Raw genomic sequence first — 60,613 nt, 5'->3', positions numbered from 1 at the left:
GAAGGGAGAACCGGTGGTAGGGAGAAGCCTGAACAAACGGAGGGGAAAGGAGATGGTGCGGGAGAGACAGAGCTAAGGAAAAAGAGAGAGACGAGAGGCGGTGTGTCGGTGGTGTGTGACTCAGCTCGGAATGGGCGAATAGGCTAACACCGTAGCGAAAGCCGTGGCCACGGACGCGTGTACGGGGATACAAGTATACGCATACACCGTGATCGAGAAATACGGGCCCCACGGTTTTCCGGTGAACCGGCTCCGAATGATCGAACGGCGCCCGATGTTCGGGCACGTGGCACTGGTCCGCTGGATTTTCGCCGTATATCCTAGACGGACGGGATGTACGGTCCCCAGGGGTACCAGGGCAAGGGACCGCTTCTTGACGCCGCCTGTGCCCTGCAACGTCCGTATACGCTGGCTTGGTAGTGCAACGAGACTCCACAGGGACCTCGTTAAAGTATTTCACACCGAGGAAGATCAAATTATTAAAACCATACCAATTGCTCGCTTTTTGTCAGTTTCGAGTTTAAAACTACTCCGAAGTATAATATTACATGTATTTGTAAAATTTTAATATTATAGGAACACTCAAAACGGGTTGTTTCCGCGGTAAACTGCGCGCGAATGGAAGATGACGATGTCGCTCGTCGCCGATTGGTCCACGCGTCGGAGTATCTCCGACCAATAGGCACTCGCCAAGTCCAAGTCCCGTCTTTTCATCGACGGACGATAGATAGCTCCGCGGCAGCCTTCTTTTCTTGCGTTTCCGACGCGAACCACGGTATCTGCGACGGGGAGAGTTTCGTTCGAAGAGGGTTGCAACTGGAAATACTGGAATACAGCGAAATGGCTGTATCCAGCGAGTCGGTGCATAACTGCAACAGGATTTCTGCCGTTTCAGAGCAAGGTATTAATAACGCGGACAATTTACGCGGTACCGACGATTTCACGTGCACCGAACCATAGGACGTTGCCGCTCCACCGAGCTCTACGTAACCCGTGGGAATGCGTTTCCACGGTTTATTCAATAACGTTCGGTCTCGCGCATTTATGCTCTTAATAAAACGTCGATCGAATCGGAGCAGCATTTGCTCAACGCAAACCGCTCCGAGGAACGCCGGGGCAGGTTATACTATACCGTTGCTGATTAGATGACTCGGAAAACCTCGTAACTATCTTTCTTTTAAAAACTGTCTTTCGAACGAAGCTTGTTCGGAAGGATGTAGCTGTCGCGAAAGTTTTGCGACAATCCAACAACGATTTAGTTAAAAGAAACGATGAGCCACCCAGTACATTAGAGACTAACTATACCTGATCCAGCAGAGCGTGACTTTTCACGTGTAGTCGTGCCGGAGTGGGGCATGATCGTACCACGGCGTAGAGTAACATAGACTTTGATAGAATTTACACGGTGGCTTCCAAGAGCTAAGAACCTCTGCGAACCGAACACCGCGATGGACGCTGAATTGCGACAGACGATTCTTCGATCTCTTCGATCTCCGTTTGATTCATTTGTCCCAGGACTGGACGCGCAATTATTATTCCATTCGAAAGAGAACGTCGTTAAACGTCCACGAGATGTCCACGCCGCCATTCTTTTCGCCGAGAGCTCTCGCGTCTAGCTGAATTGTCATGGACGATAATTATTTCTGGTAATTGCCCACTTCGAGATTATTTCACGCCGGAATGATAAATGCAGCCTGTCGAGTATCGACAAATAAGCACCACCGTTTAACGAAACGTATAAACTTCGGGTTGAATAGTCGGAGAAGCATTTATCGATCTGGAACGAGAATATCGTCGAGATTCTCGAGCGTTTTCGAACGGGACTGCCCGATCCCGCGAACCAAAGAGACCACCTGGAATTCCCGAATCTCGAAGAACAGGAAATCCTAGGAGAGCGCGATAATGGACGACAAGCGGTTTTTCCCAATTGTCTTTGGCGCGTTTTCTTGCCAAAGGACGTCGAGCTCGGAAGACGGCCGATGGAATTAGTAATTTCCACCGTCTCCCTTTTTCGTTCAGCGGCGTTTCCTTGTTTCGCCTAGACGAATCGGCGTTCCTTGTTCCTTCGAGATTACCATGACCATCGCAGCGCAACTGGTCTATGCGCATGGAGAAATGCAGCTGATGCGCACGGCTGAATCCCGAGGTCAGCGACTCGTCGACGGAGTTAGTGGAGCGCTTAGGCTCGCTCCAGGGATTTTATGAATTGGTGCATGGTGGAGCCGCGAAGCAGAAGTGGAAGAAGGAGGCAACGAGGAAGAAGCGGGAGGAGACGGGACGTTCGAGAATCGAGCGGAGGATCTTTCCTATCGTGTTCGACTAGTCGACCGTAAGCCACGGAGGTGAAGAAAAATCCAATGATCGGCAGCATAAAGTCGGAAAGTTATGAAAAGAACGAATGGAATAAGACCAAACTCGCCGATAGCGTCCTCAACTTAACATTACGTCTTCTCGATCCCTCGCGTTCCTCGGGGAACGATGGGTTCGGGATAGACTGTGCTAACCGCAACCGCGTTTAACCATCTACAGCGTGCAATTTTATTTTACCTCTCGAAATTAGAAATTACCTTGGCTACTCGTACGTCCGCGAATTAATTAACGCTACGATCTTGCCGATAGCCATCCGTGAAGCTGCCGAATGTCTCTATAAAGAAATTGATGGAAATCGCGTGCAATTTCCTTAACCATTTCGAATCTCTATTTCTGCAATATCGTTTTATTTCTTAAATACTCCTACCTAATACTTGAGATAACTTCGAGTATAACTCTGCAAAGTAAACCCAGCCGACCCACGAATTTTCCAAAAGAAGATATTCATCGAATCTGTCCCAGAATCGAAGGTTTCCAGCCACCAGTTGAACAGGACGAATAAGGAAGAAACAACGTCTATTTTTATCTGCCGGTTTCCGTGTGCGAAAACGACGACAGACCGCGGCGATTCGACGTGCTCGTTCCGATTCGCGTCTCTCCTATTTTCCTGTGGTCCACGGATCGAGCCGGTCCACGTGGTCGCCTTATGTCCTCTTCGTCTCGTCATCGATGGCGACTCGTAGCGCCATGATTGTCCTCCGCGTTCTATTCTTCGTTCCATCGCGCTGTCCTCTTCGCTTCACGGTGTTCCGCTCGCGAGCCACGGAGTACGCAGGTGCATTAACCGGACATTCAGCACCGTAACGCTGGCCTTAGAGACGGGAAGATACCGGAGGAACGGAGGAAGACACGGCGAAACAGAGATGGAACGAAGGTGTACAAGAAACTAGGAGGGGGGCATCTAAGTACTAGAGTTTGCTGCTAGAGCAGATGGTTGGGATTCGAATTCCTCGGTCGCCCCGTTCTAAACCGCGAAGCTTCAACCTAAACCTGGCCTCGGATCTTGGAAGCAACGCGCGACGTCGCTTTTTCGCGCAGGAATGTCTCCGCGTTCGTCTTTCGGCCGACTCGCTCGACTCGCTGTGAGCTGTAGAAATCATTTCCAATGTGACACGGCAATGTAAACAAAAGAAAATCGACTCTATGAAGCGTCGTACGAATACCTTTGTGGGTCGTTATTATGTACTATGTGAATGATAACGAATATATTTGTTACCCCCAAAAACGATGGTAGATTGAATTTTGTCCAACGCAGGCGGAAACTCGAAACTCGAGGAGGTCGAGTAGCGAAAACGATCCGAAAACGCCGCTCGGGTACATTAATCCGCGAGGTTTTGGAGCTGCACCAAAACGGTACCAGCGATATGTTCGCTGTAGCGACGAAGAAGCCGTCGAAAGGTTGGCGCGTCGCCAAAGCAAGGAGCCCGCGAGGTCGAGACGAAGGAAAAGCTGGCTACGCCTCGCGTTTCGGACAGGTGTTACCCGAACGGTTCTCCACCGGTCCTCCGTCCGATCGATCCCGACCATATGCCCTCGAAGGCGACGAAGAACTGCGCGGTGACGTTATAAATAAAACCAGGGGAATTCGAGACGCGATATTATGTCTGGACGAGTCTCCTTCTGCCCCATGCTCCGCATCCTCGAGCGAACGGAGGCTACTCCGTAGTCGCTTTTCACGAGAAACTGGTTTTCATCGCGCCACCGTGGAGTATCTCGGTATCGCGGGACCCGAAGTAAGCTCCGTGTGCTCCTGAGACCTCGTCGACTCGTACTCACGGGAGTCGGGTAATGCGGCTTTAATGCTCGAAGATGCAACACGAGACGCGTCCTGCCCTGCTGCGAATCGAATTCGATTTAAAAACTAACTCTATCGCGTGTCGCGTCAGCTACATGGTGTACGGTACAGGTGAGTCGCGCGAGTCGAGTAGTTCGTATCTTTCTTACGATTGAAGGTGAAAAACGGTATCGGTTTAGCGATGCGTAACCCTTTCAGTGCCAGAGGAAATTTTCATGCGTACCCGAGAAATGTCAGACAATTTTCAGCAAAGGTACATGATTGTAAAATGAATGTTTCGCTCAAACTTGACACTCAAAGGGTTAATCGGAACGATAGAATTCAGTTTTTCGGTGAGCGCGACTCGAGTGCACGGAATCTCGCATCGTCGACCGAGGGACCGAGATAAAGAGGAAAAAAGGAGGTCGAGTTGTGTTATCCTCGCGAGTTCACGTCATCTCATCCGTCGGCCTATAATCGTTACGTACGAAAAACTGGTTTCCCGGGGCTCTGACCACTTATCTAACGACTATCTCTCATCTGATATTTCGTGGTCGCTGTCCCGAAAACGGGCAAGTCCGTGGTCCTGCAGTGACGAAAAGCCGGTGGAACGATGCAACCGGTCGGTTTTTTAGCTGTTAACTTTTAACTGTGACCAGATAAGGATCCTCGACACCCCTCGGCCTCGTCCTCTGATTAAGTGTAGCGCGTAGACGAGAACGAGCGCTCGGCCCGGTGAGCTTGTCTCACAGTTTAATTTAGGAGTCGACATTCGTGCACGGTATCTGTAAGTGATATCAGTTCTCACAGTGAATCCCGCGCACGCTTCTCGGATTCACCGGTGCCCGTAATTCCTTTATGACCTTAAAGCGATACGTTCTGAATTCTAAGCGACGCGCCATTCGTCGGTACCACCCGTAAGCGGCGCGCCATCGAGACGAACGAATCCGTGGCTATACGTATTTATACTTTTTCATGGAATATTTCCCATTGTAGAGGCGATACCTACGTGACGGGCCCGGTTTACGGCTTACCCCTCTGGGAACAACATTTCCGCCGCATTACAAATTCCTCTTTGTCGACCGTACGGGCTGACGGAAGTCGACTATCGCGTTTGGCTCTCGGCCCTGACCCAACGATCGCGCTCCTGAAATCCCTTGACAAATAAACCGTGGGCGCGCGTCTCTCTCGAGCCAGAAAGTCGAATATTTTATTATCGTTTGCTTTCTTTCTCGCGTTGCAGTAAAAGTATCAACGCAAGCTCTGATGTTTCTTTTTGTTAGGAAACCTGCGTTTGAATGACAAGCATAATGTATGGAAAAAAGATGTTCCAGCCAATTATAATTCGAGTAAAATTGTGCTCGTCCATCGAGCGTCAACACCGTGGGGATCGTGATACGTTCGTTTAATGTCAATATTCGTCGATCGGTAGGCAGCGGTAAACCTGAGTCATGCGTAGTTCTGTGTAACAGGTGTTGGACGACGCGCAATGTTTGGCTCGCTTCAACAGGTAAGAGACCTGCAGTGCCGATGGCTCACAGGCAACGGACCGTTTCGCAGGTGAAGCTCGCAGCTGCGAGGTGAGACAGAGGGGCGGAAAAGAAATCGCTTTATTTGACACGCTGTCCTTTCGTGGATCTTTCGTGGAGTCAATTCGGCCGAGTCGTTTCACCGTCGACGTCTAATCGTCTTCGCGGAGTCGCTTCTTCGACAGGGTCGAAAACAACACCTTAGATTTAGGAATAAAATTATCTGTTAATTTTCCACGACACCGAGGCACCCGATGCTCGATGGCGACGCATCCCAATTGCGCGCGACGCGTCCTGCGTACTAAATAGGCCGTCTAACCCAAACCTCGTAGTTACCAGATGCCTATCTACGACTTAGCGTCATACCTGAAGCGTCTACGAGATTCCACGGTACAAATTACGACGTTCGAGGCTGCGGCATATCTTAATCTAGTCGGTAAACCGGCTCTCGTTTGATGCTTTCTATTGATGATACAAGCCGTTCTCGTAGTGGCTGACAGCTTGCAGCCTGTACGACTCGCGGTGCCAACTAATTTTTCGCCCGATAATGTATAAACTTATCTTCGAAACGAGTCGTCGATACAGATTCAGGAGCGACGCGTCCGCGACCGAACGACCGAGTCGCTTTTCAGTAAACAAACATCGTTCCTCGTCGATAACCCTCGTTCGTTTGAAAATATTTACGACTAATTTCCAGCGGCACGGTGCGCGGTGCAGGAAGTCACGAGGAGAGCGATTCTTTTCCTCGCGTGGTTTCTATCCAGCGCGGAAAAGGTCAGCGCACCGTCGTTTGTTCGCCGGTAGAACATACATCGCGCGTGATGTGTGCTCGACGTAAGTGGAGCCCATGGTCGATGAGTACGACAGCCACGCTGGAGGTGCATAAACACACATAGAAGTGGAAACTTGCCGGGATTGGCAAGAGAGCCGCCGACCGAGTTCGCCGGAGACACGGCTGGCCGCCTGTGGCTTCGCTCTGCCGCTTTTCGTCTCTCCTTTTCTCCGAGTCGGTACCTGTCCTTCCCTCGCGATTACCACCTTCCCGCCGCCAGATTCTGCAACCCTCCGTGCCTAACGCACCGAGGAGGTGGTGTCTTCCATCGTGCAGGTGCGCTTCTACGGGGTGGTCTTGAAAAATACGCAAACCCCGGAAAACCGTCCGAGAAAATGGGCAAAAGCCTAGGCTTCGAATAAATTTCAAGTTTGCTTCGTTTCCTCTTTCGAACATTTTCCAAACAAGGAACCGCGCTTCTCTAATTTATTTATTTTTTTGCGATACAAACCGGAGTTGGAAATGTGCTTCGCAAGCGTCGATACGGTTTACTTCTGCGATCTTGTTATACGCTTTACATCTTGTTAAAGATGAAATGCTCGCATCGTTTTTACCGTTCAAAATTAGACGTTTGGGTCAGTGCATTTTCCGCGCATTTGCCGTAAATGCCGTATTCGGATGGTTGCCACGTACGGTAAGTTTTCCATTTTGGCTATACTCGTACCTTTTTCGTATTCGTTAGAGCTTCCCTGAGCTTCTCTGATATCTAATACGAAAATGATCTAAATATCAGTTTCGAGTATTTAAATGCATAACGTTACGATTCTTACACGACGATTTTAGTTTTTATTCTCAAGAACGACCTTTGGCCAGGTTTTGGAAATTTCTGACTGCTACGAGAGGCGAGGAGCGTCCGTTCGCGTGGTCTCGATTATGAAATTTGCAACGATCCGTTAGTCAGAACAGGCATAAATCAAGTCGCGGTTCGCGGCAGATGCGACTGCCGTGGTCCGTTACGCGTGCAGCCGCGAGTTCTTTGATCGCGGCAAAGTCGTTTCGCGACTAGCATCTGTTGCCGTGATGCGAATTTTAACTTGACGCTGGAGTCGTTTCGCGACACCCGCGACGATGGAGAAATTCAACTCGAGAATCTGTTGCGAGGGAATATTTTTCGTTTAAATTCGAAACAATGTTAACGCTCGCGAGTGCTCCGATAGTTGCACGCGAACTTCCGCTTCGGAAAAAAGCGGAAAGTTGGTATACGGCTGATCGGATCCGTAACAAAAATTTGTCTTCGAGAAAAGATTCAAAAGAACTGAACCGTAACATTCTTCGTTTCTCATGCGTACGTTTCTAGACGTACGACACGAAATTGAAAATCGTGTCGGCTACTCGAACACTTTGGCGTCACCCGGTAAATGATTTAGCCATGCTTCCGAGGTTAGCCCGGAGTCGCCAGGAGCGCACGAAGGAACGAACGAGCGAGGCTCAGTCTTGCAGAGTGCCGCTGTTAGCGCATCGCACTATGACTAATTACGAACACAACCCACCCCGCTGTCGGCCGATACGGCCCTATAAACGTTGGAGCACCACCGCGGAGTCATTGTTCCTTTCCACGTCTCTGCGTGCTCCTTCGTCCCCGTTCCTTCGCCATCCTGGCTTTTTTCCTCGCTGCTCTCCTTCTGTCTCTTCGGCAGCTCGCGCGTACTCGTTCGGGGGTACCGAAGCGACTCGCGATATAGCTCGTGCCTCGAACGCTGGCTTGTCACGGCATGCGCTTGCCGGACGGGGTTTCTCCCCGCGATGGCCTTTGATTTTCTTATTTTCCTTCATAAAATTTCATAGCTGGCCAACCGTCCTCCTGGAATTATCGTACCGTGGAGTTTCACGCAATTAGACGGTGCTTTTCCATCGTCATTCCCGCCTCCGATCGCAGACATACGCGTACAGTGGTCATTGGCTTTGGTCGGTGAAACTTTTAATTAATAAATTTAGTATTTTATTATTTCGTTGTAATAAAAATAAAAATTCAAAATCACGCATCTTACACCCAAGATACTTGATTAATATCAACTACGAAGAAGTAGGACCTTGAAAGCGTCGAATATCTTACTTGTTCGTATTACTTGCATACCCAACGCTTGGATACACGTCGATAAAGTTTTATTGTGGCGCAAATGAAACGTCCGCGATGATTTTCACCACGCCTGCGGCCAGTTTTATTCCGAGGATTGCTCCCTTGGCGATGGTTATGTCCGGCACGGTACGCAGGTACGCGTTCCGTCATAATTATCGCGTCGATCTCTGCAACACTCCCTACGCGGCACGAAATCTACAATTGTAATAGGAAGTATGTATCGTACTAATCGTTGAGCGTGTTTTCCTAGCAGAGAGCGATTCGAGCGTGATATACCGCGTTTCTGCGCGATCCGTGGCCGCCATAAGCGGCGAAGCTCGCGCGCCCGGTAAATGATCCTTCGGAGTAATCTATTTCGCGGCGTCCGAGGTGCCCGTGGTTTCTCGCCTCCGTAATTTAGGAGGAAACGATTTACTGTTTCCGGTAATGGGCACAGGCAAACCGTGTCCGCCGTAGAGTCACGGTTCGGAGACGGGGAAGCGGCCGATTAACAAAAAGCGCGTTTGTTAGCGTGTACCGGCGCAACGGTCGCCTAATTTGGACGATACCGTTACGCGAGGTAAATACGAACCGGAGGAATAAAAGTCGACGGGAAAGCTTAGCGACTTATCGCGTGGATTGCCAGGCCAACACGAATTGCGCCTAGGTTTCGTACAGGATTGTCGATTCCTTCGCGCTAAATACAAAAGATTCTGCGCGAACCATTTTATACTCGAATACTCTGTGCGCCCTTTGCAGTCGGGTGTCTCCTCTGAAGGAACGTCGTAAGACCAACTAATTCGAGTTGAGAAAGTCTTATAATCGAAGCGACAGGCCGGCGAACGAGAGGACTTTCGTTTCATGGCTTTCAACGGCTTCGCGAGTCTCCCTGATGAATAAGAGCTCCGGGCCTTTTTCTAACGTCTTCGGTTTGTCGAGAGTGGCATGAATTTCTCGCGGTTCGCACGTATTTACGAGCTCCGTGCCATTGTTTCGAACACCACCGCCGGTATCTTTCCACGAATAGACGATATTACGGTAGGAGGGCTCGGAGCGTGAAAGACACGGAAGGTAGGAGAACATCCTGTGTCGTAGGACCCCCCTTCACGCTCTGCTGGATTTACTTCGTAGCGCTGATTTCCTAAGTATCCTTCCTTTCCACGGTGTACCGGCTAAATCGAAAAAGAGAGCGCGAGAGAGACTGACCAGCTTTATTTCAAAATAGAGATACTTTTAATTGAAGTATATCGATCTCTCGCGAGCATATGTTATCTCGTGTCTTGACTCAACAGATTTTATAGATCGTTAATCAAGATAAGACGAATTAAACGCCACGTAGGACATTTTGCACGAAAGATTTCATTAATTTGGATATATAATCATTTTTAAAATGAAATTACGCGCTCCCACGGAACAATAATTGGTATCGCCATCTCGCGGTGAATAGGTAGAACTAAAATTCCGACCTCCGTACAGCGCACCACCGGGAAAACGCCCAAGCTTGTCCTCGAACAGTCCCTTTTCGTAACGCTAGATGGCGCCATTTACGTCGTGATTTACCGACTCGTCGATATATTACCATAATGTCTGTAAATTACCACATAAATGGCGCCATCTAGCGTTAAAAAGAGGAACTATTCGATGTCAAGCTTGGGCGTTTTCCCGGTGGTGCGCTGTACGGAGGTCGGAATTTTAGTTCTATCAATTCACCGCGAGATGGCTATTAAGTTGAATGAAAATCGCGCGTCATTTGAATTAGGTATTTCTTCTTTTTATGTATACCCTTTGATATTTTTTCTTTAAAAACGTACCTACAAAAGTTGAATTAAAATAGAAATTTATTTTACCCTGCCAATATTATAATATGAGTTTTACTTTCAATATTTTTTACTTACCATTATACGACCATTCGATCGTCGAAAGAAATCTTTCACAGAGCGCGCTGTGAAGAAACCGTGTAATTGTCACGCACGTGCAAAACGATGGTCAACGATGGTCGCGCGAAGAGGAACTCATAATATTTGCGATCTTCTTTGATCAATAAACACTATGAATACTTCTAAATAGAAAATTGGAGAAAATAGTGTTGAACACGCTTATATATTAAATACACACGATGCGTGAATATTTAATCGTAAAATGGTTTAAACATGCAGTTACTGGTGATGTGTAGTCAATAGAGACGAACGTACTCAATTGTGATTGTTGATTGATTATTTCAAATAATAATGGAGTGCATAGTGGCAAACGTGGATCATATGCGATTTGATATTGAAATCGCTCTTGACGAACAATATGGAGCTCTTCCTTTACCATTTGCTGGGATGGATAGTACGTAATTGTTTTTTCAGTGTACACCGATACACGCTTCGTTAGGTTATACCATGGGAAGCGTAGAACAAATTAGCAACACAAATCTATAAAAATGTGTCGATTAAAGTGTAAAATAATAAATATTGCTGTTGTATATTCCTTGAATAAAAGATGTTTTATTACTTTAACAATTCTTAACAAAATATTGATTTTTTAATTTACATTTACGTTGTTTACTTGTCGTTGGTTATATTTGTTCGATCTCCAATTTTAATATGTTTTCTAGAATCTACTGCTGCTGTATGTCAATTTTATCCAAGAGGTACATGCGTTAAAGGAGCCTCCTGTCCATTTCGACATGTACGAGGAGATCGTACCATTGTTTGTAAACATTGGTTAAGAGGTCTTTGTAAAAAGGGCGACCAGTGCGAATTTTTACACGAATATGATATGACAAAAATGCCAGAATGTTATTTTTATTCTAGATTTAGTAAGTGTGTTTTACATATTTACAAGGACACATTTATAATACACTTATATCCTGTTTCGCTTTCTCATAGTACAGGTGTATTAACGTCATTTATGAATTATTAGATGCCTGTCACAATAAGGAATGTCCATTCTTGCATATCGATCCAGAAACTAAAGTCAGAGATTGTCCTTGGTACGATCGTGGATTTTGTAGGCACGGACCGCTGTGCCGACATCGACACGTGCGTCGTGTTCTTTGTATGGCGTACCTAGCTGGATTTTGTCCCGAAGGTCCAAATTGTAAATTCATGCAGTAAGTTCGTTATGCCAAGTTTTGAAATACGTCCAGTTTAAACTCGACGACTCGCGTAACGTTTCTTACTTGGTTCCAGTCCGAGATTTGAATTACCGGCAGTACAAGATATGCAGCCTAAAGAAGGAAAAAAAGTGATGATCACGTGTCATTTTTGCGGGGAAGGCGGTCATAAAGCTATATACTGCAATAAAATGCCGCCCGATGTACGCGAAGCACAAGTTAGGCAAGAAATAGAAGGTAATTCTCATTCGGCGCATCACATGAATATGCATAACGGGCCGCCTCCTCGAGGACCTCAAAAGCCACTCGAAGAAGTTACTTGTTACAAATGCGGAACTAAAGGTCACTACGCTAACAAATGTCCGAAAGGCCACTTAGCATTTTTAAGTCATGCAGGAGGTAGCGGGGGCGGAAGTCAAAATCAAAATTATCGCAGATGATTCTACTTCTGTAACATTGATATTGTGATTCCATTTTAATTCGATAAGATCATTTGTAAAGATTTCTATATCGTATGGTAACGTAAGATTAATAAAACCGTTTTAATAGACAGATTCCAGAACTATTACATGTAAAATAAAGTAAAGATATTTATAAAATAAAATTGACATCATTTTCTGTAATAAAAATTTCATCAAATCCATGGACGTTGCTGACTAAAATACCATTGGATACTATAACAAATTTAAGTATTTATTGTTTAAAGAATTAAACATATTCCTAAATAAGTAGTTATTACATTTTGTAAATGCAAGGGTATTTTGCTAAGTTATTAAATACGCTATTCCTATGATCGCATCGATTTTCGTCAGAGAATGTTATAAAAAGATATATTCGTTTACGGCTAATTTATTTTTCATTCGAGATGTTAAACATGGGAAGACGTACTTCGCCATTTGTGTATGTATTGGCATTGTGACACTATTAAAGTTTAAAATCTTGTCCGCTAGAATATTAACAATATTTATTTACTGCGTGATTATTATTAGAAATATTAAATTCCTTCTTTAATATGTGTGCAGTCGTCTTCAAAACATAATTAGTTCTCTTGTTATGAATGCGCACAATTCTCCGAAATACATGATATCTAAATACTTAAAATTGTACGTTCTGTGTTAAAAGGAAAATGCAAAGTCACTGTAACAATGAAAAATACTGAATATCACTTTTTCGTATACGAACAAGCAAGCACGGTTTTCTTTCGATCGGAAACAAAGGTAGTCTATTTTTACAAGCGTGTTTCTTATCATGTCGTGTTATACTCGATAACTTCAACATAATTAGCTGGAAAAAGTCCATAAGTTCCATCAGGTCCAAGACCTTGCCACCATCCTTCATCGATAGCATCTATGTGCGTAATAATGTCTCCAGGATCGAAAGTAATTTCTGTATCGTCGGCTGCTTGATAATCGTATAGCGCCCTTGCTGTCATTCCTTCGTTGTTTGGATCAAAGTATAAGTACTGACCATCCATTTGGCTGTACAATTCATTTTCGGTAACGACTTCTTTCGTCGCCAATGATTCTTCGGGTTCTTCTTGCGGATCGGCCACTTTTGCTTCTACAGATTGGGTTTGAACCGAGGGTGTAACCGAAACAGAATCTGTTACCGAATCCAAGTTATGTGTCGTATTCACTTCAACTTTCGCTTCTTCCTCTACTTTAGTCTGAGGTGGATCTTTCTGCTGATTCTCCTCAAGAGCTTTCTTAGCTGCTTCCACGTGGCTGTTTTTCTGAACGAATTGTTGTACCGATGACGACTTCATTTGACCGGCAGCTGAATTTTGCTCAAAAACTGCGCGAGCATTTATCGTTCTTTGAGCTATTAACTGTTGCGTTTCTTTACTTCTTTGCCGTCGCAATTCTTCGCTTCGCGACTTATGACTATCATCAACGTCATTACTAAAATGCTGACTTGCTGCCATTTGATTACGTAAATTGTTGGCTTCCTCCGCGCGTTGTTCTGCCATTTTCTGCCGTGCTATTGAGTTTTCTTTGGCAGTGACCTGTAAACGTACCAAAATTCTGTTAATGAAATATGTAGCGATAAATATACGATTTAAATTTGCAATATTTCTTTACTTTTTGTTCTCTAAGCAGAGCTTCTTTTTCTTCTCGAGCTCTAATTTCTTCTTCGAGTCTTTGACGTTCCTGCTCGCATTTCGTGCGTTCCTGTTCTAGTCTTTTCTTCTCCTCCATTTCTTCTTTTTGCCAAAATTGATCGCGTTCGGTGGCATTTATTTCTTGTTCTGGGATTACTCTGCAATATATGTTATCTTTAAGTTTAGATATCTAGTCCCTTTGTCGTGAATTGTATGATACATACCTGCGATATGTGGTACCAACCGGACCCGCGTTACCTTCGTTCTCGCCGCGTGGCTCGTTAAATTTATATGCAGAAGCTGTTGCTCTGGCAAGCTTCTGCATAATAAAATCTACTTCGACGTCATCTTCAGAGCGAGCGGTAATTGTTATATGAGCACCTTTCAGTAATTTTTCTACATCTCTAATATGATTTGCGCAAGTACCCTTCCTAACTATTGGTGCACCTTCTCCTTGCTGTAATACATATTTTGATTAGAGTAATATAATACTTCTATGATTCTTATTTTTAAATTCTTACCCAATTTATTAAAAGACATTTTGGCAGGGTTGTTTTAGTATCTATTACTTGACAAAAGGCATACATGATATAACTACTGTCTAATCGATCAATTAATTCTTCCACACCACCAGTTCCTGTTGCAACAACCTTTAAATTGTTAGTCTGCCCTTCATATCCGAATAAAGCCCTGTGTATGACACGAATATTAATAATGATAAACACTTAATTACATATATTCTTAAAAAATTAATGTGTAACATTATCGCTTATAACATTTAACACAACATTGATATTAAGATGAATTTAAGCATATAACATTTTTATTAACTTAAAAGCAACATAGAATTTTCTCTTTAAAAATCTGTTCAGTTATCAATCAATGCAACTGAAAGCTATAAAGTATGTTTTATGACAGAAAATGTTAATTACATATCTCACGCTATTTATATCTTGCGATAACGACAAAAGAGGTTGATATTAATTATAGGAATGCGATTTATTCATAATTTTAATTGAACATTTGTGTTTGCTAGTAGTGTGACAATAATGCTTTACCGCGACGAGAAAAATGTAACAGTGAAGAAAGAGATGAGAGCCTACCAGTTAGTAGACGATTTGTCGTCGACTACGCTGTGCCAAGCAGCTACCAAAGCGTCTTTGTTTTTCGTTAAATTAATTGACATGTTTCTCAATTAGTTTATAAAAGATTAACCGTAACAACGAATCCGATCGAGTTGCTACTGGCGAATTAATGTCACAGACGCATCTTCTCGTTTCGCCTTTTAGATTATATGTCAACGCCCTTCTGTTACCAACCGCAAAACGGTGATCTTCTTCAGTAGATGACACGTTTGAAACATTTTACGAGTTATTAAACGAAATTCTTTGTAAATTACACAAATAAGTACGAGATCTAAAGAACACTAAAACATATTTTGACAAAACTTTATTGAAAAGCCGACCTTGATGATATTCTTCACGATTACGTGTAAAGAACGATTGGTGGCGTTCTACGTACCGATAGACGATCCTCCAATCACGATAGAAGCACGAGCAAATTGAAAAACTTGATGCAAACGAAAATGTTTTATATAGCATATCAAATTCTTTCGATTAATATCTTCTATCTGCAATTATCTTCGTAAATACATAGCGATCGATAGCAAATATAAATAAAATTATTCCGCGTCAGAGTCATGCGATCCAATCAAAAGCAATATCGAACTTAACGTCCATAATTTAAACTCAATAACGCATACAGTGACATTTCCAAACAAATTGTCATTACAGCAATTTTTAGCTGCTAATCGAAACAAACTTCGATCTCAATCGTATATTTATTGCACTCTGTTATGTAAATAATATAATTAGAAGACAAGAGAGCACTAAATATATTTGTATTTTTCCAAGAATGGTAAGTCTACGGTTTTCAGTTTTGGCCGGTTAACCTTAGTTTTGTTGTTTTTGCTAAAGCAAACTAATTTTATTTTCGTAATATTTACAGTTATTCTATTCGTTTTTTAAATCCTTAGTTGGTAAGGATGTTGTTGTAGAATTGAAGAATGATCTCAGGTAAGTTCATAAAAAAAAAATGCGTCATATTTAATGAAAACTTCTAACGAGACTATTTTGTTTTTAGCATTTGCGGTACTCTACACTCTGTTGATCAATACTTGAATATAAAGTTAACAGACATAAGTGTAGCAGATACAGATAAATACCCTCATATGGTTTGTATCATTAATAATTTTTAAAACTCTATGAGAGGAAAGTTGATAACAGAAAATATATATTATATTTCAGTTGTCAGTAAAAAATTGTTTTATTCGAGGATCGGTAGTACGCTATGTACAGTTACCAGGAGACGAAGTGGATACTCAACTATTGCAGGATGCTGCACGAAAAGAAGCAGCAGTTCAAGCAAGATAGTTGATAATATTCTTAAGTTGGGAAGTGTTGTTTATTTCAATTTTATTATGGAAATTAACAATAATACACACTGAATATATAAAATATGAATTTTTGTATTTATAAGTATGTAAAGTGAATTTACGTATAAAATTAAAAAATCATAATTTTTATTATTTATATTTTAACCAACTACAAGAAATATTTATATTGTTACAATTTGGATGTTTATGTATCTTTTGTCCATTCGACCAATGATTTATCGTGCCAAATATATTTACCTTTGATGTCTGTATTTTCTGGCAATAGTGCACAGAATGTAGGTGCTGTGGCACCTTGATCTGGTGTCAAATTTCCCATGTGACTAGTCATATCAGTGTCAACATAGCCAGGGTGTACAGCATTTACTACAAGATCTTCTCTTGAGTCTGAGTTAAACATTCTTTGATGAACTCTAGCTAGAGCAGAGACTCCTACTTTACTCACAGTATAAGCACGATTGCCCCAACCTTTTTCCACATGTTTGTCTGCTTTTGCAGCACTGAAAGTTCATTTATGTTTACATTTAATGAATGCTTAAAATATCAAATACTTTACATATAAAATTTGTAGCACTTCAACATACTCAACAAATTCACGCATTAGGCTATCCAGTTTTTCTTCTGTAAGGTTTGGATCAGAAAATCGTGATCTTAATGATTCACTAGGAATCAATGATAGAAGACCACTAGAACTTGAAACATGTACCACACGTGCATGTGATTTCAATAGTGGATACAATATGCTACACACTTTTCTAAGAGCGAAATAATTTACTCTTAGTGTCTCTTCAGCTTGCAAGGAAAATGGTTCTGTAGCATTTGTCTACATATGTAAAAATAAGTATGCATTATGTTTTTAAGAAAACAAGGAAATAAAATTATTTTGTAATTACCTTAAATGCAATCGCGGCATTGTTGACTAGCACATCTAATCGTCCATGCGTTTTTTGCAAGTAATCGCGAAAAGTTATAATACTACTTTCATCTGTAATGTCAAGTTGATGAAAATTTGGTGTTAAACCTTCTTCCTCTAATTGCTTTACAGCATTTAAACCTAGCGTTGTATTGCGAGCTGTCAAATATACGATTCCATCAAATTGTTTGCAAAGAGCTTTAACAATGGAAAATCCAATGCCTTTATTTCCTCCGGTTACCTAAATATTCGATGTAATTAAAAGCATTATGATACACTTATAGAAATGGTTTGAACAATAAATTCATCGAAATATATATTTTATAATCAATAATCTCTAATATGTGCATATACTTACAACAGCCACACGCTTCATTTTATATAAAAATAAAAATAAGTAGCTGCAACTATGATGACCGTCACTAATTTAGTGGTTTAGTTTAGTAGTACATTCGAGTAAAGTTTAGTATAATCTGTGTAAATGCGGCATATACATACATCTTATCACATCTGACTGAAGCTCGAAGTTATATAGCCTATATTTATCAATATTTATCAATATTTATCGCTCTGGTAACCGCATCCGTAATCGTATTTTTTTTCAATTCCGACAAGATAAAATTACATATATTTCTTAAACATTTATTTTTTAAAAATAATTTTTATCTGAAAGCAAATATTTTTTCAAATTGTTATGCAGTTCTTTTTCTGTAAGGTTTGACTCAGAGTTGATCTTCTAGAAAATATTTTTATGTAGATATTTAATATTTAATAATTCTTCAAAATACTTTAGTATTCATAAGGACAATAAAAGAAAGAACAATGTCATGAAATTATTTTTATTTTACTAAATTGCTATTTCTACTCTAGCAATTCTATATTGTCTTGTTTGAGTATTTCTGACGAGGACAAAGGTATACATTTTGTTAATCAATTCAATTATCGCATTTAATGTTACATATCCAAAACCTATACCTTTTGCTTCTGCAAAGGAAAAATCAGCTGCAGTTATGTATCCCATGATTTCTCTGTCACAAGAATGTTTTACACTGACACAATCAGGAAGAACCAACTGTGACATTTTTTGGGATTGTGTATATACAACCTCACGACTTGTTTCTAATAATTTCTTTGTTTTGTTTTCATGATTCAAGATTTGAAAGTTTTGGTTCATTATTTGATCTATTTTATTAGTTAATGCATTTCTATGACGTATTCTTTGTCTTTTTAAACGTTTCAGAAGAGATAAATGTTTTTTTCTCAATATTTTTCTAGCAGCTTCATTCGAGTCATGATTTAGTTTTTCCACAGGACCTGACCAATTTCTATTGCCTCTAAATTTATTTACATCTTCGATTTTTGGCATGCATATTAACGCGAATCTTCTAGGACACCCTTTTTGTAAAACGGTTATTTTAACGCGAACTAAACAGTTTCTGTTTTCAAATAGATTGTTCAGATTAGGGTTTGGTATATAGTTCTTTGATTTCTTGTATTTATTTTGATTTACTTCTCCGTGCAATAAATTTACTTGTAATGATTGCAATAACGTTCGATTTCTTAACACAAAAAAATCTTCGACATTCGTCCATTCTTTCATTAGAATTTTCCATTCGCAGAAGAAGGGACTAGAAATTCCAAGCTTTGTAAAATTTACACGCCTGTTCGGTGGATAGCGAAAATATTTTTCTTTCAATTCTAATTTAGTACTCAATGCTTCCCTTGTATAAGCAGGTGTATCTGGATCGTTTATGTCTGGTGATTTCATTTGTCCATATTCGAATGCGATAGACTTTGATTCTCTTAGTGCACCAACTCTCACGCAACGGAATACACATGCAAGCCAGAATGGCATTGCCCAACTTGCTGGAAGAATGACATCTATGGCAGAACCTAAACCTATAAAAATAACATTAGTATTAATCTAAATATCTTATAGTTAGAAGCATTTATGAATTTAAAAGTACCTGTGTTACCAATCCCAGGTTTCTGAATTAGCAATATGGGAATCTTGGTCATAATTTCTTCATTGAAGTATTTATCATTGTCTATACCAGGAACTAAACACTCGCTCCTGAGCTTGTTAACTGCACTCATAGTTACGCATGCCCTGCTAACTTTCTGTCTTATCTCTTGTTCCCAAATTGGACTAGAATTCGCGTTTGTAGGTGGCATTGGCATTACTTCAGCCACCCGTATATCATTTCGCGGCTTCAACCTTTTCTCGGGTAGGTGAAACCTTGGATCTAAGACTGTAAATCCAAGAACAATATTTGGTGGCAATTGACTAGGCGACTGTAGCGTTTTTAACGTTTGCCACAGCTGTTTTTGAAGTTTCAAAGATTCAATGTTTTCTCGATTGTTATAATATTCTATATGCCATGACTTATTAGAATCTTGAAACTCTTCGTCGCAATCCATCTGATTATTTTCGAATGGCGTTACATTTATATCATTCGTTATCGAAGAAAATTTATCATCAAAATTTGGCAACCGCAAAACGTTCGTTAAGATGCTTATCGATAACGGGCCATAAAATCGAAATCGATTTAAAGTATTCTTATGGATAATCATTTTACAATTTTTATTGTTAACATATGAGTAGGATTTTGTGATTTGATTGCTCGTAAAAGTAGGATCAGCATCGTCAGATTTGAACTCGAAACTCGATACAATTTCTACGACGAAATCATTAAGAAACGATGGATGTACCCAAATCCAGATCGTCCTTACATCAGAATGACTTGGTCTCCACAGGAAGTGGACATAACCGATCGGAGATTGAGGGTAGCCGTTCTTTTTAAAAAACATTAATGTCCCCTCTCGAGCGGCGCTAATAAAAATCTTTGCGACGAACGTTAATTCGAGTGGATTGCAATGGTCTTTCAAGGTTTCCTTTAGAACTACTTCTGGGCCATATATTTCGATGCATGTGTAATAAGAAATATCCTGCATCAAGCAATGTCTCGCGACAGCGCGATAGTTGGCCCTAAAACATTTGTCGTTCGCGTGACTCGCGATTCTGTAGCCCCATTTTTCAACCATATGAAAACGTTTGGCATGCCAAATGTGGGTCTCTAACCAAATTTTGTTTCTTTGCCTTCGATTGTATTCCAAAAGTAAATTACGTGGTCGTCTTCGATACCTACGCGACGGTCTTTTAGTTTTGGGCGGCAATCCAGATTTAGTCATTTGATTTAAATGTGCCTCCTGTAATCTGCGCGGCAAACGTTTCGCGTTATGAGACATTACTCGTCTGCGCATATATACCGGAAGCTTTTGAAATAGTAGTTTCGTTTGTTGAGGGTTCTCTGTAAATTTAAAAATATTGAGGCTAAATTAGAATTTCCTGTCTTGTAAAAATATATTTGTATCGCAATTCCGAATGCATGAAACGAAGCATCGATCGACATACCAATAGAATACGTCATTGCAGCAATTTCGCTGGCTCTCGAAGAAACAAGTTTTTTAATGTGTACCTCGTTCGGTAACTTTTGAGATCCACCTAGAAATTCATCGAACTGTTCCTTTCCCGCCATTTTCGCCGAATGTTTATTTTGAATACTTGTTTATAGAAAGTAAGGTGATATTCTCTCGTTTTTATTACTAACGAGTAGATATGAAAAAACAATTCAGGTTTAATATTTTATCGATGTGCATGCGCGACGAGTACTTGTTACGTATGTAAATTGCAAATCATTGTATACTTTATAACATTACTCCAACTACTGACTTACAAGTTGCACGTGTTATTCTGTGTTATTATGACGTACTAACGTCACGGATGAAAACATTTCAATTTAAACTTAGAATTGCGTGCAGGTCGTAGATTAGTAGAAACTACTTGGCACGAGTGCCTGTAGGGGGCAGCATGGAGTGTATTGAAAATAGACTTGAGAATCGGGCCTGTACATTTTCAATGCATCGTTATTTCTAATTTAATTTTATTTAAGATTACAGATATCGTACTAAATAATGTATTTAATTTCGTATGTACACGAATTATGTCGGAATTTGAACGGTTCGTCAGCCAATAAGAGGACCGATATAGATAACGTTGCATCAAAGAGCAATAGTTTCATTGGTTGAATGGTTGTGTGCATTTCCGCCAAAGTAGTAGTGTTGTGCAACGACTGCGTAAAGTTCACTATTGGTCTACGATCCGCATTATCGAGGTCGTCCAATAGTGCTCGATTTGGCTACAGTTCGCCAGTTAAATGTTCAACACGATCCCTCTGTTAATGTCAAGACCCGCGCCGTGAAATAGTCGCCATCTTTGCGACCGAGTCGCATCCCCTCGATTCGGTCTGTCGTATTGTTCGCGCAGCTTTATGTTGTGTCGGATAGAAAAAAAATCGTTGAAAATTGGTGACGAAACGGGCAAAGCGGTTCAGTGAGACCGGATAGCTTTCAAGCTTCGCCGAGAGTGTAGCCCAGCACGAAGAGCGAACGTTACGTGTGGGGCTTACGTTCTCCTGGCCTCGCGAGCGCAGTAAGTACGTGACAGAAATTTTTGGACGTTTTGACAAGTGACACATCGAGTTGTGGGTTGATTAGACCGAGTGGTGATAATAGACCAGCTCGCGATTCATCGGCCGGACCGTTAGTTACCGGCGTATGCCATTGTAACGTGTCGACGAAGATCGTTTCGGTGGGAGAAAAATGAGTTGTCAACGCAACGCTGGCAAGATCACGGTGCCAGACGAGCTGCGTGACATTCTGTTGGAGTTCACGATCAGCTATTTGCTGGAGCAACCGGTGGATATCATCGAGTATGCGATAGGTTTTTTCACGCAACTTCGGGAAAGCCGTCAGACTCAGTTGATTCATCTCACTGCGCAGACCTGCTCCTCTACGCCGGACGAGTCTGTCGATGAAGGTGAGCGAGTGAATTTTCATTCGAGATGCGACTTCCCATCGCGTCGAGTATTCCTCTCGCAACCGAGCGATACGTGCAACCTGCCGCTTAGTTTTTAGCCCACCGTCGGTGTTATCGCGTCGATTTTGAAATTCGACCCTTTCGTTTGTCATTGTGAAATTCGACCGGTGTCAGCGATCCTCACGGTTTCGTGAACAAATTTCCATACACGCGCATCGATGGATATCGGTACGATTCTTTCCTCTCGATTATACGCGTATTTCTTATAAATTATTCATCGTTGTTTGAACACTTTGCATATGCTCTATTTACAATATCGCTCTGTTTATTATTGCCAGGTTGATAAATCGTTGGACCTTGATAGATCCTCGGAAATTATTTAACGAAAAAGGAAACACGTTGCGATCGCGAGTGATTTAAATGACGTACTCAAGGTTATTTCGCTCGTTACAGAACCGCCGCTCGGAAGGTTCGCGACGAGGAGGAAGAGTATCTTTACGGAAGCGTACAATCCTGAGGAAGACGAGGAAGACGATGGAGCTAAGGTAACGTTGACGAGTACTTGTTTCGATTATCAACATCTTTGCGTTCAACGCTCATCAATCCTTTGCAATACCCATACATTTATTATCGTGAGTACTTCGATTTTAGTTCCGTTACGCGAGGAATCATGTTGTCAGTAACATCTTCGAACGAAAGCTGCGTGTATCAAATCGATAATCGATTGATGCAATTTAATCGGTCACAGAGGGGGCGAGAATCGTGTCTCTGACATTGAGAACACCAACGATTCGGAAAAACACGCCGACATACGTTATCCCTTCACGTTAAATACGTTTGAATCGCGAAGGGATCAAAGAAAATCCTTTTATTTTCCGGTAGGTGTATAAGCAGTAGCACCATCAGGGCAGATACCACCCTTGCGGCAGAATTACTATTTACAATGTATAAAAGAAGTCTTAAAAAACATTCTACTTACAGATACAAATATAAAAAATGTTGCTCTATATCTTTGAAATTGCTAGTCGTGCCACTACGTGTAAGAGCTAAATATTGATGGCGTATGATTCCTTTAAATAATAACAGCGGTTCTAGAAAACGTTGCCTCTGGGGGCCCAAGTTTTATCATCCGAATACACGTACGTCGAATAGGTCGGCGCGTGCATACGTGAAACATAGAAAATAACATTTTTATCCTTCCCTATCGAAACACCACCGTATTCAGGCTGCGCGGGTGACGAAACGGGATGATTTACTTTGCTCGACGATGCGAACGATGTACCTTTGTGACGTCAGAGCGCGTGTTCGATAACCTGCTACCGACGTGACTTACATATGTGTAATATACATACGCGCACGTGAGTGTGTTTGTGAATTAGAGAGATAGAGAGAGGAGATACACGGGTAAGGCTCGTGGGATCGGGATCGTACTGCTCGAAAGCATTTCAAAAGCAACGTCGATCTCGATTATCGGGAACTTGAGCCGTTAAAACTGATCGGAAGAGCAACGACAAAACCTATACGGTGTACTGTCAGAAACCGACCATCTGATTAAATTCATTGCCGTCGGAGATAGTCGCGACGATGCGGGGGAGAATACTATGAACATATTCTTTCTTTCGCCAGCCATATGGTTTTCCAAAGGGATCAGGGTATGGGTACGATACGGACACGATATGGGTAAATTATATTCAATTTCGATATACGTGCATCCTTAACCTCGCAAAGGAAAGATTAGTTGTGCCACTTACAGAAACTTTAATAACCTCGTTTACTTTACCGAGAAAAAACATATGTAAGTTGTATACATCTTCTTTTACGGTACAAGTTTTCTCTGCGCTTCGTTTCGATTATAAGGTCTGCCTTCCGCAAGGGTCGCACCCCCTACTTTGCAAAAAAAAAACCGATCTAACTTTTGTCTCGTATTTTTAACCGCAGCGTTACAATCTCGCGTCTATTTCCGATAGACTACCCCGTGTCGTTTAACGATGAACACAATTTATCAACGTAAATAGGAGGACGAAGCCTTGAAAACACACTTTCGTTATAATTTTCGATTTTTTACGTGCTCACGTTTATCGAGGCTGCGCACAGCGATCGATATTCAATTAAATACTCTGTACCCGAAATTCATCGAGTCAAGCAAGAGTTTCCTACGATCCAGGGTTACGTTATTATGTACCGCGTATGCATCGAGTAACTTTGCGCGGTTCAAGATGTTAATTACGATGCGTTCGACTAGCATTGAATATTATGATGTAGATGTAGATTAAGATGTAGATGAATCAATTGAGATCCCTGTTCCGAGAACAAGAACGCGTAACGTAAGTTGTAGGTCAGCAAGAGACGTTTTCAGTAACTGTTGCTCGAAAAGACGAGCAACTAGAGTTAAAGGTCCACCAGCTCGACTTTTGTGATCGTTTCAATTCCCTTTCGAACTTAAATTGTACCAGACTTTATCCGAACAAGTTAGAAGATATGTACTAAGGTACACGTGCCATTCGTTTACGTAAAACTTTTAAAAAGATCTGTTGGGAGCAATAAAGATGTACTTGCTAAACTAGTATCATCTTACGAGAGGCAGAGCGTGGCGAAAAAACCGCAATGGAAACAAAAGAAGACTGATTATCGTCTTTAAGCACGACTGCGTCGAACGGAAAGGTCATAGAACGTGAAACGAAATTCGACCAGTTTTGTTTATCCCTGCCTTGGATTTCTAAAAAAAGCAGATCGCGATTCGTAACATCTGTAGGCTGAGTCGTAACAATTCTTTGATACAATCGGTTTCCTACGTAATCGATTACAGAGGTTTTACGGTGTCGTTTAATCTCCGGTTTCGCCCATCTCGTAATTCGAAATTATGATTTGCTTTTCGTAGTGTAGGTGTACGTGTGGAGGTTGGCGATAAACGGAACGTAAGATCGTAAAGGAGTTCGATTTTTCTTCTTTATTTTTTTAAACTTACCGTGCTGTATAATCTATTCACGTGTATCTAATGGGAAACCCTTTCTTTTTATATAACGGAGATGTGTTCAGGCCTGAGGTTTTCGATCGATTACGCTGCAATTAATTTATAATATCGACGCGTGCCACGCGACGATCATAATTCCTCGTGATATTTTCAGATTCCTGTTATTCGGATGATTGTTTGCGTTGTTGATTATTCATTCTCGTATTATTCGTTATGCGGGTCATTTGCCACACATGCTATTCGTATTGTTCGTTATTTACATTACGCGTATCATCCATCGTGTTTGTTGTGTATTATTATTTAATCTGCATTACGTATTATAATTTATGCTACAAAGTATCATTATTCGTGATGGTATTGATCGTGATTGGAACTTTTATTAATAGACCGTGGACGTATATGCAAATTCATATTTTCACAAATACAGAACAAGAATTGGAATTTAAATTAAAGTATGTTTAGTTCTTAACCACACACCCTCGGATACGCATAATTCGTCATGCGCAATTTATTGGCCGAATAAGTAATTGCTTAGGTCTTCTTTGATACTAACGTTGATATTCATCGTTTGCAGATGGTGCATCCGAAGAGCGACGAGCAACGGCAGAGGCTCAGCGACAGTGTTAAGAATAATTTTCTGTTTCGGGCCCTAGACGAGGTAAGTTAAACATAGTACGTACTCCGCTCTGCTCGTAATTGAAACGAAAATACAGATCGACCAGAGTTTGCGCCAACTCTTGGAAATGCCAGTGAATACGTGTAATCTACTCAATTGGGATTCAGTTTCAGAGGGAGACCTATCCAAGAGAGCCAAACTAACTTGATACAGATATAAACCTCCAATTATCGTCACCACGCCTCTCGCGTTATTTTTAATATTTTATTGTCCGTAACGCGATCTTCACTTTTTATTTTTTCTTCTTTTCCTTTTGTACACTGTATTCGTATCTCGATATACCCGAAGGGCTCGACCTCTTTATAATAAATAATAACGCGTACAGTTTTCATATTAATTCGATAATTTAATAATTGTATATCCTCGGAAGAAATTTAGAAATATGCCTAGACCTACTCTGAAATTCCTAAATTCTCGTGAATCGAGGTCTGCAACCCTGAGGAAGTCCTCTTACGACATCGTTCATCCTTGGCTCGATTTCCACGCGTTCCTAATAACTCCGAACGGATTCTTTCGAAACTAATTAATGTAACAGACACTTAAGTTTACGTAAGAGTGCACTTACTGTTCCCTTTTTGAAATTTCGCTGGAATTGTGACGATTGTTGTCGGTGTCCTTGAACGCTGGAAGACAGTAGATACCTAGTCTTAAGATATTCACGGCACGCGTACACGAGCATCGCACGAATTCTTTTCGCAGGAACAAATGGCGGACGTGCTGGACGCGATGTTCGAGAAAACCGTACAGCCGGGAGAATTCATTATTCGACAAGGTGACGACGGTGACAATTTCTACGTCATCGAGAGGTAATATTACATTTTACATCGTGATCGTAGTTTAAAATACATTACTGTTTACTAATATTTTATTTCGAATTAGTAAATGTCTGCGATGCTTTTTATTTTTATCGTTAAAAATTATCGAGAGAAGTTGGCGTTCGAAACAACTTCCAGTGAGACAATTGTACCTTATTCGATGAACCGAAAAGTGGATCGCTAGTCTTTGTTTCACTGCTCTTTCAGGGGAAAGTTCGAGGTGTACGTCAAAGATTCGCAGACGGGCGTTGAATCCATGATACACATGTACGATAACCGCGGTGCTTTTGGAGAGCTCGCTCTTCTGTACAAAATGCCCAGAGCGGCCACTATAAAGGCCGTCACGTGCGGTACATTGTGGGCCATGGACAGGCAAACTTTCCGACGTATTCTTTTGAAATCCGCCTACAAGAAGCGTAAGATGTACGAGGACCTCATCAACAAAGTCCCGATGCTCAAGTCTCTGGAGGTAAGACCGATGGAAATAGCTTTTTATAGGAATATAATGGTCGACTCCAAAGTCTCAGTCGTGCGAGTTAGAATCAATTGGAAAGACGGGGTCGGCCAACATTTGAAAGCGTTGTACTTGACTAGCTATAGCTATCGTTTACCTAAAACTTTCTGTACTCCATTCTTAGGCCGTTGATGAACTTTGGGCGAGATCCAAAGACGTTTAATCGCCAGAAATGTTGAACCGGATTTGATTCGTATTAGCAGTTTTCTACAATGGTATATTTATCGTATATTTCATCTACCTTATTTATCGGAGTCAAAATCGTGCATTTAATTCTCGCAAATTGAGGATTAAATGCATGTTCATCCCTGTTATTTTATACACTAATGATTTGCAATCCCTTGTTTGATTTGCGCAATATAGTAATACGGTATTATGCAGGATATATACAGAATGGACTGCGTAAATAGGATTACCTAAATATCTCTAGCATTTTTGGGTATATGTACAAACTATTTAAAGTATAGTATAGTAAATATTTAACACGACAATATCGTGACAAGAAGATGCTAAAACCTGAAGAAGTTGAAACGGTTCATGAGTTAATGCGATTATTACTCGACGATTAAACGTTATTTCTCTTTAGCCTTACGAGCGCATGAACTTGGCGGACGCCCTAGTACCAAAACAGTATTCGGCCGGTGAACAGATAATCAGGCAGGGCGATACTGCCGACGGGATGTACTTCGTCGAAGACGGCGTCGTTAGGATTACTATACTCGGAGACTACGGTCGCGAGATAGAGGTACGTTGACGTCCATTGCTTGGTACGACGAGTCTGCTACTACTACCGTGCGTGTTAAGAGACTAGCGGACTAATTACACTGTCAATTGTATAAATGTCATTTGGTATTCTATTTGCTACTGCAGATTAATAGAGTCCCTGCTGGTGGGTACTTGGGCGAGTTGGCGCTCGTGACACATAAACCTCGCGCTGCTTCGGCCTACGCTGTAGGCGACGTAAAGCTGGCCTGTGAGTACTCTTTCAATATGTTCCTGTACACGGTATTAGGTTACTGCCAAACATATGTTCGTTAACAAACGGAAAAGAAAAATTCTATTTTTGGAAACCCGTGTTCTGTATCAAAGTAGACAAAATGTATCGAGAGAGTTGTCTTTTGAAGAAGATTCTGGCCTTGCAGACCTTGCTTAAATTCCTTCGGTTAACTGGCTTTGGTTTTTTGAAGAAAAAAATAATGAGAAATTAGTATCCCAAGTGTGTGGATGACTGTGTATATGTGCAATTGATGAAACGCAGTTTTGTGACACATGATATTGAAAAATTATTTTTTCAGTTCTGGACGTTGAAGCTTTCGAACGCTTACTTGGGCCTTGTATGGAACTCATGAAGCGTAATATCGACGATTACGAGGATCAGCTAGTCAAAATCTTTGGCAGCAAAGCTAACGTTACCGATATCCGATGAACTGTCCATAAGTAGTGATACGATGCACTGCTGTACTAAAGACACGGCTTTCGTACAGTAATGTAAGATGAACACAAAAACTTGTACCACCCACTTATATGAATCTCATCCGCGTGTTTCAAGTTATCATCTCAAGTCGACTTTCGTAATGACTGTTCACTTAGACGTGTACTAGTAAGGATCGTCGTTAATAGTTACCAAGTTTGTACCTATGACACACACTGACGGATAAAAAAAGAAAACTTGTATAGGCTTCTCTCGACTATTCGTATTCGCATAACGGCACTGAACTCTCTAAGACTGCATCAGATCGTGAAATATTACCCTATCTTGTCATGTGCTCGATCGTATACAAGATAGTAATCTGAGTAACAAAATAGTATTCTCAAAAAAAAAGAAAAAAAAATATACTCGGATGATGCAACGTATCGACAGACTCGTGCAGTTTTCAAATAATGTACGTTTTATGGTACTCTATTCTTATACTCGACAGTTCGAGAGCATTATTCCGCTTTAACGCAAATATCAATAAAATAAATTGGTACAAGTGCTTCGATGATCTTTCTGGTCAAGACAAAAATTGAGATACCAATGGTGTATCTTACATTATGATTTTCTTCGTGATGTTGAAGGAGAGTTTTTATTGCTAACTTATTACGAAAATATAAATTTAGTTGTACTAAAAGATAAGAACGGAAATACACATTTCGAGATCCTGACGTTCGGTGTGTGTTTCTACGATGAAATCATAGCTATAACGCTATGCTAGGAGAATTAAATTAAATACAAAGGGCAGAGAGCACGACAGGCAAGTTAGAGCAATTACTAGTATCTATGATACCATTTTTAATGGAGAAAACGTAAGAGAGTATATTGTTTCAAATGTCACACGTTCCGTCTAATATTTACATAATAATGCCTGAGAAGAAAGCACTTCTTCTATCATAACTTTAACAGGATAATTTTCCTAATTCCCATGTTCCTAATTTTACGATTTGCTTTTTGCGTTAACGAGAAAGTATTACGAGACGTATACATATATTTATGTAGCGCACAATACAACATCCGTTCATTTAATTGTTTATAGACACGCACAACACATTGCGTTGAATCATTATATTTCTGTATTATTTATATTTGTTATCATCTATCATCATTTGTTACAATTTGAAATAGAGACGCTTGCTGTAGCGCACATCGCTATACATTTTCAATCAAAGAATAGTGCATTTTTTGATTAAATACGTTCAAGAGTAGTACTCTATCACCACAATGTGTTATTCGTCGTTTCCAGCATCTACATCTACCGTGCTGTTTCGTAAACGAACCATCTTCAAAAGTGTGGTACTATCGCCAGAAAAAAGTAATGAGAAATAAAAGCCTCTTCTTAATGCAGACTCGAGTGCGCGGTCATATCTTTCGCAGGATACGATGATTATCGCGGACGCGTGAAAAAAAGAAACAAGCAAAAGCGACATTTTTCTAATTCCTTTGTAATTTTTATCCATCTGAGTAGTACTGAGATCTTTATACTCACTGATACTGTACGAAATATATTGATTCGAACTACACGCGGCACTGGGATTGAAATGGGGCGAGCACTCTGGTCTCCGATACGTTCATGTGTGTCTTATCGGTGAATCCTGGTAACAGAATCGACCAAAAGAACCTATGAACCTATTTTTGTTACACGTGTATGATACACGTTATACATGTATGATATACGTCTAGCATCGTGATAAAGAAAAAGAAGAAAGGTGGTTTCAAACTAATTTGAACGTTGTGCGAACAAGTGCGTATGCTAGTCACTCTTCGTGGCCGCGTAAGATTGTCGTGTTTCTTTCGCGACAATCGCGCCGACCAGTCGGATGTAATTTTTATTACTACGAAACTATGTATTTACTGTGCGACTGAAACTCAATTATAAGCGATAAGCTTTCTAAATAATATCACAATCACGGGGAAAGGATAAGGAGACTAGTATATGTATACTGTACGAAAACTATGACAAGAATAGCATCAGGGTTTTACCAACGATACGGAGGGGAAATATCTTCACGACTTTAGAAATATTTTAAAAAACCGTCGTGTTTTACATGTTGGACTAAACATTTTTTAATTACTTCGTTTGCGAAAAAACAAACCAACATTATATTACATATAGACGGATATTTGGTTCTCTTAATAATTACATTTTTTTTTTAGTCGAATTTAAAATTATTGTTGATAACTTTTTAACTGATCAAAGTGTACGAAATATTTCCTGTTCTTTGCTGACACGAAAAGCATTAATGATGCATGGTATTTACTAGCAAAAGTTGCGTCGTCGATCATTTTACGAGGCCACCGTTGTCGACGCATAACAACTTTGTTTTCACGAATTTTTGTTTATAGATGAGTATACACGTATCGTACGCTTTGAAATACCTACGTTGCATTCACGCGTTCGTAAGAATGCAGCAACGAACGATTGCTATGTTTAACATTGCCGGAAATTCCTGTTTCGAATTCTGGTGATCGTGCCATCTTTCCTTTTTAGTTAATCGTTCTCGGATTCAGCGAAGTTTCAGCCGTGGTTCTTAGTCTTCCGCCGCATCTCCAGGCTGTGATATTATTTTCGGCAGAGTATTTCATTCCTTTCACGTAGGTCTATGTACGCAAAAAGATGTTTCTTGTTACGACAGCTTCCAGATAACCGAAAGATAAAGAAGACAAGGAGAACCCTTGATTATCGTGGAATCGAACCATTCCAAAGATAGGGTTGATCGATTATTGTTGACTGTTGATTGCATCGTTAAGGGCGACTAGGAGTTCCGATCGGCGACTCGAGTGACTTGATCGTTAATGTCTAATAGAAGAATCGGGCAATTAAGAGAAGATACGCGATATATATATGGCGGAAGATTATTCTCGCACACCGAATTGAAAAGTATATTTAGGCAAAGTACTCATCTGTGCGGAGCCAAGATTCGATAAATTAAATGTAAACGCTTAAGTAGAGTTGACCCAATTCAAGTTGTACTGTATGTATCTTTAATCAAGCGTGTAGTTTCTTCTACATGTGCTGCGTGTTGCCCTTCGTGTGTGTGAGTGTGCGTGACGACCGAGCCAGTAATTTATTACTTGATTTGCATGAACCGTTGTCAGGAAATTTTCGTCCGAACGGTTGTACGTTTCGTGTCATCATCATTGAAAGTAATCGCCGGTAAAATAACTAATTCGCTGAAGCTATGCGAATGAATCTCGCGTAATTATAGGACGTACGCTTTACCGTGCCGGAGGGTTCCTTTTCTCATTTGCTTCCGAACGAGAACGGCGATCATGTAAATTCGCGGACACGTCGGTGGTCTGCTCCGAGTCCACGAGATCGCGACTCGTTCTTATCAGTCTAGTCCAGAATGACGCGAAGAATATTTCTGGCTAAGTAAACGTGTACCAAGTCAGTTTGATGGGTTGCGCGGCCAATTATATGCTTCTGAAGCGTCGACTATCACAATTTAACGCAAATCGCTATAAGAGAAAGGCAATATCGACGTATCACCTAATCGATATTTGCTCTCACCTCGCTGAAAGTGTTTGCGAATATTCCGAGACCCGCTGCGGCTAACGCTCCGAGAAAGACTAATTTCATGCGTGAATAAATTGTCAGGATCATATCGATGCACTCGTGAGGCATCACCTATACCCTGATTAGATTTCTGAAATCGACGCTTTGATTGACGCGCTCAAAGTGCACCACCGGAACCCATCGGGTTCTTCGTACGCAATTTCTGTTTTCCACGTGTATCGATATCAATGTCCGTTCCATTAAAAGACCGCGCTGTTATAACGCCGGCACGCACGATGGCTGTCTAAGTGAAACAGTCTCTTAGCGTCGGACCAATACCTTATAAAAGAGCAACGGAGTTTGCAACTATTTCCCTCGTGCTATTACTCTTACCTCTGTCTCGATTTTCTTTGTAATCGTTTATCTAAAACGATCGTGTACCGTGTTAGGCAAACCTCAAGTGTATCGAAGTGAACAACAGTATATAAAATAACTGAAAATATAGAGTCTGTAGCGTCTCGACTGTCTCTGTATTTAGACAATGGTAAATTCGCTATTGCTCGCGTGATCGCAGCGAGGGCGAAAGATATTGATCGCTCAAGACCATCTCCACCATATCATTTGGCTAACCCTCGTCGCTATGTACTATTTCTTCGTGGTTTTGAACTAACGAAAGAGAATAAAACTAACGTGTAGTGTTTTATTTGAGTGTATATATATATGATGAAATTTTTGTTTGTTGCAAAGTCATTACTTTGTTATAATTCAAATTTTTATTTAAACCGAAATGGGTAACTAGTTGTTTACATTTTTTGCTTGATGAAATTTATCCTGGGAGATGTGATCTTGAGCGACTAAACAATTTATCCAACCTGTGTAATTTGTTACGCGTGCAAAAACTCTGTACCAAGTATATAGTCTGGAGGTACGTCAACAGATCAAAATACGCTCCGTGATAGAGAAAATGTCCCGAGAGTGAAATTCTCTCCAAGTTTCCGATGCTTTAAGCGAAGCAATATAAGCGATCAGCTCGATTGCGTATCGACAATCGTCCGACATCATCGCATGAAAGTCTCATACGATTAAAATGAGGCATATTTTTATCTAGATAACGAATGAAGCTCTTTCTAGAGGAAACTTCTATTGACGAGTCACGAATAAAGTTTGATCTGGATGAAAGTCTGTTATTAAAGTGGGTCTTGAATCAAATACTATTTGTTATTTAAATAACCGTTTAATAAATATTTCTTCGCTATGTATGTGACTTCTGTGTAGCCCAAAAAGACAAGAATTAGGAGAAAATTATTTGAGTAACGATTAACGTTTTCTCGAGAGTCCTTTATTTGAGCGGAGAGCTTTATCTAGATAAAAATTTATTTGAAATTATCCCAATAGCGCCCAATTCTGCACACAATGCAACTGTCACGCCTATTTATCGATCATCTTATAATTATCGCACTCGTATTTCCGTAACTGAAACGAGGAATATTCCTTTCGGTTAACAAACATGTTAATGCGATTGGAACAACGATTCGTTACGTTCTTGCTTAATTTGACAGCGATGTTGTACCGCGACGTTCCACGGAAGGTTCGTTCGCTATCGAATAGCGTGTCGCATGCAGGCCAGGGGAATTAACAATATTTTGTATATTGAAACCAGAACGAGTGAAAAAAGTCCTGTTTTCGTATGTTGCGTCGACCCGTTAGGTCCTTCGATTCGAAGCTAACTAAGCGAAGAATTGTTCTACTCGTCTAATGAATGTTTAACAGATATTCGTGTGTATGTAAGTCTCAGAATGTTAATCGCGATATAACCGATAAAATATCCATCGGCATTCTCGTTTTGCGTACCGTGAAGTCTGAAGCAGCAGAGAAGGATCACGGCGCGAGTTCAATGCCCCGCAAATTACCATGGAAAGAAGGCTATCGGGTGAAACGGAATTGATACAAAGAAGCTGGCTTCAGATACGTAACGTAAATTTAACGCGTGAGAAATGTTTGTCCTTTGCTGAGGGCTTAGATACCGCGACGATGCGACTTTGTAAAAGAATGCGTGCATGAGACCGACGGTCAAAATTCGTTGACCGTCCTGTGTTAATGGAATTGCACCGGTACAATTTGCAGAGAGGCTGTCTACGATCCGATGACGCGCTAAATAAAATAAGTCATATTATTGTAATATTATCAGGGTATCGAATGGTTGAAAAAGTTCTCAAAGACGTGACCGTCGACTTTGTCGAATGACTCGGCAAGTGATGAGAACCGCCGTACGCCGAAGATGGGCAAACTGCTCATCTAGATAACAAATTTCGTATAACGAATAAAAGATGATCAATTTTCCATTGGTTGTATGTTCTATAAAAGTTAAAGTCAAATTATTGTTAAATTCTTTGAAAAACAGAACTTTTATTCGTCATTTATTGTTCCAATAAAATGTTGCTAATCTTTGTCGCACGCGGAAGTTCAAAAAGAAAAATACAAGATAATTCCAATAACGTGTCCGTCAGCGAGATGATAGGCCGTGTAGCAAAATTATTCCGAGCGGCTTTGAGTATTTACCAGCATTCTAACGTTTATACGTTTTCTGCCTATGACTGCAATCCGTTCTTTCGCGAGCAAATTATTTGAATGCTTTGTGTATTATGCGAGAGGAATTGCGATCGAGTAGAGTAACTGCGCGGTTATAGCCGTGAAACATAGACGATTTAAGTTTACTAACATGCAGAGCGTCCCTGCGTGGTACAATCGCTAAAAGAAGATTTGAGTTATTCTTGTTGTTTAAATAAGTCGACTTATTTTCAAGCGAGGAACAATTTATTCTTTCTTTCGGTGAATTTTGCCATATATTTCGAGATACCCCTGTAATATCGAATCATTTAATGTTGTAATCGTATCGACTATTTTGCGTGTCCACCGAGCAAAACAGCCGTATTTTCATAATCGCAACAATAATATTCTCGAGATTGTCACACTTCTGTCCCTGTTATATTTGTTGATGCTCAAGTCGCATCGTTATTGCAAGTCCGAGCGAGCTGGTGATATCGCTCCGGTGCGAGGTCCACGAGAGATGTACGTTTTAAGCTGGATAGATTTTATACACGTATACGCTTACGTAAGGATGTCTCTCTCGAGTTACAAAAATGTTTGTGAACTATAAAGAAACAAACAAACAAAAAAAAAGAAGATAGTAATTATTGTAACGTACTTAACGTTTTTTCCGTTTCACGATGTGTTGTAGCGTAAAACAGACGTGCACATACGTATATATACATATAGATATATTATATATACACAGAATTATATATTAGATATGTCGTTATATATATACATATATGTCGAGACTCGTTTCCAGCTGGTCTGATCGGGTATTACTTTAATAATTATAAATTGCGTTAACCTGGCAGCGATGCGATTGCGAAGTAACATTATAGAAAGTGACGCGTGCAATCATATAATTTATTGTATAGCGCGCACTGTCATGCCGACGACAGTTTAGCGATCTGTAGTCCATTGGCGATGAAAGTGGAAAGGTGCACTAGTTGATACTTCTGTTGTTCGATTCATACAGATAATTATATGCGATTATACGCGATTGGATAATCGTGTGGTAACCGGATCTGTAACTTAACAACTGGCGTATGAGACTCTTTTTTTTCTCTAGATGAATATGGAAATTGAAAATCAATTGTTACATTATATGAATTGTTCTTTCAAGTACAGATATATAAGAGGATATAGGCTTAATCGGTTACCAATTCGTTCCTATTTGTTAATGTTACTAATTAAACTGAGAGACGAGTCTAAAGCACGCACGAGTGTAGGCACACGCAATTAAATTTAACAAGTACCAGGAATATTTATCCGTTAATTTTCTACATTGAACCAATGAACATCGATCTCTTTTTTTTTTTTTCATTAAAAATTGTTGCCATGTGAAGGTGCTATCGACAGAATTCAATGTGATTGTACTGAAGCGAATATCAGATATATACAATGGAGAACTACACGGTGTGTTTACCCATACTCGATTAGACAATGGTACGTAGCTACTACATGCTTCTTACACAGCATCACTGCCGGATTAAGTACCGGTGTTACTCTCTTTTTGACGAGCATACCTAATTTGACGTTAAAAGTTTTGGCACATCAATATTGTCAAACCTGTACTTTTAGTTGGTCGTACAAATTCGTTGACTATGTTCACGAAAAAGTCACTACTCTGACGTCTTGCTCTCGTATACTTACTCAAATTGCTCATAATGGTACATGTATTTCTACGAATACAATGTTTACTGTTACCATTATGAAGAAACGTTACTTATTTGTTTATTTACCCGACGCGAGTTCGTATTCGAGAAGCGAGAAACATTAGACGTACAGTGTACTATGAATAGATAGTATAATGAAAATTAATATATAATAAATGAATGGATCTGTACACATCCAATGTATTACTCTGAATGTAATCCCCCTTCCCGCTTTTTTCCCCGAGTAGGTTTCCATCAAATGAAACTATTGTATTGTAAACAATATCTCGTTCAATTTATTGCTTCATTTAATAATTACATAATTAATTTTTTAATATTTTCTTATTTATAGTAATAATTTTCTATTGTTTCTTCGTTTTGCTTGTCTTTCCATACTTCTTTAAAATTATTTCTAATCGCGATTAAGCGTAAAAAGGTTATACACTTCAAAAGAGACCATCTCATTTGCTCCTGTTCCTCGCTGTTTCCTTCCATATATCTGTCTAATATATCATAGTTTAAGTATAAATTCATTGATTCTGTGCTATTCATCTTAAGAGTACAGTTGGTATTGTTAATTTTTACAACATACTCTGTTGCCACAACTTCTGAACCAAGAAGAAGATTAAAATGACGTGCTGTTGTATTGGGATGTAATATAAATATACTATTCAGAGGTGATGCAATTTGGTTTTTTCCTAATGAAGTCAAATTTACAAAATTAATATTTCAATTGCCAACTATGGTTAATGTCTTGTACGATAATACATAGAGTACATACTATCTCTCAATGATAGATAAGACATGATAGAAACAGATAGTTGTTGTTGAATATGTATAATGTTTTTAGCTATTGAGTTCCTTATGAGCTGAGCATCTTCCATTATATAAACACTAGCTGCAGGTATTCTTTCAACGACAGATGGTACCTTTGACAAAAATAAAAATCAATCAAAATATTATGGTTGATTTTCAAATCTTAAAATAAATCTTATAATATTTACCAATGTGATTAGGCTATGTGAATTATTTAGTTTGGTATCGTACCAATGTTTGTAGTTCCAATCTAACACTTCAAAGTTGTGATTTATTAATAACCAACTTATCAAGGTAGGTCCTACATGAATTCCTAATACTGTTTTTGGTATCTGAATTAGTTTACAAAATTACGTGACTTTCACATAAAAGTATATTAAAGCAAGTTACATGAATATATCCATACCTCATTCATTTGAATGTCAGGTGTTACTGTGTACCTATCTGATTGTTTTCCACTATTATTTGTGATAATTGAAGTACAAAATTTGTATATTGCATTATTCTTAAATCCATCTATTGCAAATAAATCGTCCAACGATTTGTAAGGTCCATTTGTATTGCGTTGTGCTATTATTTTTTTAGCAATTGATGGGTAAACATATCTAGTGCAGATTATGATAAAATATTGAATTTAATGAATTCAATTATTATTATTGATTAGGTTAACTTATAAATTACTCACTTCTCTAATTCACTTTTATTACTTTCATTTGCTACTTTTAAAATTCTGTTTTCTTCCGGAAAAAATTTTATTTTCATCTTACTTATAACCTTCTCTTTGGCTGTTGTAGAATATGCTTGATTTGGATGAATCCATAGTTTCTACAAAAGTAAATTTTTTATTTACATATTATTCTACGTTATTTAAATAATAAGTGCATTCGAAACGTAGGAAAACATAAAAGGAAAAAGTGGGAAACAATATAAAAACAGAACTGTTTTCGAACTTACCTCGTGCAAGTCAAATCTACGAATAAAGTTAAACAATATCCTTATCATCGTATGTTCGTATTTCTTATTAGTATATTATTATCGTTGATACAATACTGTTACTAAATGTAACATTTATTTTACTAATATGTAACCTTCATTATTTCGTATTGTAGTCAGAATAAAATTTAGCAAGATTGTGTCGGTATTACAGGTTAGTGCCGGTATACTGTAACTTTTCAAGTTTGTCTATTTGACTATAATCATGCTATTCTTTCGATTGACAATATGAACAAAGGATAAGTTATTCATGTGGAAATATTTAAAAGTAAACAAAAGTGTATTTAAATAGATATAAAATTATGTAACAATAACAAAAATTATTCATCATAATAAGTAGTTTTCATACGTTTGTTTACAACCTGTTCCTAAGTGTACTATTTTGTGTATGTATTTATAATTAATTTATGTATTAAATTAGAAGAACGAAAAAGAGAACTATTTGCCAAGGTAACATAAATTTCAATAGATTTGTTTGAATTGTAGGTGAAAGTAGAAAACTCCAAATTAATTTTAAGCACGTGTCCCATTGCGAATTTGTAGTTTCTCGTAAAATAATTCGATAAAATGATTATTGTAAATTATTCAACATGCAAGGTGGTGGATACATCGTAAGCGCCGGGATAAATATGTTGGCAAGTAGCACAACCATTACGGTAAGTTTTCTGATGTATATACTATAATAAATGTAAACTCAACGAAGTGTTAGGTTAGATTGACCATAATTTTATTTAATACAAAATCGGTCGAAGTATTGAAATATTTATCTAACGAGTAAACATTTCTTTTACTGGTTTAGCATAATGAGCAGCAAAGCAAACACTCCATGTAAAACTGTTGCTACAAGATCTGAAAAAAATACTGTGGAAAGCAAACAACATTTGGTAATGTACAGTTAAGATATTTTCCCGATTGTTTATGAATTTTTCATCACATTAATTGTGTAATATCTTTATAGCCTTCTCATGAAGTACCTACAGAAGGTATTATTTTATATGATGATTGTAATACTCTGATAGAAGTTACTGTGAAAGCAAATGGTCGAAAACGTACATCAACAATGGTTAGCAGCAGTCCCACCAGTCACAAAGCAGTAGAGGAGAAAAGAAGACCCAGTAGCAGTGGTGATTCTCACCAAGGCTGGTGTCAAATTTTAAGAGAACAAAATCGAGCAACTGTAAAGCAAAGTCTGCAACAATTAGCTGGTCGAATTCCAGCTGCAAAGCCATTAAAACATGCAACTGAGACTAAAGAAATGAAGAAAAATTCTAAAAGTCATCAAAGACATGAAGTTAGTACTTACTATTTTATATGTATAAAATTCATAAGGTGCTCAATCACAAATATTTTCTTTCTTGATTATATTTAGAACAAACACTTGGATGAGATTCCTGTCAAACAATCAGCTTCACAAAAAAGAATAGAAGAACAAATCAAAGTTACACCATGTACTACAAATCCATCTACTACGTCTGTTCCAAGTTCTGTGGATTCTATTCTAGTTGTCGATAGAGGAGTACAATGTGGTGGAATATTTGATTGTAGCGATGATAGATTTGGTGCATGCAATCCAGTTCGTACATTAGGTTTTTTAATGAAGGAATTGGAACACTTAATAAAAGATGATAAAGCTAGTAAAATTTTTACTGATATGGAACAGGCATTGCTTAGGATACCAGCAGAATCTGGAAAAACATCATTTGTGGTATGTTTATTGAAATTTGTAAAAAGAATTAGTATTAAAAATGTTATGTACTTAAGCAATGTTACTTATAACAGGATATAGAGGCCATGACGCTTCGTACAAGATTAGAAGCAACTACAATCCAATTGGAAGAAACAAGTAAAAAAATGAATACAATGTGTGAAACATTGCGTGAAGAACGGGATTGCTTCCAGCGGTATGTATTTTTAGTGAAAAGTTGACCATGCATTGGAATCGTTATGAGATAGAGTTATATGCTTCCTATTTTATATTAGACAAGTTCATAAACAAGCTGTAATGTTGAATGAAGCTCGAGAGAGACAGTTAGACTTAGAAACGACTATAAAAACATTGAAGCAAGAAGTACAAGAAGCAATGAAAACAACTCATGCTAAAGATAAAATAATTACTGAGTTAAAAGAAGAGATTAGGGGTCATGAATTCTGCCAAAAAGTTATAACGGATTTGAGAACAAATCTTGCTGAACAAATAGAACTTGCAAGACAAAGGCACTTAGAGGTGCAATACTTGACTCTTGAAAAAGATAAACTTACCGTTTTGTGTTCGTACAAGGATTCGTTATTGAATGAACTTCGCAATGCAATCAAGTTAGTTGGACTACGATTAATTTTAAGCTCAAGTCTATTTTAATAAGGTTGTATAATAAGTATCTTTCTCGTATCTTAGGGAGTTGCAAAACCAAATTACCGATCAGTTAAGTAATTTAAACATGTATGTTCACGAAGAAAGTATCAATCCGCAAGGTTCATTGGTTCACGGAGGTCTTGCATGTTCATCCCCAACTTCTACTTCTTCTCGCGAATCAAATATACCTACTTCTTGGCATGATATATCCGATGTTTCCTTGTCTACCGTGGATCATATACCATCGAAAAATAGAGATGTAAACAAGTTTTTACACAAACCAGACAAACCATCGGCTAGTACCGAAAATCATTTCGGAAATTTTGAAAAGAACGAAACAAAAAGAATTAAGGAACCTCAAACTAAAGATTCCGCTAATTTAGAGTTTATTAGTTTACCTGGTGGAGAATCTTCGCTTATGCTTTTATCCTCGTACAAAGATCTTGGTTGCACAGAAATTAGCCAATCAGGTAACTATGTTCAATATATATATATTACGATTATTCCAATAAATTTAGGTGCATAATATTTTGCTTCAAGGTCACAAGGGAAACGAAGACGTAACAACGCACAATAACAAAAAGACTGATAATTTACGTAATTCTAAGAGCGTCGATAAAATGTCTTTGTCAGAATGTTTAAACTCGCCTTCTGAAAAAACTCGTGAAAAAGAAGCACGTGTAAATGATACACCTAAAAATCGAAAGTCATCAGGATTACACAAAAAACAAAGTTATGAGAAAAAATCTACTTTAATCGACGATAGCTCTAACATTTTAGAAAATAATTTACCTCAAAATCTATTACGTACTGCTATATCGGAACAGTTCCAGAATATGTTCCACGACATTAGGACTCAAAGTAGAATGCCTGTTAATATACCGAGTCCGCCAAGGAATTATCCTCATCCTAATTGGATCGATAATACATTATCCAGTATCAGTGCTGCTTCTGAATTAACCCTTTAGTTGTAAACATCATATTCATATGCTGTCTCGAGTTCTACACTCCATCGATCGTTTTTCAATCGGAGCGTGTTACAGCTAAAGAGTTAATTGCGATGCGATGAAACACCTAAAACTGCATCGATTCTTTTTGTAAGATAATAAGCAGCATCTTCATCCAATGAAATTATTTTTTTTATCTACAGAAACTCAGTTTCAGGAAACATAAAAATTAAATTATATTTTTATGATCTCAATGATTTAACAATATAATTTTAAGTAATAATTTACAGGAGATATTTATATATATATATACATAGTATAAATTGTATCGATTTCTGGCTTACATGTACTTTCCTATTAATATATGTATATTTGCTTTTAACTTGTAAATCTAAGTAAAGTTTATACACAAGAATACATGTAATTTAAAAAAATATTTTTATAAATATACGTTATAATTATTAATTGAAAGGAGGGTAGAAAAGGCTTTAAAAGTTACATGTAACACAACAGTGTTACGTGTATTAATTGTACACAATTTAAGGAAACTTTGTAGGGCAACACAATGGCGTTAATACCAAAGTATTACACGACCATGTTATAACGATGTCTTGCAGTGTTGGTGTATAAGATAACGTGAGACTGATAATTCTTCAAAAAGTGTTGATAGTTTAATTGATAATAATTTAACAAATAAAATATAATACGTTCGTTTTATAATAAACAATACACGTGTTATATTTAATACCTCCGCGTCTCTTAGTAAATTCTTACTAAGAAATTGCAAGGACACAATATAAATATGACATGAAAAACCAGGTGTATATATATATATTTTTTATCACATATGTATATATACAAGTAAAGTATAATACTTATATTTTGTAAGTCTTAATAGGATTAAAAGGGAACATTTTAGTACACGTAAAACATTCATCAATTTTGCATAAAGATGCCTTGAAATACATATACATGTTTCCCAGTAAGCGTGTACATGTGTACTCTCTCTTTGCGAAAAATTCGATCTTTTTTTTTTTATGATTATTTTCTGTTTCTAGCGACCGAGAAACGTCATCCTCTAACAACTATCGTAATACGAACACAGTCCTAACATTCGATGCGCATAAAATAAGTAATGTTAACTTCGAGACGAAAAAGACTGTCTTCGCATTGAATGTTTTCGATGAAAATTGCGATAAAACGTGAAATATTAAAAACGTTTATTTGATACGTGTTCGTTTTTACGAGGAACCTTCCTCGAAAAACTTCCAGTGGAAATTTCCTATTCTCCATACTTTACACTTTGCACAAGTTAAGAAAAATCGCAAATTTGACACATTTTGATTTTTCGCGCCACTTTCACGTTTTTCTAACGGACTGAACATATCTCTAGTTCGAACACGATGAGAAACATTTGCGCCCTCGAAGAAAATTCCTTCGTATTTATGAGATATCGAAAGGTTAATGTTCCTTTGTCGGATACGTATACTTTCACGTACAAGTCGGTACGGTTTTCCTTACATCATTATTCGAAGTGTCTTAAAAACATAAATTATTTGATATTTTTTTTTAATGCTTCTCGATGGTTTCCTTAATTAATTTTAGAAACGTTATTTTAAACTCATAATATAAAAAGTCTATTCTACGAAGAAGATAGAAATCGAAGATCGATAGTAGCGACAATTACGGAAGAAAATCGTATGCGAAAATCAGATATCGACATTTCTCGAAAGTTTCATAATGGTAGAGGTATTCAGTGTACAAACGAATTCTTGTGGCGTCGACATACATAAATACTCACGTTCGTATATATTTCATTATTTGTCGTGTGAAATTACCAGTATCTCGGTAATAATCTACGATACATCGCGAATCACAAAGAGTTTCGTTATTTTACGTATTGTTATCGTAACTGCTCTGAGGTATTACGTACGCTCGTGGTTTCAGTAAATCGGCTTTCTTTTGAACATCGTTCGAATCCTTCACGTGTAATATACCATCAAATCTTATCCGTTATTTTAAACGAAAATTTTGTTAACTCATTTTGCATTTGCATCGATAGCGATCGCCAATTAAACGAGCGTTTTATCATTTTCAAACGAAAAATCTTGAAATATGATCGACGCTTTTTCAATTGGCTATCAATCAGTGGCATCACACTGAAGGTTGTCACATGTGCTGTTCGCGTTTTGAGTTCAAATGTATGCTCGATTCGCGCCAACAATAGGTTAACATTTTTTTTCTTTAACAGTTGGCAACAGTTGGTGACGCGCGGTATCGGATGCAAGACGTTCGAAGTCGAGTAATGTACGGAAATTGGTTTAATAGTTTTAAATCGGTTGTGTTACAATGACAAAACAAATGTTGCGGATAAATATATTTATAAAGTGTATTTATGAGTTATGAAAGTGTTTCTCTTGGTTGTGAAGTGTTCAATATATGGATACCAAAGAAACGTCGACCATTGTATTAGTAGATTTAGAGTTCGTCATGTTCCAAGCAGGTTAAACATTTTTGGATATGACTAAAAATATTTAACGGCTCGAATTGTTTAAACTAACAGCACATTGAAAACCTTCTCGTATTACACGTATCTATTTGAATATGTGTGTCGTGTCTGTGTTTGTATATATATAACTATCTTAAATACATATGTACATTGTCCCTTACGAAGTTAACGTATCATTATTTGAGACTCGTTTTTTGGTACCGATCGGCTTTTTACTTTTGATTTTTATTGAAAAAATTGCGCGAATTATTGGAGAGCGTACATCAGGTTAACGATACAAAGAAAGTATCGTTCGATAGATGGAGCACGGTAATATTAGCATTTTGGACAGACCGTGTTGAATCACTTTATTCGGATTTGGCTTCCATTCCGCCATTTTGACCGTTTGAGTTTTACTTCAACCGAAGCCCGCCAAATCATTGGCATTTGATTTCCGTTTGTCTTCATTTGCGTCTCTTTTTTTTTTTTCTCGCGACGTGTGAAACGAAAGAGTGCAAAACATTACCGAAATCTTGCGCATAATAACATCACATAAACGGGCACGAAACGTATAGACGTGTTATAAATACAATTACAATGTATCACTAGCGTAGACTGTCGTATCGTTTACAGTTTGCGTATATTACAATAAAGACGATCGTCGAGTAGAAATCGTAAATCTCGTGAGTCGATTAAAATTAATCTAGTCGACTTTGTTTAAATATCCTACTTAAATAGTCTCAACTATGAATATGCTCGAATATAGCTCAGATATCGGAAGTGATAGTGGGTTGTTGTAAAAATAAAAATTTAACATTTGTCATCTTGAGGTTGCGTATGGAAGGACATGTTTTATTGTTTATTGTACGTTATATACTGCTTTGTTCGGTGTAAAAATATAAAGCATTTCGATTACAGACTTCGTATGTATGGGCGTTGCCATTGTTACCGAGTAATCGGCAGTTATTACGATAATCTCTTTCTCGATCTTCCTTGATGCAGGGTTGCACGAATGAGAATTTATGGACCGGGACAACAAAATAAATTGCTTCTTTCAACGAACTTTACGCGATTGGACATAATACTGTCGCATCTTTGCGTTCACGGTATAATAAAATTCTAAAATTCTAAAATCTACAATTAACGCGAAAGTGAAATCGTAAGGTTATAGGCGGATCTCTGGGTTTTACGCACCGAACTATTATAGTTCAGTGGTTCTACGGATAAATTGCGCTCTCTTATGGAGACGCTGAAGACTATATCGACGGATAGAGATAGCTCTGGGTTCGTGTCTTCGCTCTAGCACAGCAAGTGGTAAGATAGACTGGCGGTGGGTAACAAGATGTTTCACGACGCATCCACGACTTTCTTCTATCTTTTCCCATCGAGACGTGTGTTGGAATGAGACACATTTACCCACTTTCGAGGTCTCTCTTTCTCGCGTCATCTCCAGTTTCTCTCATAGTTACGTCTAGTCTATCCGCACGAAAGCTACGAGTAAAATAGTTCTCTGTTGCCCAGTGGCAGCACCAATCGTCGTCCAGCGAACGGTGTTACCGATTTACCGACCTAGAAACAATACGCGAACAGGCACTCGTAATTTCATACTCTTACGTCGGTTTAAAGATTATCTCTGTTTCGTGCCACTTAAACGCGTCTTTCGAACCATCGTAAAAGGAAATCATGTACACAGAATCGTAGAAAGAAAAAGTGGAAAGGGCGTAAGCGAGAGATTGTATTGCGAATCGCACGAAATTACTCGGTCGGTTAGAGCTTAATGGTATCGCAGGAAAGCATCGGTAACAGTAGTTAGGAATAAAAGGCGAAACGCGTCGGTGCAACCCAACTTCAAGAAACAGTCTCTAGCTCTCTCGTTCAACTAACAATGGCCCAGGCTATGGAGTTAATAATTGCTTTTACGTGGCAATGATAACAATATGCGTGTATAACAAATGTACTTAGAAACGGTTTCACTTGTGCTATTACTGCTCTCTGGCGATAAAAATCAGATATCATTGTTCAACTGCTGGCTCGTAACAAGGGCTGAGGGAGAGTTGTTGGCTCTTTCTGCGAGTTTTAAACACTATACACTTCCTGCTTGTGCGCCTAAAATATGGCGTACGGACCCGCGAGCGACGACGACCGGCCACGGTCCGTCAGGCGCGCAACAAGACGCGCAATTCAACTATATTCACTATTCTGAACCCGAGGCAACGAGCGTTCCTCGGATATTTTTGTGTTTTTCATTTTTTTTTTTTTTTATATTGTAAAATTAACGAACCTGTGGTCCTGTATATACACACTAGTGATTCCCATTTTCCTTTAAAGTGTTTTATCTTTTTTTACGTATACCAAGAGAGACCACGCAACATAGTATCGTGATCAACCTCGACGAATATAATACCAAACGTGAAATTTGGATAGCTTGGTCTCGATATTGTTCTTATATTTTTGTTCAATCGTCTCTGAGATAAACGTTGCATAAAATGGTTACCGAACAGGGTATCAATGTTTTTCACTACCGTTAAAGAGAAAACGTCGTCTTTTATTTTTCAAGGTTAAGAGCAATGAAAATCAACGTCCATTACTTGGCGATTTATCCTAAACTAACATTCCAAGTTGGTATCTTTCGTAATCGTTTCTGTTCAGACGTAAGCTTGGAATTCTTTTTGTACAAACATAACGTTATGTTTAAAAAATGCAGTAATCCAACTCGAGTCCATTTCCTCGCGTTTCCAATCGTTCGGTAACCAATTTCTTTCAACGGTTACCACGAGACGACTCGTACGAATATATTTTTTCCCGTTCGTTACTCCTAACATTGAAAATTTCGCGATTATATTAATCGTTGAACTCTTTCAATCGACGTATCCCGATACTTTGTTGCCGTACAACGCGTACGTTTATAGAAATATTTTCCTCGTGCGCTCTAAAATTCGCTTTATCGTATCGAGACTGCGGGGACTCGGTCGCGACCCGCAGACTCGAATATCCTGTAACTCGTAAAGCTGAAGTAACCACGAAAAGAAAGTGGAAAAATCCCGCATCAGAGTCTCGGAATGGACGGCCAAACGAAAATTAGCCGTTGTGCGGTTACGCGCGTTTCGAAACAAGCGTGTCTAAGAATAATCAGAGCGATGTCTCTAGATTCGACAATAAAATTTCTCGCTAATCTTCGTTCCAGCGATCCATCCTTAACGATAATCAGTCGATGTGTATTTAAAATTCGTGTGCGCGCGCGCGCGCTCGCTCGCTCGCTCGCTCGCTCGTTTTTTTTTCTTCATTCTCTTCCGTTCTTTACTTATCGAACTAGTATTACAATAACATTTTGATTAAATGACACGTGTCTTGACGCGTGCAATCTCACGAGGGAAACCGTCTTAATTATCGGAAAAAGATGATGAACATTGTGGCGCGTGGAAAAGTCGAGCGATCCACGTTCGAGATCGATTCAAAGCTGTCATGGAAACGGACCTTTTTTTCTCTGGAAAATCGATGGCACACCATGCTGGTTCTGCAAATTTGAGATCGTTTAAATTGAGAGAGCGATTCGAAAATTACAAGAGAATTTTTATTTCGCATAACGAATAATCTTGGAATGTCTGTTTTTCTCCAGAGATATAATTAGGTGTGTTGAACTCATAATGAATCTTTTTTCATCTGTTTTTGATTTCTCGTTGATAATAGGCACGGGAAATTTGTCCCGTGTATCGATTGAATTTGAAAAAATTCGAAAAAACCTCTCGTCTGTGCGGTATCGTCATTGAACAGAATTTAATCGAGACCATTTTTCGAATCGTCCTGTATAATCTAACTGTTCCACGGAGAAGCCTGATTATTGTTCGAAGACGGTATCGAATAAAAATTATTACGGCGAAACGAGTATTTGAATCGTGGCCAGTTTAGATCCAGCCAATCCCTGTTGCTCAGTCTATTCGTGTATAATTAAATGTCGATATAATTCAACGTATCAAAAATATTCTGATAATCTTTGAAATCAGGCTTCGTAATTAGTCGCGCATCGGTTGGTTCTAAGCAACGGTTATTTTAATTAAAAAAACGTGGAAGCGTGTTAAACGTGCACCGTTTCCGTTTTGCTCGAAAATCTTCTCTCTTTTCCGAGGATCGTCGCTTCCCCGCTAAATTGTCTTATCGACACGTCGGAACGAGTTTGAAACAGTCATTAAAATCGTAGACATCATTATTACTATGATTCATATATTCTCTCTCTCTCTCTCTCTCTCTCTCTCTCTCTCTCTCTCTCTTTCTCTCTGTAAGTCACACTGAATTACGTATTCTTCGGTAGAGCGTGGAAGATGCTTGCAAAGTTCGGAGCACCTGTGCGATATATTGTATTGTTCTATTTACAACGGTGGCAACCGCCGCGGCAACGAAACCCAAATGGAGAAAAGTGTCTATTACGCAGCGATACCTCTCGCTCGTCGTTTCATTTCGCGTTATTTCAATCGTACCTCGCTATGGCGAACCCTTACAGTAATACGTATATTTGATTTAGCGTCATTCGCATTATACCTCGCGTTTCGTCGTAACATTGACATTCGTTTCGCCTTATAAAAATTGGACCTGGTTTCTGTTTCGTTTTTTTTTTTTTTCTTATACAATTTTCACCTAATTCCTCCGCTTACGGAATCGTTCCACGATCGAATTTTCATCGTAAGACCGTGGCTCGTAGCACTACGTACGTATTAATCGACCAATGAGTTATCGACGCTTTTACGAGTCGTACCAATCACAATGTTCTCCTATACACTATACGATCAACAAAATCATCATTCGAAAACCGATTTCACCCACGCGCAGGACAAACGCGTAATGGTTTAACCCTCGTCCGTTAGGATGGACAAAAAAAAAATGTTTACTCGCGAAATTAGCGTGGTGGTTTGTCTCGATTCAAAGTTCACCGATGGTCTGCTAGAATTTCTCGAAAAAGGATTTTTATTGCGTCCTACCAGGCGAGGATTAAAGATCGTCGAACCTTCAACTGCTACCACTGGGGTATATCTGACCCGAGAAAGGACAGTGTCTTCGCTCGAAAAGAAACAATCGGAGCGTTCCTCCGGTCTAGGTATTCCTGTGACTAATATTTAAATTTAGGAGTAGCCAAAGCGGAGGACGCGAGCCCCGATCGCGTTCGGTTACGCGCGAGAAAAAAGTTTCGCCTTCGGGGGATATACGTGACCCGTTGATGAGCAGTTAAACGTTGCAAAATTCGCGAACTTGTCTAGCCTACGGGACGAGAAAACAATTTACCGCTAAGGGAATTAACAATTCGCTTGGTAGCGTCGCGAGCCCGTTTTATACGAGAGAACTCTCAACGAAGAATCAACGCAGATTAAACGAGTGAACGTTGCAGTCGTATATTCGTCTCGTTCTTTTCCTTTTCATATAAAATCCCTATAAAAAACGCATCGTCGTAAAACGGGCTACGTTAAAGTCCTATTAATTTACAATACGCGTTCGCGTGTCCACCCTTTGCGAGCATTTCATGGTTTTTTAATAACTACGGTTTCGCGCAATTATCGTACTCGTAACTTGGCCAATTTGTCAATTTTTAGATAGATCATCGATCAAGAACGCGCGTCGGTGTTATTTTTCGATCACGATCGAGCCACATTTTAATTAAGTATAGCCGACATTCGTATGCCTTTTCCGAAAAGATGTCTGGAGAAATAGATCGGGGCATTTAGGGAGAATATAAGGGAACACAGTCTAAGCGGTAGAGTAAATATCGTAGAAAAAAGTGAATTAGATTCGCGTAACTTAGTTAAAAAATAAACCAACCAAGGTAAGCTAAGCAGCCACACAGGAATCATAGACATAGCGAGCCATTTGAGTACCAACGGTTCAAGCTCACCTGTTGCTTCCTCTTATTCAACCCTTTCGCAGTTGAATTAATTCTATAAGCGAAACACATGATTCCGTTTGAACGGCGTTTGTTACGTTTCTACGCGACAACTATTAAAAAATAACGTGAAAAGTTCGGAAACAACGTCCAACGTCTGAAAAACGTATTACTTCGGATCCAATAAAGAAATTACTAACCAAGGTAGGGAGATAAATGAAAAGAAACTTGAATCGTTTCCTGTACCAATAACTTTGTAGACTAAGTCAAGAGTTAAATGTCATACCCACCCAAAATCTTGCTCATATTTTCTCGAACACTCTGTGCAATAGGTAGCCTCTCCCGTATTTAAGTCTCGGTTCCATTTAGTTATGCACCGATTCAACCGTAGTTCGAGGTCCTCGCTCGAAGCTATCGCTCGCGCGGAGAGCAAAAACGGTCAGACTCCGATTCGAAGGTCGGCAGGGCGTCTCATTGGCAGGTAGCCGGCGTGCAAGACAAAAAACAGCTCGTACATAGAGAGTTTGACAGACTGGGAGGGACACGATGCGCGGTCCCGCGAAAACAAAGCGTATCGATCGTACGGTTGCCCGATTGACACGCACGCCGTATCAGTTTGGCTAATAATCGCCCAAGGACAACCTAGTCCGCAAAGATTGTCCACGCGTGACGCACAATTTGCTCGTCGTCGGCAGTTTTCGATTCGATCTCGAGCAAGGATCCTTTCTTTCTCTGTGAGATGGCCGACGCGGCCGAACCGCTCGAATCGAGCAACAAACGGATAGATTTAACCGGTATGCAGAGTGGTCCAACAGATATTACCACCTCGATCGGTCGCGTAGAGGATGTATACATAGCTTGAAATTCTCTAAAGAAATATCAACCTACTTACATTAAAAAAATTAACCCTTTCGTTGGCCAGTTAACATCTCCGATTAATGAAGTTTTCGCGTTGAATAATTCAAATCGTAATCGTCCAAACAACACTTTACGACGTAGCAATGATAACGAGGGTGGTTCGTGGCAACAGGGGTGTGGAAGATGTACAAGGACGGGACAGATGTAGAAGGACGGGCTGTAAACAGAGGGACAGTTCTTGCGTCCAAACTTGCTACAACTCTCCTGGTAGACGAGGAAACCCGTCCTACGAGGAATCTCCGCATAATATTCGTGATTTTGCGCGTCGTCGGATTAAACCTATCGAGGTTTATATCAGCCGTTCTTCGCCACGACGAACAATTCCCAGCAACAGGTTAATCGCGCTCGGAAACGAATTGCAAATGTTAAACGGCCGAACGATTCACCGTACCCATTGTGTCCGAAAATATTTAATAACGACAGGTCTGAAAGCGAAAAGCAACGATTACCGTAACGCGATAAGTTGCAATCGAGTTGACGTTGAATTGCTTTAGTAATCGTAAACTGTACGTTCCCTCGACGCTCTCTCCCTATCGCTAGCCACTTTCGAGCTACTTTACTCGTATCTATTGACCCGCGTTTCAATGAATTGATCCTAAGCTCCCCTAAGCACTGGAATCGAAAAGTCTATAAATAGAACTCGGACAGAGATTTCCTATAATTTAATAAAAGATAATTTCATAACGTGAAACGTAATTTAATCATACGGTCCGAGCTATCGTAAACATGTGTCATCCGGTTAAGAATTTTGTTCATTCTTTTCGATCCGCGAGGATGCTGCTTTCTAATCGAGCAACGCTTAGAAAGCTCATGCATACGCGTCCGCGGGAACTGGCGTATCCGTAATGGGCCAGCTTAACCCGTTTGAATTTCGTGCCACGTTAATTTATGCAATTGGAACGATCGCGTTTCCAGACAAACTTACCGGTCCGAATATCGAATTAAGGTTAACTTCGTTCGAGGCGTCGGTTTAGCGCGCGGCACTTTCGAAACGCAAATCTAACGAGAATTCGCCGTGTAGCTGCGTGGAATGGGAAAAGGGGGTAGATCGAGAGGGATGGGGGAGAAGTTATCAGGACGCGAGAGAGTCGCGAATATATATGCCGGGTGCGCGGGCGGCGATATCTGGGCGGATTTCGTGGTCGTTTGCTTGTTTAGATTTCTCCGTTATGCGTTGCATAATCCCGTGGCCGGGGCCCGGTTCGAGCAACAACAAGAAAGGGAAAGAAAGGAAGAACCAGCCGACGGGGGCGAGGGACAAGAAAGAAAAACAAAGTTCGAGCAGGAAGTGGCTCGCGTAAAAAGAAAAGCCCCGGTAGCTCGTCCGTGGCGAGCAGCTCCGTGGAGTGGAGTAGTAGGCCAAGTGGAAGTTCCTCAGAGTTGCTCCTCTCTTCCGTGAGAGAAGGATGGCCACCTTTTATTTCGTTCGAGGGAGTAACTGTCAGCCGGTATTTCGCGCGGAGGCAAAATAAAGTATAAAGGGTGTTCGGTGCGTCGTATATACGTACGCCGAGTATGGACCAACTTCTCCCACTCTCCTTGGATTGTCTCGACCGCGCTTCTCCTCTTTCTCGATCTCGGTTGCCCTTTTTCTACGCGTCTTCCTCTCCGTTTCTCACCGTTCGATCTCTCCTTTTATCTCTCCGTGTCTGCTCGTTTCCTTGTCCCACGGTTCCTCTCTCCTTCTCGAATCTCCTCCTTTCGCGTTCGTCCACTCTCCCGTTCTTCCTCTCCTTTTTTCCACGATACACTCTCCCGCTCCTTTAGCCTTGCAGACGCTTCTGGCAGACGAGGCGCGTTTTGTTCTCAACTTCCTTAATTTCACCTTCCGGGGACCGAGATATTCGCCCCTTTTTTACGTCGCGATTTTTTTCTCTCGCGCGGACTGCATTTTCTCGGACGGCGTAGATAGAGGACTCCCGCCGGGGTCGGGCAGGATTTTATTCGAACGATAAGCAACGGTCCAACGCAAAATATGCTTTCGCCTTATGATTCGAATAGGTTATTTTTATCGAACGAATGATACGAAGAATAGATACCTAGATGTAAATGAATCCTAATTAGTCCATCTAAGACTTTTATCGAACCACGGTACTTTTGAAATCCTCGCTACCGATGATTGTAATTAGTCGCGAGTACGATTGCCTTCCATCCTCCTCGTGTTCAACGGTGAACAATTATCTCGACCATCGGAACGTAATCCACCCGCAGATGGACAGTCGTATTTATGAAACGATAACGCGATACATCGAAAAGGCAAACGAATGCAGGCTAGCATCCACAGCGGTAATAACTACTCGCGCACGTTTCGATCGAGAATTGCTACTCCCGAGGAGCAAACACGTTCCACGCGGCGATCGTATCTGTCCGAGCAACGAGTACCCGGCGTGTTTTCAGCGATAATCAAGCGAAATGACAAGGATCGAAGTTGACCCGTTCAGTTGCGAAAGCAAACGCGAAAAAGCATTTCTCTGAGCAACGACTCCGATCGTGTTCACGTACGAGTATAATTTAATGCTTCGAAACGATAGACTTCTGGTTCCGTTGTTGCTTCGATTAGTAGGTAACCGGTCGATCTACGAGAGTTTAAATTCATTTTAACAACACCGTCGCGATCTTTACGAGCCAATCTGTTCGATCCACGGGGCAACAGCTCGTATGAATTTCAATTATTCCAATTACTCGAGCGATCCATTTTCGGCACGGATCGACGGGGACCGAAGTCTCGTCGTTCTTTGAGAATTGTTTTTCAGCCCGGACGTGTTTACGTCCGCGTGTCCCAGGCAAAAATATGGATTATTTTACGTTGCAGCGTCTGAGAAGACGACGGTTCCTTTCATTCGTTCGCTTCTCAAGGAGATTCGAGTAACCCGATTAGCACCTCTGCCCGCCTCCGATGCACCGGTAGATGCAATCAGCGCATCGGAATGTTTTTTTCGAGGAGGATGCTGCCTCTACGGGCCTGTTCCCCGTGTCGAAAAGGAATTTCGCTCACGTGACCACGACACGAGAGAACCAGTACCGTACACCGCGAGAGCGTCTCGTTACTTCTGAGCCGCTCTCGTAAGAGCCGTCGCGACGATCGTCGTGCCAAGTTCGCGAACCTTGAACCCTTCTTTAGACCGACTCGTTTCGAGGGGCCCCGCGTGATCGGCGGTCCGCTCCAGGCATGATTAGCTTTCGACCAACCCGATCGTTGGTGCTTTTCGTTTAATTAACCCCCGCTAATCGTTGACATATATTGCTACTTCTCGTTCGATTCGAGGGGTTTTGTTCAGCTTCGAGAGATTTGAAAAAACCGGTGCCTCCGGCTTTCGCGTTATACTCGTTTGTCTGCGGTGCGTCTCGAGAAATGAGTTTTAAAGGGTCTTGGCGGTACGAACGCCGAAAACGTGGCGCTTAGCAGTCTCGAGTTGAATCGTCCCGGTACGCGCGATGACTCATTTAGTCGTAGGAATATAGAGATCTTGGTGTGCATGATCGATCCCCGTCTACCCGCCGCGACGGCCGAGACAGAGCCCGAGACAGAGTCGGAAAAGGAGAGTCGTGACCGCGAAAACACGAATAGCATAGGAATGTCACGAAAACAATGTCGACCACCTGACCCTACCAGCGCCCTGCCAACCGGTGTATCCCCTCGGTCCCACTCTCTCCCCTTCTCGCGCGTCGATTACAAGTTTGTTCGGTCGCCAACGTCACGGGCCCGGTAGACCTCCGACGAGACTCCGAGATTGAGAAACGCTGTCGAAGAACGAGACGGGCCGACTCAAGGCCGCATGGTGGTCCTACTCCTCCCCCGCCAACCGAGAGTCCGAGTCAAGGGCGTTCCCCCACCACCTGCCGAGTTATGAGTCGGGGAGATCCAACGGAGTCTCTTTCTCTCCCTTCCACCTTCCACTCTCCATCGGTCCCATCGTCGGGGGCCCCTTCTTCGCCGATGGGCCAGCCGAAGTCTTTCTCCGGGCTGATCCCGTCCCTTTCTTATTATCGGCTTCTCTCGTATGTTTATCGTGTGATTTTTTTCCAGTCTCTCCACCGTTTTGCGCGGCCTGTTTTTCCCTTTCATCGCCGGCTGAAAGTACACTCTTTCCTTAGCTTTCGTTGTTACACGCGCGTCTTCCTCCCGGTTAATCGTTTTCTCCGTTCCACCCGGGCCGATCCGTATATTCATCGCGCACTTCTCTTCTCGTTACTCTTTCTCGGAAGAGCCTCTTTGCTCGGGACGTTCGATCCTCTCCTTTCCTCCGGCCGTGCGCCGTATTCCCCTCTTTCTCTATGTTTCGCGCGGGCCGTCCTTTCGTCTCGTTCGGTCCTCTCGAGTAAGGTCGTCGAATTTTTCTCTACTCGAATATTCAAACGCTTCGGCGAATACGTATATAAATCGAGTTCTTTGATAAGTCTGTCTTGTCTAACAAAGGAAAAAGTAATCTTAGGGTTTTATAGAAGAGCTCGGTTGAATTTCTTTTTCGTATCGCGTCGTGTTTTTGGAGCCGAAGCGACTACTCGGAGAAATTCGCAGTCGTTAAACGCAGCCTCGCCCGATGCAACGCGTTATCGCGGCACTTGTATCGGATTCCCGCGACGCTCGGTGCTCCTCGGTAGGAGACGAGGATGGCTTTTTTTTTTTACCAGAGATTCGCGCGGTTCTCCTCGTTGACGGCGTGCAATCTGCAATTTCGTTGCTTGCCGCGGGTCTGCGGGCGTCGATAATCGCGAAATTGTACCCCGACGGGATACAATGTTGCCCGTCGCGAGAAAAAAGCTTGCAATTTCGACGGGAGACGCGCACCATCGATCAAGAGGCGACTCGGGTGACAAGCGCGCCGAGAAAAACGTCCGAGCGTCCTTCGTTTGCCCAATCAATCCGCTTTTCGAGCCCAGGCGATTGCCGATATCGTTGCGAGAGTTACCACTCGTTGGCTGGGATTCTTCTCTTCCCCGGGCAACATTCTTCATCTCGGTGGAGTCCCAACGGGTTTTCGGGCATGCATGATGATCCATCATTCTTCGCGCCGTTCCAATGCCTCGTCTGTTCTTGTCCTTCGGCTTTACGTTTCGCGGCGAAGCGTGCAGCGACCGAATCCCTGGCCAGTCCTCGCGTCTTTTCGAGGCCTCGCGATGAACCCGAGCTTCTCGTTCTCGTTAACCTCTCTTGGCGCGCATCATTTCTTTTTCTTGTTTTTTTTTTTTGCTGCAACCGAGCTTCCTTGCCTGGACGTTCCCAAACTTTTTTTCGCTTTCTCCCGGTTACGGAATTTTCAAAACGAGGCTTTTCGAATTTTTCGTACAAGGTAAACGATCCCACTACCGACGTACACCTCTGATATTTGTAGGAAATTTTACTTGCTAACGTATCACCTGTGTAATTTATGAAATACCCATTTCGTAAATTAACCTTGTTACGATGTCGAATTTATGCATCAATTAATGGCGCGCGACAAGGAAGATTAATATATGAAATAATAAAAGTTGAAATAAAATTAATGAAATAAGCAACTGGTCCCTCACGGGGCCACGGTCAGTAATGGAGTCGTCTACGTATACAAACGATAAAATCAAGTGAACATCGGAGCTGCTACGCGATTAAAGTTGAATCGATGCAAATTAAGAATTCGTTCAAGTTCGTTGTTTTTATCTTGTTGTTGGAGCTTTTATCGGGTCGAGAAGCAATTTTTCGAAATCCGAGCAGCTCCCTCGATGGCCGATCTAGTAAGACGTTATCCCTAAGAATGCTCAACGATTGAAACGTTAACGAGCCATCCGTGGACTTGGCCAATTGAAACGATACTATCGGCTGTTCATTTATAATCGTTGCTGCTTAATCCCGATATCGAAATTAAGATCGGTGAAACGAACTCGAGGAACGGACAGCAATGAAACCCGAGCGAAACACCGATAAAGGCTTCGTTAATTACCCAACGATACGCGTTTATTATTAATTTTTTCCCCTTGTTCCACCCTCTCTCGTTTTTCATTTTTTTCACCCGTAAATTTCGGTGCACTCATTCTTGCATCACCTTTCTGGCCACATCGGGCCCGGAGCTGGACTCCATTCAAGGACACAATATTCAGAAACCGAAAGTGCGATCACGCGAAAATCTAACGTCTCGCCGAACCGGTCTAACCGGATTCGGTGTGCGGCTGGTTAAGATGGTACGGCGATCGGTGAGCCGCGTGTAAACTCGTTCCCCGTCATTTTTGGCAATAACAACATTAACGCACCGCGCTTGGCCGAGTTGCAGCACGGCCACCGAAATCCCGACGTTATCACCGCGATTTTACCATCGACTGTGTCAGAGGTCGACCATCCGTGTGACCTGCGTCGATCGTCATCGACCCTTATCGCCTTTAGACTTCGCTCTCGAAACGCGTCTCTTCTCTCTGCCCGTTGGCTAAAACTATAATAAAACCAACGCGTTGCTGCCACCCACGCGACCATTATTTTATTTTAATGCGCAATTCTGTTCTGTTTGTAATTTTTCAAAATTCATATGTATCGTTCGGAGTAAAATATTCAGTTCACATGTAAAATGATTAGTATTCGTTCTCCTGTGGCACATTTGCTTTGAATGGCGCTAATCAAGCTTTGTATACTAAACAAAATCAAAGTTATTTTCGAATTTACACATTCCGAAGATGTTTAAAATAAATTTTGAAAAGTCCTCAAAATTGTGGTCTCTGTTTTCCATACTTGCAAGCCGTCCCATCGATAAAGAATTATAACGAAGTACATTATCGCGCCACCGAAACCGGCGCTAACCGATTCGAGTCGCGAATATCTTAACCGAGATAGGAACAATGTCACGATTCAGATGTCACGTTCATCTTTCATACGTTTTAAAGTTGTTTTTACGGATAGATCTGCAACTTCATCGCAACAAGGTCGGGTCCAAAAATTTGGAAAAACAGTGCTCGTGACGGAAATGCAATTTCTCTTCTTCTTCGCGAGTGTTTCTAGAGATGGGTCGATTCCCGAGACACTTGGACTCGATCCGTGATCATCTGGCTCGTTTCGATTTCCGTTTCTTTCCGTTAAAGAGTAACAGAGTCGCGGCGTAGACTTTGCGCAGACGAGACTCGCTTTTGTAGCCGGGCGGCGGTCGCGAAGTTGGAAAGTCAAGTGCAGTCGCATAGCTCCTCGCAGACGGCAGAGTTTCTCAAACTCGTTATGCTCCTTCGGGTCCGTGAATCGCTCGAGCTTTTCGATCGATCGACGCGTGCATCGCGCGACAGCTTCTCCAAGCTTGTCCCGTTCGTTGGACAATCGTCGATTAAACTTCGCTTCGCTCACCGTTCCGTCGTCTCAGCTGCCCACCGACGAGTTTTCCGCAATTCTCGCAGCTTTCCTCCGTCGTCGATCTGCCTCTCGTTCATCGATTGCTTTAACTTATGCTCGTTGTGAGCACAGATTGGCGCATCGAGATACCTTCTTTGGCATCGAACGTAATTATTTTCGTTTAGTTTTTTCAATAATCGTCTTAAAGTGACTTCGAGCTTTTTTTAAACGAAACACAGTCACGTTTCGGTAGCACAATTTTCAAATACATATCAATCGAGAATTTAGACGTTCTTAAATGGTTGCGTCAATTTCGATGTTCTTCGAGTCTCGTGTCGATGATTCTTTCGCGGTGGAAATTACCCAAGGGAGAATCGCGTCGAGCGGTGACTCGGACAAAACAAAAGAGTCCGTGTAATTGGTAGTTGGACCGGAAGTTTAATTCCAGTACGGTGATTTTCACCCTGGGATAGGAGATGATTATCGTCTACTGGAATATTCCCCCGATTACGATCGTTGATAGGCTCATCGCGAAACTTTCCGCTCGAAAACAAGATCCGAGTGCGTCGACGTTTTTCCGCGTTTCGAACGGGAGAACCCCTGGCGCTCGGTTCGGTTCCGACGAAAGCAAATGGCTTCGACGTCTGCACGGCCAACGGAGATTTTAACGTACGATTCCGCGTAATGGAGTCTAGCGTCTTTCCCGCGCGGCGGTCGTGCGTACAACAAGTTTAATAAGAGTTCTCGGTTAATGGTTCGAGTATGGATAAGCAAAGTAGGGACGAGACCGAGCGATTAGATTATCGCCTAGGCCTGTGGTATAGCTAGAGAGCGTCGTCCATCGTTCTAAAGCGAGTAAGACTCGTGACGGATGACGAGGATCGACGTCGAACCGAGTCCAGGGATCTCGTTTAAGTTATCGTGCTACACGTGCACGTATCAGACCGAATGGCCGAGTGCACGGGGAATAATCCAAGCCGAGACCGTGAACGAGCGACCTGACGTGGCAGGCGCAAAACTGGTTGCATACGTCGCGATGGAACCGTGCCTCAGGATTTATGACGCCGATGTTTACTCGACGACGAATTCAATTCTACGATATTAACGTTCGTTTGTTGCCTAGTCGACCACATCGAGGTCCACGCATAGAGATATTATAGACAGAGTCGAGGAACTAGAACTGCAGTTAAAAAGAAAAAGAAACCCATGACACCCTTCCTGGCTCTGTCTACCAACGGGAGTAACGAAAGCTGAAACGAACGATAGAAACTTGAACGCAAAGTCGAGTTAAATGAAGGAGGCAACGTCGGATGTCTCAACGTTTACTATGTAGCTCGTTTTTCGACCTGTAGCTGACTTTACCAATCAAACACATCTCTAAGGATGTTGTTTATGTTTACTTCATCGGAAGTAATCGGGTATTTCAGCGTTCGCAGTCGGACGCGACTTTCCTGAAACTGGGAATCCGAGTTTCGTTCCAATGAAGGCTCGTCTGGGTCTAGACAAAACGTCGGCGAAATAATAAATGGTATTTCTCTCTCGACGACATGCGTCTCTGGTTTTATTTGCAAATTTTATTGTATAAAAAAAAAAAAAACGAAGAGAGAGGAAGAAGAGTGAAAATGGAAAACAGAACACGCTCGGGGTGTGCGCGCGGGCCTGGTTCGCGCTCGCGAACTCTTGTCGCGCGTTCGTTTAATTACGATCTACGCGCACGATACATCATCGGGCCGTGGTCGTTGGATTAGAGAGCCGCGGCAGGGAATGGGATTGAACGCGGACAGACGGTGAAAGGGAGGCTGTGGGGAGGTGAATCGAAACGGAGCAGGAATTTTGATGGTATCTTTTGGGAGCTCGGCGGAGTCGGGCCGAAACGAGCCCGCGCTACCGAGTCCGCTCGACAGCCACGAAACGTTAAGACGAATTCTTTCGGTCTTTCCGCGCCCTAAATTGCTACCAGGAGCCTAGTTCCGTCGTGAACTTTGCTCCCGATAGAACGGCAAACGTGAACTGGACCTGGACGACCGAAACGAAGGACAAAATAAAGAAACAACAACAAAAATTAACGAGAAAACAAATCGAGGGTATCGTCGATTCGTTCGTTCTCTTTCATCTTCGTTCGATTTAACGAGAAAGCCGGCATGCGAAGTAAAACTTAAAAATTAAATCGAAACGTACAGCGTGTGTGCGAGTGAAAAAGAAGCGCAATGAAAAAGAGTACATAAGAAAATAGATTTTATTCAAAATTTATTGCGATCTCGCGAGACGTTCTTTTTCCCTTTCTTCCTTTTTTTTTTCTTCATCTTTTAAATGCTTTCTTATATGTTTCTTTTCTGTTTCGCTTTTCGTCACGGCGCGTACATCGAAGGCTGATCGAACGTCGAGTCCTCGAGACGAGGAACGCAAAACGAAATCGGTGTGAAACGAAAATTTCGTCGCAAAAAAAAAAAAGAATTAAGAAAACATACAATTATACGCGCGAATTAAGGAAACAAAACACAAAGAGGTCAGTCTTGGCTCAATGGTTCGCTGCTCTCGTGTAGTAGTTATAAATCGTAAAATAATAATCGTTGGTACGCATCGCCAGGCGACGCTGGCCGATTATCTCGGTGTATCTCGTTCGCGATCGTGCGGGTTTTTATGTGTACATATAAAAGAAATCTATATATAAATAAGACGCGAGCTACGCGTGCGTTGAAATGCTAAGTACACGCGAATATGGTTTCGCAGAGGTCGAGAAACAAATGGGGGGGGGGGGGG

The 60,613-nt window shown here is 40.9% G+C and overlaps 8 protein-coding genes across 19 annotated transcripts; 4 read left to right on the top strand and 4 right to left on the bottom strand.

The window, feature by feature from the left end:
* Nucleotides 1-10,514: 10,514 nt before the first annotated feature.
* LOC128877339 (cleavage and polyadenylation specificity factor subunit 4) lies at nt 10,515-12,624 on the top strand. Its single transcript, XM_054124569.1, has 4 exons — nt 10,515-10,892; nt 11,161-11,364; nt 11,469-11,658; nt 11,738-12,624. The coding sequence occupies exons 1-4, from the start codon at nt 10,790-10,792 to the stop codon at nt 12,099-12,101; spliced, it is 861 nt and encodes a 286-aa protein (XP_053980544.1). The 5' UTR covers nt 10,515-10,789; the 3' UTR covers nt 12,102-12,624.
* LOC128877335 (drebrin-like protein) lies at nt 12,334-15,229 on the bottom strand. Its single transcript, XM_054124562.1, has 5 exons — nt 14,866-15,229; nt 14,284-14,452; nt 13,987-14,219; nt 13,743-13,920; nt 12,334-13,666 (listed from the first exon to the last, which is right to left on the bottom strand). Exons 1-5 carry the CDS (start codon nt 14,946-14,948, stop codon nt 12,908-12,910), a joined length of 1,422 nt encoding a protein of 473 aa, XP_053980537.1. The 5' UTR covers nt 14,949-15,229; the 3' UTR covers nt 12,334-12,907.
* A 158-nt stretch (nt 15,230-15,387) lies between these two features.
* Nucleotides 15,388-16,348, top strand: LOC128877341 (U6 snRNA-associated Sm-like protein LSm2). The gene is made up of 4 exons (XM_054124571.1): nt 15,388-15,679; nt 15,770-15,837; nt 15,905-15,995; nt 16,069-16,348. The coding sequence occupies exons 1-4, from the start codon at nt 15,677-15,679 to the stop codon at nt 16,192-16,194; spliced, it is 288 nt and encodes a 95-aa protein (XP_053980546.1). The 5' UTR covers nt 15,388-15,676; the 3' UTR covers nt 16,195-16,348.
* On the bottom strand, nt 16,324-17,629 carry LOC128877340 (carbonyl reductase [NADPH] 3-like). Its single transcript, XM_054124570.1, has 4 exons — nt 17,486-17,629; nt 17,108-17,368; nt 16,799-17,037; nt 16,324-16,714 (listed from the first exon to the last, which is right to left on the bottom strand). The coding sequence occupies exons 1-4, from the start codon at nt 17,501-17,503 to the stop codon at nt 16,402-16,404; spliced, it is 831 nt and encodes a 276-aa protein (XP_053980545.1). The 5' UTR covers nt 17,504-17,629; the 3' UTR covers nt 16,324-16,401.
* On the bottom strand, nt 17,508-20,923 carry LOC128877333 (ribonucleases P/MRP protein subunit POP1-like). Of its 3 annotated transcripts, none has more exons than XM_054124552.1 (4): nt 20,543-20,923; nt 19,095-20,438; nt 18,103-19,026; nt 17,508-17,663 (listed from the first exon to the last, which is right to left on the bottom strand). In XM_054124552.1, the coding sequence occupies exons 1-4, from the start codon at nt 20,664-20,666 to the stop codon at nt 17,632-17,634; spliced, it is 2,424 nt and encodes an 807-aa protein (XP_053980527.1). In that variant the 5' UTR covers nt 20,667-20,923; the 3' UTR covers nt 17,508-17,631. The 3 variants fall into 3 exon arrangements, with proteins under 3 accessions (XP_053980527.1, XP_053980528.1, XP_053980526.1); XM_054124553.1 differs by lacking the exon at nt 17,508-17,663 and adding an exon at nt 17,667-17,793 and having other exon boundaries at nt 20,543-20,922; XM_054124551.1 differs by lacking the exon at nt 17,508-17,663 and having other exon boundaries at nt 17,953-19,026; nt 20,543-20,922.
* A 207-nt stretch (nt 20,924-21,130) lies between these two features.
* Nucleotides 21,131-36,393, top strand: LOC128877336 (cAMP-dependent protein kinase type II regulatory subunit). 3 transcript variants are annotated; one of them, XM_054124564.1, is made up of 9 exons: nt 21,131-21,619; nt 21,685-22,006; nt 22,460-22,551; nt 25,552-25,635; nt 26,353-26,459; nt 26,676-26,937; nt 27,569-27,727; nt 27,853-27,955; nt 28,278-36,393. In XM_054124564.1, the coding sequence occupies exons 2-9, from the start codon at nt 21,790-21,792 to the stop codon at nt 28,406-28,408; spliced, it is 1,155 nt and encodes a 384-aa protein (XP_053980539.1). In that variant the 5' UTR covers nt 21,131-21,619; nt 21,685-21,789; the 3' UTR covers nt 28,409-36,393. The 3 variants fall into 3 exon arrangements, with proteins under 3 accessions (XP_053980539.1, XP_053980538.1, XP_053980540.1); XM_054124563.1 differs by having other exon boundaries at nt 21,131-22,006; XM_054124565.1 differs by lacking the exons at nt 21,131-21,619; nt 21,685-22,006 and adding an exon at nt 22,040-22,234.
* On the bottom strand, nt 33,406-38,159 carry LOC128877338 (uncharacterized). Of its 2 annotated transcripts, XM_054124567.1 has the most exons (7): nt 37,973-38,159; nt 37,704-37,843; nt 37,425-37,623; nt 37,207-37,350; nt 36,984-37,131; nt 36,795-36,900; nt 33,406-36,705 (listed from the first exon to the last, which is right to left on the bottom strand). In XM_054124567.1, exons 1-7 carry the CDS (start codon nt 38,018-38,020, stop codon nt 36,615-36,617), a joined length of 876 nt encoding a protein of 291 aa, XP_053980542.1. In that variant the 5' UTR covers nt 38,021-38,159; the 3' UTR covers nt 33,406-36,614. The 2 variants fall into 2 exon arrangements, with proteins under 2 accessions (XP_053980542.1, XP_053980541.1); XM_054124566.1 differs by having other exon boundaries at nt 33,406-36,900.
* Nucleotides 38,039-42,536, top strand: LOC128877334 (uncharacterized). 7 transcript variants are annotated; one of them, XM_054124559.1, is made up of 9 exons: nt 38,039-38,165; nt 38,609-38,667; nt 38,811-38,895; nt 38,970-39,302; nt 39,381-39,716; nt 39,791-39,912; nt 39,992-40,324; nt 40,404-40,831; nt 40,902-42,536. In XM_054124559.1, the coding sequence occupies exons 3-9, from the start codon at nt 38,815-38,817 to the stop codon at nt 41,327-41,329; spliced, it is 2,061 nt and encodes a 686-aa protein (XP_053980534.1). In that variant the 5' UTR covers nt 38,039-38,165; nt 38,609-38,667; nt 38,811-38,814; the 3' UTR covers nt 41,330-42,536. The 7 variants fall into 7 exon arrangements, with proteins under 7 accessions (XP_053980534.1, XP_053980531.1, XP_053980532.1 ...); XM_054124556.1 differs by lacking the exon at nt 38,039-38,165 and adding an exon at nt 38,172-38,397 and having other exon boundaries at nt 38,498-38,667; XM_054124557.1 differs by lacking the exon at nt 38,039-38,165 and adding an exon at nt 38,172-38,461.
* The last annotated feature ends 18,077 nt before the right edge of the window (nt 42,537-60,613 follow it).

Source organism: Hylaeus volcanicus, chromosome 5, assembly GCF_026283585.1.
Source record: "Hylaeus volcanicus isolate JK05 chromosome 5, UHH_iyHylVolc1.0_haploid, whole genome shotgun sequence".
Classification (NCBI taxonomy): domain Eukaryota; kingdom Metazoa; phylum Arthropoda; class Insecta; order Hymenoptera; family Colletidae; genus Hylaeus; species Hylaeus volcanicus.
The sequence above is the reverse complement of the archived record's forward strand: the minus strand, read 5'-3'. Positions and strand labels throughout refer to the sequence as shown.

Excerpts from the sequence above, each read along its gene's own strand:
- LOC128877340 (XM_054124570.1), bottom strand. Across the intron at positions 17,038-17,107 it reads ATGCCGCGATTGCATTTAAG|ACAAATGCTACAGAACCATT; the intron begins GTAATTACAAAA and ends TTACATATGTAG. Across the intron at positions 16,715-16,798 it reads CTAATGCGTGAATTTGTTGA|TGCTGCAAAAGCAGACAAAC; the intron begins GTATGTTGAAGT and ends ATGAACTTTCAG.
- LOC128877333 (XM_054124551.1), bottom strand. The coding sequence starts at position 20,666 with ATGGCGGGAAAGGAACAGTTCGATGAATTTCTAGGTGGATCTCAAAAG. Across the intron at positions 20,439-20,542 it reads TGCAATGACGTATTCTATTG|AGAACCCTCAACAAACGAAA; the intron begins GTATGTCGATCG and ends TTAAATTTACAG. Across the intron at positions 19,027-19,094 it reads ACCTGGGATTGGTAACACAG|GTTTAGGTTCTGCCATAGAT; the intron begins GTACTTTTAAAT and ends TTATTTTTATAG.
- LOC128877339 (XM_054124569.1), top strand. The coding sequence starts at position 10,790 with ATGGAGTGCATAGTGGCAAACGTGGATCATATGCGATTTGATATTGAA. Across the intron at positions 10,893-11,160 it reads ACCATTTGCTGGGATGGATA|AATCTACTGCTGCTGTATGT; the intron begins GTACGTAATTGT and ends TATGTTTTCTAG. Across the intron at positions 11,659-11,737 it reads CCAAATTGTAAATTCATGCA|TCCGAGATTTGAATTACCGG; the intron begins GTAAGTTCGTTA and ends ACTTGGTTCCAG.
- LOC128877335 (XM_054124562.1), bottom strand. The coding sequence starts at position 14,948 with ATGTCAATTAATTTAACGAAAAACAAAGACGCTTTGGTAGCTGCTTGG. Across the intron at positions 14,453-14,865 it reads GACAAATCGTCTACTAACTG|GGCTTTATTCGGATATGAAG; the intron begins GTAGGCTCTCAT and ends TGTCATACACAG. Across the intron at positions 14,220-14,283 it reads AATGTCTTTTAATAAATTGG|CAAGGAGAAGGTGCACCAAT; the intron begins GTAAGAATTTAA and ends TATGTATTACAG.
- LOC128877341 (XM_054124571.1), top strand. Across the intron at positions 15,838-15,904 it reads GAATTGAAGAATGATCTCAG|CATTTGCGGTACTCTACACT; the intron begins GTAAGTTCATAA and ends TTTTGTTTTTAG. Across the intron at positions 15,996-16,068 it reads CAGATAAATACCCTCATATG|TTGTCAGTAAAAAATTGTTT; the intron begins GTTTGTATCATT and ends ATTATATTTCAG.
- LOC128877334 (XM_054124559.1), top strand. The coding sequence starts at position 38,815 with ATGAGCAGCAAAGCAAACACTCCATGTAAAACTGTTGCTACAAGATCT. Across the intron at positions 38,896-38,969 it reads TGGAAAGCAAACAACATTTG|CCTTCTCATGAAGTACCTAC; the intron begins GTAATGTACAGT and ends ATATCTTTATAG. Across the intron at positions 39,913-39,991 it reads GAACGGGATTGCTTCCAGCG|ACAAGTTCATAAACAAGCTG; the intron begins GTATGTATTTTT and ends ATTTTATATTAG.
- LOC128877336 (XM_054124564.1), top strand. The coding sequence starts at position 21,790 with ATGAGTTGTCAACGCAACGCTGGCAAGATCACGGTGCCAGACGAGCTG. Across the intron at positions 25,636-26,352 it reads TGTTTCGGGCCCTAGACGAG|GAACAAATGGCGGACGTGCT; the intron begins GTAAGTTAAACA and ends TTCTTTTCGCAG. Across the intron at positions 27,728-27,852 it reads ACTACGGTCGCGAGATAGAG|ATTAATAGAGTCCCTGCTGG; the intron begins GTACGTTGACGT and ends TTGCTACTGCAG.
- LOC128877338 (XM_054124566.1), bottom strand. The coding sequence starts at position 38,020 with ATGATAAGGATATTGTTTAACTTTATTCGTAGATTTGACTTGCACGAG. Across the intron at positions 37,844-37,972 it reads GTAGATTTGACTTGCACGAG|AAACTATGGATTCATCCAAA; the intron begins GTAAGTTCGAAA and ends TTACTTTTGTAG. Across the intron at positions 36,901-36,983 it reads TTATCTATCATTGAGAGATA|GAAAAAACCAAATTGCATCA; the intron begins GTATGTACTCTA and ends TGACTTCATTAG.